This window comes from Wolffia australiana, chromosome 14, assembly GCF_029677425.1.
Source record: "Wolffia australiana isolate 7733 chromosome 14, ASM2967742v1".
In the NCBI taxonomy this organism is placed as follows: Eukaryota; Viridiplantae; Streptophyta; class Magnoliopsida; order Alismatales; family Araceae; genus Wolffia; species Wolffia australiana.
This window is the reverse complement of record NC_135848.1, coordinates 11381240-11453328: the sequence shown is the minus strand read 5'-3', so window position 1 is coordinate 11453328 and position 72089 is coordinate 11381240. Positions and strand designations below refer to the sequence as shown.

The 72089-nt window shown below is 40.4% G+C and overlaps 5 protein-coding genes across 6 annotated transcripts; 4 read left to right on the top strand and 1 right to left on the bottom strand.

Annotated features, from left to right (window-relative positions):
• The first annotated feature begins 25386 nt into the window (after positions 1-25386).
• Positions 25387-31781, top strand: LOC144712180 (Aldolase superfamily protein). The gene is made up of 13 exons (XM_078586378.1): positions 25387-25532; positions 25627-25741; positions 25829-25907; positions 26005-26080; positions 26185-26268; positions 26355-26459; positions 29209-29289; positions 29373-29437; positions 30267-30336; positions 30402-30479; positions 30570-30667; positions 30733-30868; positions 31515-31781. Exons 1-13 carry the CDS (start codon positions 25479-25481, stop codon positions 31659-31661), a joined length of 1188 nt encoding a protein of 395 aa, XP_078442504.1. The 5' UTR covers positions 25387-25478; the 3' UTR covers positions 31662-31781.
• Positions 31782-32102: 321 nt separating this feature from the next.
• Positions 32103-37802, top strand: LOC144712178 (monocopper oxidase-like protein SKU5). Its single transcript, XM_078586377.1, has 9 exons — positions 32103-32433; positions 32556-32665; positions 32748-33018; positions 33130-33268; positions 33941-34307; positions 35243-35608; positions 35697-35775; positions 36519-36718; positions 37593-37802. The coding sequence occupies exons 1-9, from the start codon at positions 32275-32277 to the stop codon at positions 37690-37692; spliced, it is 1791 nt and encodes a 596-aa protein (XP_078442503.1). The 5' UTR covers positions 32103-32274; the 3' UTR covers positions 37693-37802.
• A 4217-nt stretch (positions 37803-42019) lies between these two features.
• LOC144712334 (DUF641 family protein (DUF641)) lies at positions 42020-43535 on the top strand. The gene has a single exon (XM_078586580.1). The coding sequence runs from the start codon at positions 42230-42232 to the stop codon at positions 43415-43417; it is 1188 nt and encodes a 395-aa protein (XP_078442706.1). The 5' UTR covers positions 42020-42229; the 3' UTR covers positions 43418-43535.
• Positions 43536-52056: 8521 nt separating this feature from the next.
• On the top strand, positions 52057-52551 carry LOC144712499 (protein SMALL AUXIN UP-REGULATED RNA 12-like). The gene has a single exon (XM_078586797.1). The coding sequence runs from the start codon at positions 52057-52059 to the stop codon at positions 52549-52551; it is 495 nt and encodes a 164-aa protein (XP_078442923.1).
• A 14379-nt stretch (positions 52552-66930) lies between these two features.
• Positions 66931-69483, bottom strand: LOC144712405 (GRAS family transcription factor). 2 transcript variants are annotated; one of them, XM_078586660.1, is made up of 2 exons: positions 69352-69483; positions 66931-68275 (listed from the first exon to the last, which is right to left on the bottom strand). In XM_078586660.1, the coding sequence occupies exon 2, from the start codon at positions 68265-68267 to the stop codon at positions 66999-67001; it is 1269 nt and encodes a 422-aa protein (XP_078442786.1). In that variant the 5' UTR covers positions 68268-68275; positions 69352-69483; the 3' UTR covers positions 66931-66998. The 2 variants fall into 2 exon arrangements, with proteins under 2 accessions (XP_078442786.1, XP_078442785.1); XM_078586659.1 differs by lacking the exon at positions 69352-69483 and adding an exon at positions 69057-69225.
• Positions 69484-72089: the final 2606 nt, after the last annotated feature.

Below are 72089 nucleotides of genomic sequence, written 5' to 3'. Positions count from 1 at the left end.
GAATTAAGATGATACTTAATAGTAAGGAATGGTAAATGGTGTGTGAGATAATTAGAGAAAGAGAGAGATAATATAAGATATTTTTGTATTTTTTTATAAATATTAGGGATTATAAAGAAATAGGATGTTTGAAATGAGTTAATGATATTATAACTAAGAGTGACATTAATGTATGCAGTGAAGAAGAACAGAACGTTAGTGAGATAGATAGAATAATAAAATACTCTTAATAGAAGATTGGAGACTTATTTATTTAATTAATGGTAAGTTCTATTGATAACACCCTAATTTCTGTCTTTATTTCATGTTATTAGCATGATTTTATGCATTTAAAGAGCATAAAATGGGATTGCTATCATATATTTACATGAAAATAGTGTTTTCTAGTGATTTCTGATTTTTTCCTAATTTTCTGTTAATTCTATGAATTTTAAAGGATTTATTGAAGCTTGAAATAATTATTTTTGAATGAAAATGGCATATTTAATATTTTATTTCGACATTTATCAGCATGGGAATGAATCAGTGAATTTTCTAGAATTTTTTACAAATTTTTAGGATATTTCTGAGATTTATTTGAAGATGAAATGTATTTATTTCAAGGAAAAAAGTATATTTATAATAGAAAAAGAAGTATTTTTATTATTTTCAAACTTTCAAGGGCCTTTTTGCAAGCTTTCGGTGCAAAAAGACCCTGAAAACAGCTCTCGGTCGCCACTGCAGGCGTAAAGATCCAATTTAAAATTTTACAGGGTTTTATTGCAATTTTTAATATATATTTTTAATTTTTTAGGAGAAATCGGAGGAGAGAGAGTGCGCCAGGGGCATATACACAATTACTTTTGAGCGGCGTCCAAAAGCAATTCCAGGCTTTTTAAGGACTTTTCTGCAAAAAGGAGGATTCAAAATGCGCCAGCCAATGAGAGAGCGACACGTCATTGCGTGTTTAAAAACGAAACTAATAAATAAATCAATTTTAAATCCAATGGATTAAATTGGTTTAAAATTGATTTATTAATAACTTTTGATCCTGAAGTCCGATGGAGATGATTTTTTTATGGATTTGTTCGTCTTGATCCCCTCTTTCTATCTGTACGGTTGGATCATTCAGATCTAGCCTACATTGATAGATAAATATTAAGTACTAAACGGGGGTAAAATGGTGATTTTTACCATATAACCTAAGTATAAAAGCTAAATTTTGAGAGGGGGAGCTCATTCTTGATGGTTCTCTATCACAGCTGCAAGACAGAGAGGAGTCCCACCCTGGATCAAGTTATCTGGTACTTTTTCCTTGATTGTATTTGGATTTGTGCATTTTGAATGAGATTAGTTCAATTTCTTGTTTCTTCTTCTTGGTTTTGATCTGAAATTCTAAATCGCTTGGCTTGAGCGGCATGTACAAGCCCTGATTAGGATTGAGAGGAGAATTCGAGGGATTCAACTAAGCATAAGCTGCATTCGAAAGAAAAACTCTAAAAAGATTAGTTTTAATTCTTAGGAGATTAAATTACCCCCATTTCAGTTTTGAATTATCAAAGTTGCAAAAACAAACCAAACTCAAATTAAAAATTCCCTTTTAACCTCTCTAATTGACCTCTTGGATCCTTTTATTAGGATAAAAGAAGCCAATTTAGAGCTCCATATTTCTTCTATTCATCTCAACTCTTCTACCCCCCTTTCTAAATTCTCATCTAATTAGGGTGACTTGATCCTCATTGAAGATCAAATTCAGTTTAATCAGAGTGAAACGACCAATAATCACCAAATCGAATTCCTTACTAGCTTCCCTTGGACGACACTCGTACTTATCACTACACGTCTTAAGTGGAGTTCTTATAAATTTTATTGCATAAGCCAAAATCCACAACGACAAGGGCTAAAAATTGCATAGTTTTTACCCCTATTTTTGGCCTATCATCTATATTAGCTAAGAGATAGATGTAGTAACAATGGATATTATGATTTTGTTAGATAGAGAGGAGTAATTTTATTTTTAATATGATGTAAAATTCTTAATAATATAAGTATTTAGTTTAGTAAAAGTAAGAATAAGAATGAAGAAGAAAGAAGTACTCATAGTAGATGAAATATGGGAATATTAATTGATTTAAAGATCAAAAAAGAGGAAAATATTATATGTGTGTGTGTATACTTGGATCTTAAAAGTTAAAAAGATGGAAATGAGAATATGTATTATCTATTTAGAAGATAATTAAGTTATTAATTAATGAAGGTGTTTAAAAATAGTTTAGTTAACTAGGTCGTGAGAGAGAGAAATGAAGAAGATGTAGAAGAATTAAGAATTTCAATAAGATAACTATTAGTAATTTATTCTTTAGTTATGATTATCCTAGATTTATGATTGTATGACTTATATAAGTAAATATATTTAAGAAATATTTGTAGCATTTTTTATGAAGGAAGATTGAGAAGAAAAATTGGATAGTTCTGTGGACACCCTACAGGTGTTCCACTGGATGCGCCAAAGAGGATACTTGACAGAAACAAGATGAAAACAAAAATCTCCTTCCAATCAATCTCAATCTATCATTTTTACTATGTTTATTGGTGAATTCTCATTCAGATTGAGCTAAGATCCTCTCCAAATCTGGGTGGGGATGCCAATCGCCAGCCTCTAGCTTTGGTATACAGTCTCCCCTTTCCTTCAAATCCTTTATGGTACAGATGGTTCTTTTCCTAGCCCTTTTTTGAAACCTCCCCGATATTGTCGACCACCTTCTTTCTCCACCTTAATCTCTGCACTTCCTCTTTCTCCACCTTCTTCCCCCTACATCTTTCTCTCTTTCTCTGAAGTTTTGACTCGCTCCATCTTAATCTCTGCACTTCCTCTTTCTCCACCTTCTTCTCCCTACATCTTTGTCTCTTTCTCTATACTTTTGACTTGCTCCATCTTAATCTCTGCACTTCCTCTTTCTCCGCCTTCTTCTTCCTACATCTTTCTCGCTTTCTCTTAATTTTCTACTCTCTCCATCTTAATCTCTGCACTTCCTCTTTTTCATCCTTCTTCTCCCTACATCTTTCTCTCTTTTTCTGAAATTTCTACTCTCTCTCCATCTTTATTTCTGCACTTCCTAGTTCTCCATGTTATTCTCTTTCCATCTTTCTCCCTTTCTCTGAAGTCTCTACTCTCTCCATCTTAATCTCTGCACTTTCTCTTTTTCCACCTTTTTCTCCCTACATCTTTCTCTCTTTTTCTGAAATTTCTACCCTCTCCATATTTATTTCTGCACTTCCTCTTTCTCCATGTTATTCTTTATCCATCTTTCTCCCTTTGTCTAAAGTTTCTACTCCTTCCATCTTAATCTCTGTACACTTAATTCAGTGTTCTGCGGAGGATGGCTTTGGTGGAGATAAATGTCCCTCTGAAATGATGACTGGGATCCTGGCCATTTGAAATTACCAAAACACAATGAGCTGATCAGATTCTCTTTCACATAATTTAATTACTCAATGCTAGGGAAGCTCCGTTTGTGCGACCGAACATCCAATTGTGCGATTGTGCGGTGTGGTGCAAATTTTCCACACCGCATCGCACATGATATTCCCACATCGCACCGCACAGCGCACAGAGGTTGTGTGGTGTGAAGATGCGCGATGGTGTAATTTTTTTTGAAACTGCGCCTCCCCCCCCTGCGCCCGCCCTCCCCCCCTCTCGATCTTCTTGCATAGATCTCCATTTTTTCTTCTGTCTTTGTCTCTAGTTGAATGATCTTTTGTTAATTTATTCATTCTTTCTAAATTTAACAATTCTGTTGTTTCCGTCTATGATAGAGTAGGACAGCGTGCAAATTTTTTGATACACAAAAGCACTGACCAATGTGAATCCAATTTTGTGCGATGAAATTGGACGGCACATTGCACAAATTCACCCAAATGAACAAAAAATTGGGCTGCGTTTCTTTTTATTTATAGGTATGCCCCTCCACCTATCTCTCTTCCATATTTCTCTATGTAACACCTTAGGGAATCCGAAAATGGTGATATAGTTATTTAAATATATTGTTAAACTTCATTTTTTTCTTCTAATAAATTAGGAAAAAAATAGATTAAAATTCTATAAAAATTGAGTGGGGTTTATAACCTAAAATAAAGCTTTCTAAATTTAATTCATAAACATTTATACCAATTTTGAAGATTTATTTGTATTAATACTTTTTTAAGAAAACTCACAAACTGTTGAAAGTTAATGTAGGCAAAAGAGCTCATCAGAAAAGTACTATTTATACAATTCTGGTATCTGCAAATATTTTTATATGCATTTGAAACTATATCCACAAGTATTATTCATGCTCATCATCTCATATTTATATGCATGTGAAAATGTTTCCACAATTATTATTCATTTTTTTTCACTCACATTTAAATGCATCAGAAACTATATCCACATGTATTAATATATACTCTTATCAGTTTCAACATTAAGTCTGTTGCTTTATTTTTTAAGCTTAAAGTTGTTCATTTTTAAGCTTGGCATTACTCACTAGAAGTTTAAATGACAAAATTAATGAGTCCATGCCAAACAAGAAGTGATATAAACCTATGGTTCAATGAGTGCACAGTTTTATGACTTAAACTATGGATGAACAAATATATACATAATATATATGTAAACACTGATAGATACCTAACGATTCAATATTCTGTAAATCTTAATAGAAACATTTATAGATGGAAAAGTCCAAGTGCATTTTGAAAACATAAAAAATGTTCTGCCAACTTAGTTTCATAAACATCAAAGGAGCTGAGAGGCAAAACGACTGACTTTTTTTTGGACCGCAACAATCATTGCTGGAGTGAAGATGTGATGCTCCCAAAATGTGCTGTCATTCCATTGAGTACTCACCACTTCTCTTCCATGTGTTGCTGGGTTGAAGTCTGTTGGTTGGATAGAAAGAATTTATGTATGTGCTTGGTACTTATCCCAATAAGTATGTCTTGAACTGGACAAAATTGCTTTATGTTGCTCCATCTGTATCATTTGCATGTGTCATGATGTCATCACCATCGGGTTTGGAGTTTGAGCTGATGACAATAGCAGTCGGGTCTTGGTGTTGCTTTAGCAGTCTTCATCGGAGAAGATGCACACTCCTCCGTGGTGTGCACCTGTTTCGGCTCTTGCTCCCTCCATTGCTTCCCATGGCTGTGAATGTGCCTATATTTTGTCAGAGTTGCCATAAAATTTTTGTGAGAAATGATGTTCCAAGTCATTCAAAAAATGTTCAGAAAGAAATGTGTTTAAAACCAATGGCACCCAAATGTTGTGAAAACCAAAATTTCATAATACGACATTTGATAATATTCGGTACCTCGTGTCCAATGACTCATGTCCATGAATTTTATCTTCCAGAGCCACTTAATGTAACTGTTTGGGGAGAGCGGAAGATAGACAAAATTGATAGATTGAGAGGAGAGAGAAAAAGAGAGAGGATCAAATGAAGTCAAAAAATCTACAACACAACACATTGTTTCAACATATAATTATGTTAATCAACATTTGGATCCTCATCGCTATCTTCGTCATCTTCGTTGCTACCATCATTGACATCCTCCTTTGCTCGCCACCAACACTTAAGTATCATGAGTAGCTCGATGCTTTTCGATGTTAGCCTTGACCGCTTGTAGTTGATGACGGCCCGGCCGGTGGAGAAAAATCTCTCTGAGGATGCACTTGTCGCCAAAACTGATAAGAACTCCTTTGCAATTACCGCTAAACCAGGATACGAATGCTCACCTATGACCTTCCACAAGTGTAACGGCTCTGTCCCCCTCATGGGAGGTGAAGTAATGTAGGCATCTAGCTCATGCAGTGTATCAAGATTTGCAAAGTTATCATTGTCCGGCAACAACTCATCAAGTGCTTCGCTGAAAAAAGCAGTCATTGTCCAAGGGGGACAAAAACATCCCGATGGAGCTGAATTGGTCATAGTTTGATCATTTGTGATGGCGGGTTTATCTTCTAAATTCCATGCATAGCTGATGGCTTCATCTCGATAGTCAAGGTCAATCAACCGTCTCTTCATGGATGGATTGATGAGCGCAGCAACAGAGAAGGCCTGGTTACAACTGAGGATGGTTGAATATTTCTTCAGCTTGATATTCATTGCTTGACAAGCATTGTAGACGGAGGTCTGTTGCCATGATGATATAACAGTATTCACTTGAAACAAGGTTGATTCTCATATTCCTCTCATGACACTATCAAGATGTTTTGTCATCGCTCTGAGGATGTCGATTGCTTTATTTGCGGTTGGTGACTTGGATTGACAAGCAAGGGACGTGGCAAACACTAGGGGCTGCAATATCCTGGTAAAATCTTTGATCATCTGCTACTCTTCATCAATCAGCAGAGGCTTCTTCAAGACATTTACCCCCATTACATCAAGAATATCCCTCTTTTCGACACTTGCGACAAGCATCTTATACATTGAATTCCACCTTGTGGTGTAGTCTAAGGGGATCTTCTTATGGTTTGATAATCCAAACCATAACGCTCGGCGCGTTGTGTTGACCCACGTATTGCACTTACAATTTCCCTCAATTGGAGCACTGCGTCACCCAGAGTGGATGATTTGAAGTCATCATTAACTTTGACCCAGCCATTGGCATCAGTTATGTAACTCTCATCCAGAACGACTTGCTCAGTTGGTGCCTCTGTAACCGTAGCGAGCTTAGCCCGGCCTAGACTACAAGGTTGATTATGTGTACCACACATGACACATGCCAACGTGAACTGAAATGATGGTTCGCTTGCTTCAACTCATCTTCTAAAATACCCGTCATCTTTTGGTTATTTGATGCATTGTAAGTGGTCACTACGCATACCTACGTAAAAATGCAACACTAATGTGAGAATGTCGTTAAAAAAACTATTATTGATTACATCCATATGCGTACCTTTGACTTTATATCAAACTCCACCAATATTTGGAGGACAGTTGTGCTAAGGTTTTCACTAGTGTGTGATCCTTTCAATTGACGTATCCCAAGCACAAGCTCACACAGTTTCCACTCCTTGTCCACCCAATGCACAGTTACCCCTAAGAATGCAATGTTGTTTTCAGAAGTCCATGCATCTAGTGTTAGTGATACACGAGCAATGTCAGCCAGTTTATGTCATACGATTTTTTTCATATCCTTGTAAAGGGCTTGTGCTTTGGCTTTGACAGCCCGTACAGATGGGATAGATATCTCTTCTTGAGCGATATAACGCAGAAGTCTTATGAAGTACTTCTTCCTTACAATCGCCAATGGTTAATCGGAAAGACATATGAAACGCACTAGTTCTTCCTTTGTATTCTCTATTGTACGACCAATGTAATATTGCTTCTTGCTACCTTTTGTAGAAAAATATTCAGCCACTGACCTCTCCCTTCCGACATTGTTCCCCTTGCCCTTCAGAAATGCGAAAACCTTTCGATGAAATTTTTCTAGATGTCTGCACAAAGGAGTGCTGCTCAGGTATTTGATGCAGTCCACAACTACACTACATATGTTGCATCTGAATTTCTGTCTTCCCTGAGACGTGAAGTATCTCAATGCATCACAGCCATTAACGTGTGGCTTCTTCTGTTCTCTATTTTCACCACTATCTAAGGACCCATCCTCCTCAAACATAATTGTGTACTGTAGGGCGAGTGAGGATTCACAATCATCCATCCTAATATTTAAAAGGATGGTCACATAGATAAGAATTAAAGATAAAAGGATATCTAAAATCAGAGGGTGAGGGAGAATGCGAGAAAAGAGGGAGAATTAGAGAGTAAGAGAGGAAGAGATAAGAAATGAAGAATCAAAAATAAAACTTAAAAAGATCCAGAGGGTGAGAGAGAATGCGAGGAGAGAGGGAGAATTAGAGAGTAAGAGAGGAAGAGTTAAAGGTAAAACGTTAAGACGAATCAAAGAGTAATTGAGAGAACAGGGAGATGACAGGGAGAATTAAAGACAAAAGGATATCTCAAATCAGAGGGTGAGCAAGAATGAGAGGAGGAAGTGAGGAAGAGAGAAAAAATGAAGAATCGAAAATAAAACTTAAAAAGATCCAGAGGGTGATAGAGAATGATAAGAGAGAGGGAGAATTAGAGAGTAAGAGAGGAAGAGATAAGAAATGAAGAATCAAAAATAAAACTTAAAAAGATCCAGAGGGTGATAGAGAATGAGAAGAGAGAGGGAGAATTAGAGAGTAAGAGAGTAAGAGAGAAGAGAGGAAGAATTAGAGGTAAAACGTTTAGAAGAATCAAAGAGTATCTGAGAGAATTAAAGATAAAAAGATAACTAAAATCAGAGGGTGGACGAGAATGAGAGGAGAGAGGGAGATTTTGACAGTAAGAGAGAATGAGAGAAGAAATAAAGAATCAAAAATCAAAGTTTGGCTATCAAAATCAAAAAGACAGGCCACCAAGATCAATTATTCAACATTGGCCAATGTTCTTCCAATCGATTGAATCAGGGGATGCAAACAACAAGAGAAAGATGGAACGCAGATTATGCAAAAGGCATAGATACAGAAATAAAGTGAAAATCAATAACAGAAAGGATATGTATACCTATCTTACTCAATTAATAACAGAGAAGTAAAGGCATAGACACATTATGGAATAGAAATAGAGATTTGAAGAAACTACACCTTGAATCTAGAAATAGAGATTTTTTTCCCTCTGAAATTGTCGGAGGAGAATGGTGGAGGGCAGCGGCGCGGCACAGCGTGGCAGAGATGGGGAGGCAGTCGTCGCTATGAGCTCGTCATACATGGAATTGTGGAAATAGCAAAGAAGACCTTATAAAAAATCGGATGGAAATAGCACAATCGCATCGCACAGGGGCTTGACCGATGTGCGGTGCAATTTATCAAGATGATGTCCGATGTGCGGTTCAAAAATCCGAACCGGACTGCACATCGGCCTAAATTTGCACCGGTCTCACGAAAGGACCATCCCTAGTCTATGATAGTGAGTTTGCAGAAATGCTGATGATTAATTATTATATGCTTATTAGCTTGTACACTTCTGAGTCTAACTTGATTCAGGTACTTCAGAATCAATCGAGCAATTCTTGATCTATTTACTAGTGTGCACTCGAGTTTCCATTATGTTGTGTAGATCTCCGTTTTTCTCTTCTCTTGTTGTCTACGATTGAATGATCTTTTGTTAATTTATTCAGTCTTTCTAGATTTAACAACGACTCTGTCTTTTCCATCCATTATGGTGAGTTTGAGGAAATGCTGTCAAGGATCTGATTCTTAAGAGTGTATTTGCTTGTATTCTGCCACTTTTGAGTCATTTAGTTGCATCAAACATTCAATTCCTGATCTATCTAGTCATGTGCAGTGGAGATTGAGAAGAAGAGACGATGAATAGATAATATAGTAGGCCCTACCACACATCTCTTATGATAGGAAAAGAAGAGAGGATGGAGATCTTCTGTTTTTCTCTTCTTGTGTTTAGTCCGGTTGCATGATTTTCTGTGGATTTGTTCAATCCTCCAAGATTTGGGAACAATGCTTTGATCTCGATCCATGATGTCAAGTTTGAAGTAATCCTATCTCTGACCTGATTTCGATGCATATTTTCTCATGTATTAATCTTCATCTGATTTGATTTTGGTGCTTCAGATGTTGATCATTTAATTTCTGATCAAACTGGCGAGGTCTTGTCCTAGTCTTCTGTAGTTTTCTCTTTAGTTGTTTTTTATGATTGCGTTATCTTCTGTTAATTTATGCAGTCCTACTGCATTTGGGGACAAATTTATCAGTTTCCTCCAGGATGTTGAGTTTGAAGAAATCATGTTGCTGACCTAAATTCTGATCATTGTTTTTTCTTCTATTCCTCTGCTTTCAATTTGATTTAGATGATCCAAGGATCGATTACTCAATTACTGTTCAATTTACTCTTGTGCAATGGAGGTTGAGAAGAAGCAAAGATGCTTGTGGCTGCGTTGACCCTCTTCTAGCCTTGGTGCATCCGATGGAAAGGATTTTCCTGTTGTAGTGAAGGTCAGTAGTTAGATGCTTGTGGGCTGGAAACTGCTAGGGGCCTTGTCTTGGATCCGTTTCTAAAGCAATGGAAATGATGCCATTCGGAGGAAGGGCAAGGAGCAGTTTAATGTCTACGTCAAACAAGAAAAAAATATATTAAAAAATGTGCGATGTGTGGTGCAAATTTCTGCACAAATCCACACCGCAAATCACACAGAGCTTCTCGTGCAGTCAAAATTTTGCACAGTTGGTGTGAATTTTTGCACCACACCACACACCCTTCCCTACTCAATGCACTATATTTTTTACCTATTTAATTCCTCGATGCATGGTCTCTTTCACCTAATTGCTGTTGAAATTTTCTTTTGCATTATAATTCTGCGCATACTTATTTAACTTAATTGTTACTTGTTAATCATCTATGCATACTTAGATATGGATTACATAATGGCAACTTGCACGTTGACTCGGGTGGAAAGTCATTGGTAGACAATGTTCAGAAACACTATGCCTTTGGTTGGGACATCTTATACCAAAAGTAAGGGGAAGGCAGAAATATTTAAATATTTCAAGGAGGTTGGTTGGGCAGATGGCCGTGCCTACTATGCCGTGACCAAAAAGTTTACCCATTGCGGAATAGGTTGAAGAGGCATAAAGATAAACCCACAAACAAGTCAACGTGCAAGTCGCCACTATGTAATCCACATCTAAGTATGCATAGAGGATTAACAAGTAACAGTTAATCTGAAGGCAATAAAGGCTTGAGGCATTTAATGTTCGATCATGGTAGAATCTATGCTAAGCTGAAGGGTATTCCTATAGATCAACGCTTGATACCTGAAGCATACGGGCAGGGTCGTGCAGTGACGAAGACGCTAGACAAGACAAAGGAGATTTGTGCAATTTGTTTGTCTTACAGACTTCAAGTGAGCCATCATGGACAATGTGGGGTACAAGATCATGTGGAAGTATGTCACTGAGATATTGTTGAACCACCAGGATCGAAGGCAATAAAGGCTACAGCACAAAAACTCTATGGAATCATGATAGGGGGCTCATAAAGTTATAAGCAAATGGCACCAAAGTCTCATTGACAATGGACGCTTGGACTGCTGATAATTTGTGTGTTCTCATGGGCATCATGGTTTATTGGGTGAACAACCGATGGGAACAATGTGTACGTGAGCTTGCAATACGCGAGCTTGTGAGGAAACACGACGGTGATAATATCAGAGCAATTGTGCTCCAAGTGTTGGATGACTTCGATTTGAGAACGAACATCCGTGAAAACCCATCAAACTTTATTATCTAATATATTACTTTATTACATAACTCACAATTTTTTAATGTAGGTTGGCACTATCAACATAGACAATGCCTCAAGAAACAGGCGGATGATATCACAATTGACGAAGGAGCTTAGGCTGGTGAATGACCAATTCATAGTGGACCGACGTGTCTCATGTGCTGCCCATGTGATGAACATCATTGTTCAAGCTGCTCTGAAATCATTACGTGTAGCAATGAATATACATCCCCCCAAGATTGCAAACAACTGCACTTTTGACAAAGGAGATGATATTTCTTATGATGTTGACGTAGATGATTTGGATGCCATGCGCGAGGCTGCAACGGGTTATGGAGACATGGTCATCATGATACTGCCCTTGTCTTGGGGAATGTGATCACTCATCTGAGATCTTTAGTCACAAGCATCTGAGTGACGAAGCGAAAATGGGGTATAATTTTGTGTCGTTGTTATTTTTTGCTTCGATCAAATAAATTTTTTTAATTTTTAAACTTACTCGGGGATATACAGTTGTGAATAAGGTCATCTCCACAGGGATTGGCTCTGAGAGTCGAATTCAACTAATGAGTAGGGGAGTAAACAAATACCACTAGGTGTTTGTTGTAATGTCTAAGAGAGAACAAGGAAGTATTTAATAGTGATTTATAAAGGAAGTCCTCTCTAAAAAAAATTTTAGACTGCTAATTTCATATAGAGGTATCAGAGTTTGATTAATGATTTTAGAAAATTTTGTAAAATTTTTAGGAGACAAATTATAGAAGAAGGAATTCAACTAATGAGTCGGGGAATATAGAGAAAGGGATTTTAGATAGGAAGTCCCTTATAAAGATTTTTAAATAGACCTCAGATTCTATAGATAGGTAGTGAAATTATATTAGTGGTTTTAGGATATTTTTTTGGAATTTTTAGAGGTTCAATTATTAGAGCAAAGTAATAGTCAAATATTGAAGTAAAAGTGTTTGATAAAATGCCTAAAATAAAATATTTGACTTTTATGGATATTTAGAATGAATGAGAGTATTTTTTAGGTATTTTATCTTAAGATGTATGTAAAATATGAAGTATGACTTCCTAGATTTATAATATATTTTTATAGAATTTTAATTTCTTTAAAAGTATTTAAAATGATGGTTTAAAATTTGTTTAAGGAGTTTGCATGAAAGGTGTTTATCGAAATGCAACTATGAATAAGAATGCTTTTTTATAAGACCTTTGATTGATGCTAATTAATTTTTTGCTATTAAGATGAAACTTATTTGAATGAAATTCATGACTTACCAGACTATGTCGTTGAGTGGAAGATCGTCGTGGGCTTCAGATCTCCTCGCTCGGCGGCGTCATCTTCCTGGATTAGCTCACGTTCTCCCTCTTCCACTCTTATTTCTTCCTAATCTCCCTTCAGGTCAAGGCTCTGTCACCGCAATTGACCAAGAGACCAAGGAGAAACGAGTAGAAGACGAAGGATCTTTCCCTCCGTCATTTTTTATCTCAAAAAGTCGATTTAGATTCGGCGGCAAAAGATGTTTTTCGACGACTTACGGCAACTTTATAAGTCAAAAATGGTCCAAAGACCTTCCTGACCGATGTGGGATCTTTCCGCTGTCATCTCCGGCGATGAATCAGCAAAAATCTGCCTTGTGTTGCTGGAGTGAAGTCTCTGGCGACAGAGACCCTCTTTAGAATTGCTTGGGTTTATTTTTGATTGTCCAATCTTCTATCAGAGGGATCAACAGTTACAATTAAAATGTAGCCGTAGACCCTCTTTAGATCTGGTAGACCCTGCATAGTTAGCTCTGCCACGTCAACCTCGATAGACTACATGCTCATGCATGATTTGTCCACGTCGAAGCTCCGTGCTGAGTTGTTGCTTGAAAATAAAACAGAAGAGGAAAGAAAGGATTAAAACTGATCTTAACCATTGGATCTTCAAAGAGAAGATCGACGGTCAAGATTATATCATTATTAATAAAAGCCCAAACCGTTACGGGCTTCAGGCTGGGTTGGCTCAAAGCTTGGTCTGGTTTTGTTTGAATTTTTGAAGATCATGGCCCGATGGGCCGCGATCACTTCCTTGCCATTTATGGACTGGCTTGATCATGTTTGAGAAGTTTTGTTTTAAACATCCCACATTGCCAGTTTTAAAAAATGAGAGTAGTGTATAAATTCTGAAATCCTTATCTCAATGAATTGAAATTAACTTCCACTTACCTTGGGCACGTGTTACTCTTACCTTGGGGCCGCTTTGGGGAGCTGACCTTGGCTGCAACTGGGCTGCGCATGATGCCTACGGCTACGGGTGGCGCCTGCGGTGCAGCGACCTTGGCTGCGCCTTGGCGGCTCCTTAGTAGCCCAATTTTTTATTTATTATATCTATTTTTTAGTATTAATTTTTTTCATGAATTTTTTATTTGTTTATTTTATTTCTACTTAATCAACAAATTTTTTACTATTTTTCAGAAATTCAAAAACCCATTAAAATATGACATTTTACATAATGAATGAATAATTTCATAATGGAATTTAACATAAAAATGCATCTTCATTTCATTATATGACTTCATAAACCCTTAAAAATGTTGATTTGCATGCATGATTTATGGTACATCACCGAGCATCGACACAACAATAACAACAATATGGGAAGACATGCAAAGACCTCGGGCAAAAGAATCAAAACCAAATCCCATTAGATTGCCCAATGCGATGGAACAGTACGTATGACATGTCGCATGCTACTTTGGAGAAGCGAGATGTCATCGATTTCATGGCTTTACAGGTTTTGTCCGTAATAGAGGACTTGAGAGTCTCTCGTGAAGAGTGGGAAATGTTGGCCGACTTCCTTGACATCCTAAGGCTATTTTATAGGACAACATACTATGTTAGTAGATCAAAGACAATGAGAGTCATGGAAGTACTTCATAGTTTGAAGGTGTCGATGAGACATATTGATACTATCATACAGAGGTTCAATGTGTCTACAACCATTGCCTCGAGAAGAAAGCTGATTGTTGAAAAATCGCATTGATCCGACAAGCGCGTGAGAGTATGAAGATTAAGATACTGAAGTATGAGTCAATTATATCAAAGAACCGTGCGACCACAGTAGTGTTCATTCTTGACCCTTTCAACAAGGGGTCATCACTTGATCCTAGCATCAGTCATGATGCTTTGGTATTCATTTGACGATTAATGCCCCTTCATGAGGATCAAGATCTAGCATAAAATTTCCATGAGGATGATGACTAGCTCACTGAACTCATCAATGGGGTACCCCCCCTAGAGAGAAGGAACAGCAGGTACCCACTCCAACAAAGGAATTAGAAACTTACCTCCAATCAACAGAGAGGAAGGACACAGACAACACTAAAATGATGGGCATGCATAGGCGCACGAATTTACCCTTGACTATCTACCCTTGCTCAAGAGTTTCTTTTTGTATGCGTGCCTAATGCCCAACACAGCGTTTATTCCCTGTAGGACATGCAGTCATCACCTTCAAAAGGGCACATCTTACTGGTGAAACCATTTAGCTCCTTTGCCACTGTGTAGTGTTGATTACGTGCTGAGAATGCTCAACTTTGTGATGGCGATAATGACAAGCGCTTTTATGTCGATGACGACTAGTATGATGTAAAAATTCTGATCTTAAATACCACAATGCTTAATGTGAAATAATTTTTTTGATATTTATCCATCTAGTTCATTCCTTCACAAACTTATCAGAGCTTTCAGTTAAAAGGGATGATGCAGGAGCTTCTTATAGTCACCCAAGTAGAAGCACAAGTGTATCATTCTCAAAGGCATCCTAGAAGAAAGAATTGTATCATTCATAACACTAATGTATGGATGCGGCACACTTTTATCCTATTTACTTTTTAGTTTCTCGATAATTTACTTTTTCCATATTTTATTTTTTTTACTCCCTATATATCTAGGGAAAAATATACCTAATGAGACCAATAATAATTCCTCCAAATTATGTAATTAAAATAATACGCCTTAATGAACTTCCCAATATTTAAGAGTACTCAATGTATTAAAGATGTTTCACAGTATTAATCATATTATTCTGGGGAGAAAAAAAATTCCCTTTAATTAGCTTTCTCCATATTTTGGAATTTTTATACAACATAGGCGGCTCTTATATAATATTCCCTGTATATCTAGTGGGAAAATACCTAATGTGACTAATGAAAATTCCCCCCAATTATGTAATTCAAATAATACACCTTAATGGACTTCCCAATATTAAAGAGTACCCAATGTTGTATAATATTTAAGGAGAAAATTTTTAAGGTTTTTTTTCCTTTTTTGTATGTTTTAAAAATCCATCATCGACGTCATCCATGACATTCATCTCGACACGTCACCCGTCTAAGCACCTTCATCACCGTCACGTCAGCGTCATGTCACCACCACTGTCACCGTCATGGGCCAACAATTTCATCACTGTCATCATCACATCATCTGTCACGATGCCATCACCGTGACGTGTGACATGACATATCACAACTGTCGATCCCTAATTTCCACCAAAATCATATTATTGTGTTGATAAAGAAAGGGATGAATTCGTGGATGGACTGAAAACAAAAAACAGCACCAAAATTGGGGTAAAATAATAATTATTCAATCTAAATCTCTTTCAATTTCTAACCGAGTTGTCAAATGAAATCTATATAAATCAAAAGCATCAAAGAGTACATCTTTCCAGTCCAAAACACCCAAAAATTAGGCCTTAAATCAAGTTCAAAGCTTAGTAATTATCTCATTCATTAATTTAGAAGATTTTTGTCATTTTGACAATGATTCTTGCGCCTTTTATGTATTTTCAAGATATTTTTATATGAAGACGAGCATCACCAAGTAAACAATGCAATCACTCTTGTTTTGACCAAAGGTGGACCTAAAATGATCACAGAGAAGGTAGGGCAGACTCGTAGGGTGTAATCATCAAAAAGCATGATATAATACTATGTCCCAATATAAAACCAAGCTGAGCGGCACCCCAAAAGTTGCAATGAATGACGTCAAAGGGGGCCAATGAGGCAAGACGATCACAACATGGACAATAGGAATGATGATGTTGATGGATATTATGTGGCCATCAGGCCAATCACATTACCATGTTTATTTAAGTTTATTGAATAAAATATTTACGTTCAATATTATTCTGTGTGATGTTTATTATGAAGTCCGTGAATACGTGCAATGACTTAGTCAATTATGATGAGATCATAATACAGTGATCACTAGTCTTTAAATATTCATATTTTAAATACTCCTATTTATTGGATAGTCGAGAGGAACATCGAATTATCTGAATAAAATAGCACTAGCGGATCCTCCTTATACAATGAGTATAGCTGATCATATGGCTATTAGTGTGGCGACACTAAGGACAAATAGTGTGTGCTCTTTTGAGAATGAGTTCACTAATTGGTCCGTACGAATCCACGAATGGTATTATACCTAAACGTCAATCAGGTTGATTCAAGTCACAGTTGTATAAGAGATCAAGTGACCTGAGACACCAAGGGCATCTCTTGAGTGGGCGACTACATTTTGACTGTGACTTACGAGCCTCTAATCATGGGATTCAAATAAGTTATACATCAGATGGTTAGAAACTCATGGAGATGATTGAGTGGTCCAAAGGGGATCATCCGCCCTCGGCATAATAGGAGATTGTCTCAAGGAAGACGATGCAGAAAAATCCCTGGCTAGGATAGTGTGGATATTGGAGAAGGTGTTTTCTAATGATCCCCGTTACGCATTAGTACTAATCGAATGACAGATTAGGGTTTGACAATAAACCATACCCTGAGTTGTTTGAGAATCTTGTGCGGATGATAGATTATACATATACGGTAATCGATGACGGTAAAGGTTCCATGAGAGATTTCGAGACTACTCGGTGTCTTCAAGAGCATGAGGTGTATCTTGGCACCCAATGGGCTGGAAACTTAACCTATTGATCGAGTTAATCGATCATTATTTAATTAATATATATGTCGATATAGTTGATTAATAAGTTTGGTCAATAAATGTTATTGGGCCACTAATGTTACTAATAAGAATGATACATGGGTCTAGAGGGTCACACGTGCAAGGCCATAAGGGCATTGGTGGATATATTTTACTTTGTAGGGTTTTCGAGAAAAACCTTAAATGAAATATAACAAGGAAAAGGGGTCTCATTTTAAGCACCCATGCAAGCCTGATTTGAGAGCCCATCCCTTTCTCCATTATTTTCTCCACTCATCTAAGGGAGAGTGTCTTCATGGTGAGGAGATCTTCTAGTTTTTAAGAAGAATCAAAGAAGAAAATGTGGAGATCCAAGCGCCAAGTGATCGTGTGGATACTTCTAGAGGCCGAACACGTGAACGGCTTTAGAACGATCTCGGAGAGGCAAAGTCAAGGGTGGAACGAGTTCTCCACAAGGTACATTCAATGTTTTATTTTAAAGAACGATTGTGAACCAATCTACACGCTTCTGCATCCATGGAAACGTATTTTCCATGGACGAACCAAGGCACCAAACCCAACAAATGTATGCAAAGTTGACATGACTTGCATACATATTAATTGAGAGAAATCCATGGTAATAGACATGGTCGTTCTGTTCTGTTCGTTTGAAACCAACACAAAATTCACACAGAAGAACCGCAGAGGCCCTTGTTCTATGTTCTGTTCTTTTTCTTTTTCAAAAAACGAACAAAATTTGCACATTCGCACAAAATTAGACTATAATTCGCACAAAGTGAACAAAAGAACAAAAGACGGGTCTGTTCGATGTTCTAATCGAATTCGTTTTTGTTCTGTTTGGAAAACTGAACATAACGAACAATTCACACAAATTCGCACCAAAAGAACAGAACGACCATGTCTACATGGTAATGCTTTTTGAAATTTAGGAAAACAAGGATAGTTTTCCTAAATTTTATTTAAGGAAAACAAGGATAGGAAGAAGTAGCATAATTTAAAAGGTGCATGTGAAGGCTTTGAGAAGGTTCATCCAACAAGAATTCATAAACATTGATAATCACAAAAATAATCCCATCTTTAACTGTAATTTCATGTATTTTATGTCCTTATTTTCATTATAGTGACCATCATTACATGTTATTTTTATTCCAACTTCAAGTGACGTTAACTAACTATGATTTTTAGTTGAAATTTCAAGGCTAGCTCCATATTTAACTCCTCTATTCATCCACCATCTCTGATCTACGTGTAGACTCCCTCATTCTTGTAAAAGAGACACCTTTGTATTTTGTCCCTAATTATGATCAACGGAGTGATTTTTAATTCCCATTCAAATCTTTTTTGAATCCATTCTTGCATTCAAAGAGTGATATTCATATTAAGACTCATGAAGAGAAATCACCAATCAGCTCTTTAGTCATGGAACATCGTGGTTAGTGTGGTCTTTGTTTTTTTAAGACCCATGTCTTTGTCCTTTTTCATATGTTGTCATTGCCAATAGTCTAGGTTTTCACCAACACACATTGATGGCGCACGCCATCCTGAACAATTGACAACGCCGTTTGCACCGCCCGCCACCATCATCGATAGTCGGGTGAAGATGCTCATTTTATCGCATTTTGATTTTCATCTTCTTCTTTAGTCGTACTTTTTTGTGTTTTCATACGCGTTAGTTTGTTTTCATCGCACTGCGACGCATCCTGTACGTCCGTGTTTTTATCATTATGGGGAGGGTTCCTTAGTCATTTGGACCCCCTCCCTTGTCTCTTCCCCCTTTTCTTTTTATGTTTTAATTTCTCCTTTATTTTGTAATGGGGGCCCATTATATAAGGGCCCCCTAATGGACACCAATTTCCCCTTTTTCTTGACCTTTAGGGGGCTCAACTAATGTTCCCTTTATAAGGGAAGAGGGGGGCACCATAAGAACTCAGACCAGGAGAAAAACTGAGTCGAATCTGTGTTCTTTCTTTTGGTCTCAACACCTTGATCGAGAGAAAGGAGAGGGGAGGAAAGAGGGAGAGGAGGAAAAAGTGAAGGTCAGACAATGTAGTGCAATAACGGGGAAGCGATGCCCGCCCTCAAGTGGGTATTTTCCTTCCCTAGATGCAACCTGCATGGCGGAAGGAACCCCATTCAACGTTGGTTTCCCCCCAAGCTTCCTCAACCAGAATTGGGCTCCAGCCATGCTCACGGCCCCTTTCCTAGGCCGCTCGGTGACCATTGCCATCGCACGATCAGGTCGTTGTAGACAGGTCTATCACATTTCGCCCTGAAGACACCCAATTCAATTGCCACCTCGGAACCACACCAGCCAGTGAAGTCTTTCTGATCCGATTCGGGAGAGATTGACGCCCGACGCTCTGTTGAAGATCAGGAATGTATCGGCGTGCGTCAACGGACTAGATAAATTTGAGCACGTTGGGTCAAACAGATGGTCGCAGTCTCACCGTAAATGGGAACCTCCAGATTTTAGATCCTTTGACGCCGTGAACTTTTCCCAATTCAGAATTCAAGAGAGGTTGCTGCTCGACACACCGCTGAAGAGCAGGAAGCATCGCAGCATCCGACTTCCCTCACACTCATCAACGGATCTGAGGAATTTGGGGGGAGGGACGTTTGGTCGATCCCAATCATTCCCTATGTTACCATCATCGGGTATTACCTGAGCCGTACCTGCTAGTCGTTAGGACTTTCCCTCCCGGCCGCGCCTAGCCTGTTGCTTAGGCACCAGAGGGTTGTCCAGACCCGCCTCGGAAGTGGTGCCAACAATGTCACGGTTCCTCTTCCCATCAGAGATCACCATGCCCGTTGACCTGTTACATTCATGGATTACTACGAACGGGGATGGTCACCTCGTATACTCCACCGCATAATCAAGAGTCTGCTAAGAGATGGGAATACTGTCGTGTCGATATTTCTCTACTGCGTTACTAGGTGCTACCAGTTGCTACTCGCTCCCGCCATTTGGGTTTCGCTCGACATTCCTTCTCTGAATGCGCTAGATACACCAGGCCGGACGCTTGAGCCACCTCATTGACGGCCTTCGAATCCTACATCTCCCTCTCCCTCCAGCCCAACTCCACCGCTCCTACGCCACAATGCCTGTTGAGCCGCCGTTAGCTCTCCGGTGCCTCTCTGCCAGACCCGCTCCGACCACCGCAGATTGTCAACGATTCTACACAACGAGCCACTCGCCGACAAGGTACGCCGTCCTCTCCCACCGCTCGTTTAATTATCCTTTGCAGTATAATTTCATCTTAGTTCCACTACGCTCAAGCTAGGTAGGTGAGCGAGGTAATTGAGAGAAACTAGGAAGCAATTTGAGCGTCTCTATCGATACCGACGAGTCTCTCCATTACGTGCGAGCCCTACGCATAAATTTTGTTTGGCTATAGACGTCCTCATCGCTTCGACGAGGTTCGAGAGGCCACCATCGCTGTCGATCAGCGACCCGTCCAAGCTCAGAGCTCGGCGCCTCCCTCGAGTCAGATCCTGCACATATGACATGAAGGACGCATTCCGCATTGCATCGTAGTTACATATACCCAATCAGGGTTTTTACGTCGGACGACGACACTATTGACGTTCGATACCACTAACTATCTAGGTACCTAGCCATCATGCTCGTTACCGACCAGATGACGTCCTCGATGACGTCTAGCATCACACATGCTTCTCTAACTCCATCACTCTTTAGGGCATGTCAAGCTCCATTTCCATCCAACAATGACAATGAAATTTACATCATTCTCGGACACACTCAATCACTTGGGGCATATCTGCAGCCATCTCTGCTGAATTTCACAATGGTCAAACTCCACTGCTCACTTCATTAATATCATTGGCATTGTCGAAGAATTAAGTATATATTTTTATAATTAATTAATATTTTATTTTTAATATTTTAAAGTTCACATATTTATTTTATAAATTCTGAATAAATTAGATTAATTAGATAAATTATTTTCTCATTATTTTAGACATATTTGTGTTAATTTTAGAATTCCATTTTACTAAATTAGATTTAATGATAATAAAAATGTCAAGAAATCCTAAAAATCAAAAGTAAATGTATAGTTCATTTTATTCAATACTTGCTCCTTGTGGTTTCTACCTTTAATTTCTCTACAACTGCACAGAAAATTATAAGTATTTTTTATATAAGTCATAAGCCTTAAATAACTTAAATTAACCCCAAATTCTAGCTCATTAGGCAACATGGCCGTCCTTAGAACCCAAACGAATCCTAGTGAGTTCAATGAAACATAAAAATGAGTCAGAATGCTTGTGGTGCCACTAATTTAAAGAATATTGATAGTAAATCAGAGAATGCCATGTATATGGTGTATCATTAGGGAAGGAGTCATAGTAGTGGTGCCCTGGACTTTGATTAGACAAGTCCGGCCATTAGCAATACGCACCGGGGGACAAGTAGTGGTGTGATTGAGTGAAGAAAAATATGTAAGAAGCATTAGTCATGTGGGTGGAGGCCTTCGAGTCAGTGATCCAAGAATATGAAGAGATAAGGAAGGCGTAGGTACTTAATGGGGAAGTAACCGAGGGAGAATCAAGATTGGTCGGTACTGTAGTCTGTAAAGTATGTAGCAACCATAGACTATCTCCATGATTCAAACTCTCAAAAGTGTAAGATTCTCTCAAATAATGCTTTTGTTGGGTTCTAGGGCATTGACTTGGATGAAATAAAAGTGATTAAATCATTTAGGCGCGGATTGAATTTTTTATTTCTTAGATCCTTGAGTGGGACATATCCACATTACAAGAAAAATATTCCTACAGACCTGATCTAGATAAATATCTCATTTCTAGGAGTTCAGTAAACATTTATGATCCAAATATCTATACTACTATAAAGCAAATACATGTGCGCTTCTGGCCTCTGATTGGCTGAGAGAGAAGAGTGAGAGTGAGAGAGAAGAGAGAGAGTGAGAGCGAAGAGAGAGAGTGAGGGAGAAGAGAGAGAGTGAGAGAGAGAAAAATGATTGACAAAGTTTTCTTCTTCGACAGTTTTTTTGGGAGAATAGGTCGTGCACAAGAGAGGGGCGCCGCCAACCCCTTCCCTGCTGCCACGCCCCCCACTCCAACGGCTGCCGTGCCCCTCCCTCCCCTGGCTACCCATGCCCCCTCCACACCCACCCCCCACCCCTCCTCGCTGCCGCTCCGCCGCTGCCCCGTCCTCCTCCCCTGGCCGCCCGCGTCCCCTCCCCCCCGCCGCCTTGCCCTCCTCCCTTCATTGTTTGCGTCCACGTCATGTTCGGGGTAGTCGAGACGGTGGCGGCGTTCGAGCTCAAGGGAAAGGCAGAGGAGTCGCAACCAGGCGTCCTCCACAGGAGCTAGTCGAAGACTGCAAGTTGGGCTTTTTCCTCTCCTCTCCAGCACGATTTCCGGAGACCCGCCGTGGAGCAGAGGCACTACCACTCGGGCTCGCTCAGAGCCTTATGTCAGAAACTGGGTCTCGCCGCCCCGGGGAGAGAAGGTTTTTGGCCAAAGCCGATGGCAACATGGGCGACGTGGGCCGTCTCCCCCGGTCCAATCTGGGGATGCATGCATGCCGAAGAGGCCCAGGGAAGATGGAACAAGCGGTCGGCCGGCTCCACGGATGGCCCGGCATGCGAGGAAGCCGCACTCACCGCCGTGCGGGTGCTGCTTGGCGGAGGCGACCTTCTCTTTGATGGGTAGATCTACAATCCTTCATTTAACTATCGTTGTATGTTGTTTACGAGGATTTCTTTGTGATTTTTGTAATAGGCACAGTTTAGTTGCTCTGCTGCTCTTAGGGTTCTTTATCTTCGAACGGGTAGTGCTTATTTTCTCAATTTGGTTGGGGTTTTTGTTTGCTTCTTCCACATTTTGGGTTATTTTTTATGAGTGTGCATTTTTTGCCTGCTTTTTTGCGATGAACTGCCTCCTAATGGGGAATCTATGTCTGGCCATGATTATGACGATTTTGTCTCTCTTGGCAGGTGGAATTGATGTGTCGCTAGTGGTGATCTTTTGAGTTCACCAATAGACTCTACGATCCAGGAAATCGATTAGAGACATCGTTCACTCAGCTCTGGAATTTGCATTATCTGAATTTCTTTTTTCGGTGAACAGTTTGGATATCAATCAACTATTGAACTTTTTGGTCGTTCTGATAGTTTAACTGTGTAAAATGTGTTAATTTCATGGGTTATTGAATTCTTGACTGTCAAGTTGTTACTCTGAGATCTTTTACCAAGTCGATGCAGCTTTTGGTCGATATGAGAAAAAGAGAGTGGGGGTCGGGAGGCTGGGTGACTGCTTTGATTTCCTCCAGCAATATGAGATAAAGCGTAGCCGATCTTCCTCTAGCAATTGCTTTGAGGAAAATGTAATTTCTTTTAATCTCAATCTAAGATCCCAAATTTTGATTGAGAAGCCCGAATTTTTGATCGAGAAGTCCCCTTATTTTCTTTTGAATTTTTTTCTAAAACTTAGATCTCAGTTATAAAGCAAGATGAAGACATCGAGAAAATTTCTGATCGATGGACATCAAAGTTCTCCATCAATCAGAATCTTTTCATCAAACTCGAAATCTTTTCATCGATCAAAAGTTATTTGCTCTAAAAATTAGATCTCAGTCTCTCGATCGAGAGCCAAACATTTCGGTTTAGAAATTCATATTCTGGGGGGAATCGAAAATTTCATATTCGATCGCAAGCTCTAATTTTTAGTTGTTTTATTTGTTTCATAAACCAAAATGTTTGGCTCATAAACCGAAATTCAAATGTTTCGCTCATAAACAGAAATTCAAATGTTTGGCTCATAAACCAAAATGTTTAGAAATTCGTATGCTGCGGGGAGTCAAAAATTTCATATTTGATCGAGAGCTCTAATTTTTTATCTAGAAAGGACCGAGAGTAGTAAATTTTGACCGAAATGATTCTAATCGATGGAGAACTTCAATCGAGAAAATTTCATTTTTTCTGGAAATCCCTAAATTGTGAATGAAAAGTTCATATCCATACATTTTGATCGTGATGTTCAAGTTCAATCTGATAGACAGCCCCAAATTCTGATTGAAGAGTCCACATCCGATCGAGATCCCAACATTTGACATAAAATTAACTTTTTATCGTAAAGTTCAGATTCTGATTGCGGGGTTCCAATTTTTGTCCTTCTCTATTGCCCTAATTTCTGCCAAACACAACCACCACATCTGAACTAAATCAAGTATGTATCATCAGATCTGCAGACGATACTGCAAAGAAGTGGAAGAAGAACAAAGCGTGGAGAGGGGGGCTGTTTCCCCCTTTTCGACGTCACCCTTGCTTACCATCAGGCAGTCTTGCTCTCAATATATCAGTAAGTTCTTCCCTTGGATCAAATGAACGACATAGTCGGCATTTTCAGCATCATCAATTGTGGAAATTTGACGGGTTTGAGTTTGATTTCAGCTCTGTTCATCTTTTTTTATGACATAAGGTGGCATCTGGCAGAAAAAACAACATCGGCGAGTGAAACTGAGGTGAAAGGGTTCTACAGAGTTGATGTTGATGTCCCAACAGATAAGTGGGTCAACAATGTGTTAAGAAGTGATGACACAAGCCAACAATGATAGCATATGGCGACGCGAGTCAAGAATTGACGACATTTTTCAGCAATGATTTAATACTGGTTTATCCTTTTTGTTTATTTTTGAAGTTTATCAAAATCTGGCGATGATTTATTGTTAACATTTATGATTGAAGAATTTTTTAAATCATAGGCAGATTTACTGTTAACATTTATGATTAAAAGAATTCGAGATATTGATTTCCTTCTCTCCCAGGATGAAGACAGCCCTGCTTCCTCTGTCTTCTCTCTCTACCCCAAGCGAGCATTGCGAGCGGGCCACACTAGTACTAATATATAAAATAATCTCCCATTAGGTCACTTTCCAAACTGGGCTTTTGCAACTCACAATTTGACCTAAAACTAGACAAAATGGGCCAAGCCCAAAACCAACCAATCCCGAGGCAAGATAATATATCAGCATCGGGATCATCGAAGTGGATAAAGGATATTATATATTTGACCATTTTACCCTTACTTTTAACCCAATATCAGGGATAAATTGGTAACGTATTTCTCAAGCTGGTCTAAGTAGCGGTTATCTCTCTCGTTCTCATACTATCTCGCATCATCGCTGCTCCAAATTCCTCGCCAATGTCTTCCTCGCTGCGTTCGCCGTCCTCTGCATCACTGACATCTTCCCTTCAGGTTATAATCCTTCTTTTCATGTTTTTCTATTGATTTCTGTTGTTTACTTTCCTTGAAAATTTGTTCTTTTGGATTCTTACCGGCAATCGACTAGGCAAAACGATGCAACTTGGCGAGAGCATCTCTGCCGAACCATTCGCTTAAACCACGAAAATTTTCGCCGAGAATGAGAGTTTCGGCCTCTGGAAGCGTTTCATCGGTTGAGACTAGTGCGTTGTCTGCGTGTTCTTTCTCTGTTTTCTCCCCGGGTTCTGTATTTTCTCCCGTTTTCTATTTAACATCTGCGGTGATTACAGAGATAATCACGGAGTTGGACTCTGTGTCTGCATTCAGCGAGATTGTGCCGGATACCGTGGTCTTTGACGACTTCGAGAGGCAATTCATCTCATACTTATCTTTCAATTCAGTTTAAATTGTTAGTAGTCTTTTGATCGAGATTAATGGACTCTGATTCATTTGCCACCTTTTTTAGGTTTCCTCCAACTGCTGCCACCGTTAGTTCTTCTCTGATTCTTGGAATTACTGGACTTCCGGATACCAAGTTTAAGGTGAGAATCGGATAAATGTAATTTTTGTTGTTTCTATTGTAAACATCTCATCGATCGCTAGTTATTTCTTGTGAGTGGTTGACAATAGCTGATTGGTGATGTAGAGTGCCATTGAGACTGCTCTGGCTGATAGTGAGTGCTGTAAAGGTGCAGATCCCCAAGCCCGGTTATCTTGCTTCTTCGACAAGGTCTGTGTTTGTAATCCGAGGCTTAGTTTTTTAATCTGGAGTGAAAAGGGAAACTTGGGTTTATGTGTTGTTTACAATTCGCACAGGCTCTGGTAAATGTTGGTGCAGATTTGGCTAAGCTTGTCCCTGGAAGGGTTTCCACGGAGGTCGATGCCCGTTTGGCTTATGACACTGAAGGAATAGTTAATAAGGTATTAGAATTTATTTATACAAGATATGAGTTTATGTATCGTATCATAAACCTTGACCGCTTATACATTTCCTTCATTAGATTTGTATTAAATGTCGAAGGCACTCTAGAAGTGTTATCCTTAAACTCACAAACGAAAATAACCTTTATATTTCAAATCTCCTCATGCTTGTCCTACTTATAATTTCTTGGGTTTTGATCAGATGGCTTTGAGCCGTTAGTTACTTGTTAGGATTTAACTCCTTTGCATTTTTGCCTGTCCTTCTGTTAGGAACTCCAATAATATGTTCCCGGAATATGCCCGATAAACCCAAACGATAAAACCCGTGCCGAATAATCCACAAGCACCAATACGTAATATCCAGAATCCGAGTTTAGACAATGCTAACCCGGTACAAAAGAGATGAGTAGAAGAAGGAGAAAGGAAAGAACTATGACGGCCGGATCGGCGCCTCGATGGAGCTCGAGCTGGAGGATCTCCGCTGATGCCAATATGATTTTCTCTCTGCCTCTTTCGCAAACCTCCACGCCCAATTTATAGTAAACCCTATTTGAAAGTTAGGTTAACGTAGCTCGTGCGTCGTCCGTCGCGCGTGCGTCGTCTCCTACACGTGATGAGTTACTTGCAATGCGACTTCTCTTCGTTCTGTGATAGGTCCTCATTGGGACCCTATCACCTCCCTGGAAGCTCAAAGGGGGGAACACATTGATACGCATTAGAGCTATTATATGGGATAGATGTTAATTTATTTGTTGCCTCTCTTGTTTGTGTTCATTATTTATCAGCCTGATACCTTTCACTTCAAACTGGAACAACTTTAATGTTGTAAGTGCTTGAATCTGGTATCTATTATAGCATTTGCAAACTGCAAACCCTAAATCCTGCATGGATGATGAATTGAGTTTATTTCATCTCTAAAAATTTTCTTCAGAATGTCATTCGTTAAGTATTGATAGGATCCTATGATCCCAGCAGTATCTTTGGCGTTTTAGCCCACTAGGGCATTTTAGCCATTTGGTGTTTTAGGTTAGGATGCTTCCTTTCTTTATAAATACTTGTACCCCCCCCCCCCTTGAGGAGGGAGTTAAGAATCAAGGTAGATTATCCACTTGGCTCACTGTCTCAATCCTCTTCGTCTCGTTCTTATCCCCTCAAGGGTATTGGATATCAGACATTCGATATCCGATATCCGGAAAAAAAGGGACGATGTCTGATATCGGATATTGGACGATATCTGTCCGATAGGTGAAAACGGATATTGGAGACGGATATTGAAAGGGTAAGGACGAGACGGATATCGGATACTGGATATCGGATTCCGATATCCGATATCGATGTCCGGTATCACGAGAAAAAAATCAATACATATATAATTTTAGAGTATTTATGTTAACAGCGCCATGTGTTTTTAATAGCTATTCTACCTCGTTTTAATATATACAGCTAAAACTTTTTGGTTTCATCCATATGGGATAACAGGATTCGGAGTTTAACATTAAACTCTGAATCCTATTGTCCAACATGGAAGAAAATAGAAGCCTTGAGCTGTATATATTAAACAAGATAGAATATATATTAAATGATTTAATAATATATAATTATAAAAATTTAATATAATACTGCCTCGTGTAAAATATACCACTCAATATTTCTGTTTTCTTCCATATGGGAGAACAGGATTTGGAATTTAACATTAAGCTCCGAATCCTATTACCCCATATGGAAGAAAGCAAAAATATTGGCCTATATATATTAAACGAGCTATATTATAACTTGAAAAGACCTCTGCTTTCCTGCTGGCCAACGTAATTCCTCTCTAAACCGTTGCACGATGACGATTACGACGATTAAAATATTTTTGACAACCCTACTATGTTGGATATCGAAATCCGATATCCAACTCGATATCCGATATTGTCATTCTCCCCGAGAGACGGAGGCGGATGACAACATCGTGACGGATACCCATATCGGATATCGGTTCTGTAGCAACAGATATCCGATATCGTTATCCGATATCCGGATATCGGAAAAAAACGGAAACCAAAATTTTGATTTTTGGTATCCAGTACAGCATCCGTCCCGATACCGTAATCTGATGTCGGTATCGGGACAGGCGATCCCTACTCTCAACAATCCAGCAGACCCCGGCCCCCACGATCCCTGTACTGGTACTTCAACTGACTCCCGTCCTATCCCATCCCGACCCCCGCCAATTGATTCTCTTCTTCTCCTCGACGATCTTCACCTTTGCTATAGTCAACCCTTCACTGCATCTTCTGGCGGTTTGTCCCCAGTTGATGTTCACCTCCTCCTAGACCTCTCATCCAATCATTCCGTTTCTACTCTCCAACCTAGGGAACATCTACCTGTCCCCTCTATCCCCCTTCCCCAATACAAACCTACATCAATTTATGCATCATGTATCCACCAAAGTAAGATAGATATTGAACTTTGCATGATATATCTTATCCATGATCTGGGTGAATGTTATGACTTTGAGAGTGGGAAATCGGTAGTTTAGTCTGTAAAATAGAGGGCAAGCTAGGGATGAAAAGATGCATTTTTTGCACCACAGGAGATCCCTGCAGTGATTTCCTGCTGTATCGTCATCCCCAATCGTTTATTCTGTTTTCCTCGCTCCTCTCTTTTTACTGAATCTTTCATCCTTTAATCTCTATTTCTCAAAAAAAATCTCTCATTTTAAATAAATCCAGTATCTATTAGGATTTTTTCCTTGACTACGCAGGTGCACTCACTTTTGAAGTTATATGCTGATGTAGACGTGTCTCCTGATCGCCTGCTGTTTAAAATTCCTTCAACATGGGAAGTAAGAAATCTTGCCATAAAAGAACGGGAACAATTCTTGAGCACCTCTTTTTTAAAAGAAAAACATTTATTATTTTTTGACAGGGAATAGAAGCTTCGAGGATTCTGGAAGCAGAAGGCATACAAACCCACTTAACTTTTGTGTACAGGTGCCGCAGTTTTATTCATGTGTTTATGTTGTGCATTTTCTCCTGACATCGAAATTGCCAAGTCTTTTGGAAAGCATCAGGCATTGATTTATTGTCTTTAGTGTTCATCGAAAGTATCGAAAGACTTTTATGGCAAGGCTATCGTGCTTTCCCATGTTTTTCAATTACATTCTTAAAATTACAGCTGGACATTGTAAATCCATGGCAAATAAGCCGGATGGTAATTACTAACTGTACCACATTACAAGGGTTTGGCGTCAACAATGATGAGTAGATGATGATGGTCATGAATAGCCATGGTCATTACAATCACCATTGTCGTCCATTGGTTGATGGCGAAGAATCATTGTCATTGCTATTGTCATTTTGTCCACGTCCAATTTTAGATGATTATGACAATGATGAGGTTTGGGGATGACAATGACGATGAAGAATTCATCAGCGTTATCGTCAGCAGCATTCATCGAAGCCCAAATCTGGATGATGACAATGATGGATTTATCATCTTTCATCAACCCAAGTTTGCCACCCACAATAACAATGGAGTAGAGGATGATGATGAAGAATCATCAGGGTTATTGACATCTAGTTTCAAAGAGTTGTCCTCATCATTTTCATCCATTTAATGATGAAGAATTGTCATTTTCACTTCATCCTGGCCCAAACATGGCAGACAATGTCAAAACAAGATTCGGGGATGGCGATGAACTTATCGTCGCCAACAATTTGGGGATGCCAAAGATGAATTCCTCGCAATTTTTTGCGAAAAAATAAATCTTTGTACCTATTTTTTGTGCTTCACAGTTATCTGATCATCTCAAATTACCAGCTTTCCTCAAGCGGCCGCAGCTGCCCAGGCAGGGGCCTCTGTGATCCAGATCTTTGTCGGCAGACTCAGAGTAATATAACACTTCCCAAATCTCACTTGTCTCAAAAGATCTAACCTGAAGAATATTTGGAGCAGGACTGGGCCCGCACCCACTCTGGCGACCCCGCCATCGATGCGGCCATCAGTCGAGGCGATGATCCCGGTCTCTCCCTGGTCAGCGACACCCATTGACTAATTGACTCTTAACTGTTCATTTCAAAGTTGGTGATAATTTAATAAATTATCTTCTTCTCTAACATGAAGGTGACCAAGGCATACAACTATATCCACAAGCACGGCTACAAAACCAAGCTGATGGCCACTGCCGTCCGCAACAAGCAGGACGTTTTCAGCCTTCTCGGGTGAGTCAACTCCCAGAATCAAAGTCAACAAATAATTCAACTCGTTGACCCTCCTGTCTCTCCAGCGTTGACTACATCGTGGCACCGCTGAAGATTCTCCAGTCGCTGAAGGAATCCGTGGCTGATCCCGAAGAGAAGTACTCTTTCACGAGGCGTTTGTCGCCCAGTTCCGCTCAGACCTTCCACTTTGCAGAGGACGAGGTAAAATCTACTTCTCACACTGAGTATGCGGTTCAGCAGTTATCGTCACCCATAACTGTCATCTGTCAACATCGTTGACCAATGACAGCGGTGATCATGACAGTCACTTCCATGAATGCGATCGGCGGACGGCGTAGTCAGCTTTGTTGACGACGACGGAGGGTCTCAGATGAGTAATGATGCCGTCGTCGTCGTCGGACGACGAATTCTATGAGCGGCGACTGTCAATTGGCCATGGATCGTGAGTCCGTGAGTCGCACAGAGGTCGGGAGTTGAAACCTTTTATTAATGCAATGACGGTATAGTGCAGGACGTGGACGGGACGGTTTTTTCGTTCCAGGACAAAAAAATTGTCCCGTCTGCGAGGTTGGATGGATATCGGGATGGAAATTCATCCCAAGACGAACAGATGAGATGGTTTTTGTCCACTCGGATGACAAAACCATCCCGTCTGGAGGGCTCGGAGGAAAAAACCGTCCCGTCCGTGTCCCTCAACTGTTTCAGGACCTCTAACGGGACGTTTTTCGTCCCGTCCCGTCCATCTTCCACGTCCCGGACAATCCAGAACTATATCAGGAACTATATCAGGACGGTTGTCGGCGTTGATCCGTACTGTGAAAATCTGAATTTGACTTTTCCGTGACAGCTGGCGGGGTGGGACCGGGCGAGCTTTGCGGCGGAAGTGGGGCCCGCCGCGGACGAGCTGCTTTCAAGGGGGGTGGAGGGGTACGTGGCGCAAACCCGGAGGGTGGAGGAGTTCCTCGGGAAGATTTGGCCACCGCCCAACGTCTGAGATTCAACCACGTAGGCTTTCTTTTTCCTCCGAGACAGCTGTCGCCAGCGTGGTGTCCAGTCAGCCCCAGTCAACGATATCATGAGTCGATAAGATGAACCGCTGGCACCGATTCGCCCACGTGTCGCCAGCCTGTCGTATCGCGCATGTTACGGAATGGGCCCGGCAAGCGGGCCCACCCCAGATCCAGATCCCGCGATCTCAGCCGTCCAAAATTTAAATTCTCTAAAAAAGGGCCCACCGTGGGCCCCACTTTTCTACTCCCCTGCTGCGCATGTCATGCCACCTGCCTCGTAAACTGCACGCCGTTTCCCGCCAAAAGCCGAAACTCTCGTACGTATCGCTTTGCACGGGCTTTCGAAAGGCTATCATTCTCTCTCTACCTTTATCTGTCCGGCCGTCCGTATAAATTTAACCTAATTACTCCGATTAGTAATTTTTATTTATTTTGTGTTCGTTGGGCGGCTAGTGGATGAACCAGTGGAAGTGGTGGTGAGAAGGCGTGCTCGGCCATGGCGATTTTCTGAGAATGTGGTGAACGCAGAGGAAGAGGACGCGCTTCTCGATCACCTTTCCTCTCGGCATTGTAGTTCCTGCTGTTATTTTGAAGGTAATGGCTGCGCGGCAGCTTGTTAATCCGGCAATGGCGGTTGTTTTGGGTGTTATTTGCGTTTCGCTGCTTGTGGGAATCTGTACGGCCGCTGATGCGGTCGTCTACTTTGACTGGGACATCTCTTACATCACCGCCGCTCCTCTTGGCGTCAAACAGCAGGTTCGTCGCTTTGATTCGTTCTCATTCCTTCGTTTACTTCGCCAAAGGCCTACGATTTTAACTTTATTTCTGTTCTGAGATCGGTATCGTGGAGACTGCAATGTTTTTTTGGTTGATTTCAGGTGATCGCTGTCAATGGCAAGTTTCCCGGTCCGATTATGAACCTCACCACGAATTATAATGTGGTGGTGAACGTGCAGAATGATATCGATGAGCCTGTTCTCATTACTTGGTGCGTCAGATGATCATCTCAAACCCTAGTTCTTGGAGCTGTTATTCATCTCATTTGGTTATTGGCCTTTAATTATACGCAGGGATGGGATTCAGCAGCGCAAAAACTCTTGGCAGGATGGTGTGTTGGGGACAAACTGCCCTATCCCTTCAGGCTGGAACTGGACTTATACTTTCCAGGTTAAGGACCAGATTGGAAGCTTCTTCTATTTCCCATCGCTGAATCTTCAGCGGGCGGCAGGAGGCTATGGTGGAATCACTATCAACAACAGAGCAGTCATCTCCGTGCCCTTTGGTCAACCTGATGGCGATTTCACCATCTTCATCGGCGATTGGCATAATCGGAATCACTCGGTCCGTAGCATTATTTCATTATTATTATTTTTTTGAATAATTGTAGTATTATTTCATAACTCTTTTAATTAGGAATGTGTTTATAAATATTTTAATAGTTGTTTTGTGCAGGATCTGAGGAAGGCGCTTGATGATGGAAAGGATCTCGGGATGCCAGATGGCGTGTTGATTAACGGAAAGGGTCCTTATCAATACAACTCTACTCTTGTTCCGGATGGCATTGACCACGAAACGTTCAATGTCCAGCCAGGTGACCTCATTTTAAAATATTAGTTATCTTGATCGTTCCATCTCAAATAGTGTCGCATCAAGTTCAATCATTTCTTTGAAGACTCGTGGTTTAGATCACTTTCTTCGATGACCGATAAAAAATCAAAGTATCAGCGAAATATACGCTTAATCATATGCCTTCTCTTTGCTATAACTCGTTATTGTTATCATGTCTTTCGAAGTAATTTCATCCTAATTGTACTTGATGAAAATTCTCTCATAGACTTGTGTTATATCTGTTGAAAGTTGCAACAAAGGTTCGGCAAACGTCAACCTCTATATTTATTACTCTATACAAACCCGTCATCGGTCACGGATGACAAACAGAACGGGACGGTCATCCTTTCTGGTCTGTCAATGAAAAGGGAACGGAAGCCTTTACTGGCTATCGTTCCGTTGTCAAATATTCCTCAACTATCAAACTTTTAAACGACCCACCATCCGTTCCGTCGAACCCCTTAGTTGGGAACGAAATGAAACAACAAACCCTGTAACGGATGGCTGAACGGAAGCTGCCCAGTCCCGTTCTTTCCATGTCAAATCGTCCGTCATCTGTCCAGTAACCTTAGTCGCAACATGCGATCTAAATTACGAATTTCATTTTAATTTTCAAACATTTAAAGAGTATAGAATTGTTTTCTTGGGCGAACAGGGAAGACCTACAGAATCAGGGTGCACAACGTAGGCATTTCCACGAGTCTGAACTTCAGAATTCAGAACCATAACATGCTGTTGGTGGAGACGGAGGGATCGTACACGTCGCAGCAGAACTTCACCAACTTGGACATCCACGTGGGCCAATCGTATTCCTTCCTGGTGACCATGGACCAGAACGCCAGCAGCGATTACTACGTCGTTGCCAGCGCAAGATTTGTGAATGAGACGAGGTGGAGGAGGGTGACTGGCGTCGCCATTCTTCACTACTCCAACTCCAAGGGCAAAGCTTCTGGCCCGCTTCCAGACCCACCCAACGATATTTTTGACAAGACTTTTTCCATGAACCAGGCTCGATCCATCAGGTTTGCATATTTCCATTTCTCTCTCTCTTTATCTGTCTATCTATTTATCTGTTTCTGTCGTTCTGTATCTATCTCTATCTCCATCTCTCTCTTTTCCTCTCTGTCTCTGTCGTTTTATATCTATCTCTATCTCTCTTTCTCTCTGTCCTTGTCGTTCTATATATATCTCCATCTCTTTCTGTCTCTGTGGTTCTAGATATATCTGTCTGTCTCCATCTTTCTCTATCTGTCTTTGTGGTTCTATATTTTTCTATATTTGTCTATCTGTCTCTGTCTCGTTCTTTCTCTCAATCTCTATCTCCCGTCATAAAATATCTCCCCTCCCCCTGTCCATCTCTTTTCTTCATATTTCTCTTTATTTGCCAAAATCTGTTTTCATCCCCCCGTCTCTCTCTCTTTCTCTCACTTCTGCCAAAACTGTTTTCCTCTCTTTCTCATTCTTGCTACTGCCGCATTCCCATTGTCCGTCTCTTTCCTTCCTCTGTCACTCGCCTTCTCTTGCCAAAGTCCGTTTTTTACTTATTTTCCCAGTCCATACTTCGTTCTCTTTCCATCTCCGACCAAAATCCATCTCTTTTCTTCCTCTCTCTATCTCCTCCCAAAATCCAGATATTTCCTTCATTCTCTTTCCCTAGCTCTGCTTAAGTGCCTCTTTTCACCCTCTCTCTATCAGTCACCGGCCAAACTTCATCTCTTTTCCTCTCTCTTTCAGTCTCCAGCCAAAGTTCATCTCGTTTCCTCTCTCTCCCTCCATCAGTCTCCAGCCAAACTTCCTCTCTTTTCCTCTCTCTCCCTCCCTCTCTCTACCTATCAGTCTAGACCAAAAGTTCATCTCTTTTCCTCTCTCTCTCTCTCCCTCCATCAGTCTCTACCCTAAGTTCAGATCCTATCAGTCTAGACCAAAACCCATGACTTTTCTTCCTTTCTCTCTCTAGATGGAACACGACTGCCAGCGGAGCCCGGCCCAACCCTCAAGGCTCCTTCCGATACGGGTCGATCGACGTCACCCAACTCTACGTCCTCAAGAGTGTGCCTCTGGTTAACATAAACGGCAAGCGCCGGGCCACTCTCAACGGCGTCTCCTACATCCCTCCCACAACCCCCATCACACTGGCCGACCAATTTGATCTCAAGGGAGTCTACGCTCTGGATTTTCCCACCAGGGATATCGACGGCCCTCCTCGCACCGCGTCGTCCATCATCAACGGCACCTACCGTGGGTTCATGGAGATCGTCTTTCAGAACAATGCCACCTCTGTCCAGACTTACCACCTCGACGGATACGCCTTCTTCGTTGTCGGGTAGGATTCCTTCTCTTCCCACCCGTTGACTTTGTCAACGCATTCCAATTACGATTCTGTTAACAGTATTTGGTCTGGTCCAATCCAGGATGGACTATGGGGACTGGACTGAAGCCAGCAGGGGCACCTACAACAAGTGGGACGGGGTCGCCAGATCCTCCATCCAAGTACTTGCCATTTCTATTCCTCTATTTCTAATTCTGTCGCTATTTCTATCTCTCTCTCTATTTACCTCTTGTCTCTATTTCCATCTCTTTCTCTCTATCTCCATCTCTATCTCTATCTCCATTTCCATCTCTCTCTATTGCTCTCTCTATCTCGATTTCCATCTCTCTCTATCACTTTCTCTATCTGCATTTTCATTTCTCTCTATATCTCTATCTCTGTCTCCATTTCCATATCTCTCTTTATCTCTATCTCTATCTCCATTTTCATCTTTTTTATCTCTATCTCTATTTCTCATCCATCTTTTTTTATCTCTTCTCTACTTTCATATTTTTATCACTATCTCTATTTCCATTTCCATCTTTTTTATAATCTCTATCTCCATTTCCATCCCTCTCTTTCTCTATCTCCATTTCTATCTTTTTCAATTTCTATATCAATTTCCATCCCTTCCTCTATCTCTAACTCCATTTCCATCTCTCGTGAACTCTATCTCTATCTCCATACCTCTCTCTGTTTTTAACTTTGTTTCCATCTCCATATCTCTATCTCCATTTCCATCTTTTTTTATCTCTATCTCTATCTCCATTTCCATCCGTCTCTCTACCTCTGTCTCCATTTCCATCTCTCAATCTCTCTTGAACTCGATCTCTATTTCCGTCTCTCTCTATCTCTGTCTTTACCTCTATCTCAATCTCTAACTCTACATTCTCTCCCGTTATGTCGACCGTTGACTTTGTTTCAGGTGTACCCGGGGGCATGGACAGCTATCATGGTCTCGCAGGATAATTGGGGGGTGTGGAATTTGAGGACCGAGAACTTGGACCGGTGGTATTTGGGACAGGAGACATACATCCGCGTGGTTGACCCGGATCAGACCAACAAGTCCGTGCTGGCCCCGCCAGACAACGTCCTCTATTGTGGCCGCCTCGAGTCTAAGCAGAAGTATGGACTCTTCTACCCACCTTATCTCTCTCTCTATCTTTATTTATTTCTCTTTCTCCATATCTATCTCCATCTCCATCTCTCTGTCTCCATTTCCATCTCTCTCTATCGCAATCTATACCTCGACTTCCATCTCTATCTCTATATTATCTTCATATTTCTTTATCTCCATCGTTATCTCTATCTCAATCTCTATCTCTATCTCTATTTACATTTCTGTTTCTATCTCCATCTCTATCTATATCTCCATATCTATCTCTATCTCTATAATTATCTTCATATTTCTGTATCTCCATCGTTATCTCTATCTCAATCTCCATCATTATCTCTATCTCCATTTCTATCTCTATTTCCATATCTGTCTCTATCTCCATCAATCTCTACCTCTATCTCTCTATTTATCTCTATCTCTATCTCTCTATTTATCTCCATTTTTATCTCTATCTGTATCTCTATATTTATCTCTATCTCCATCATCTCTGTCTGAGTCTCCATATCTATCTCTGTCGCTATTGCTATGTCCATATCTGTCTCCATTTCCTCATCAATTTTTCTATCGCTGCATCTATCTCAATCTTTATTTCTATCTCCATATCTATCTTGCAATTTATGGTTTTATCCATCTAGCGCTGTCTTTTTAATTCCCCATCTCTTTGCATGTTTATCTTCAACCACAGCTGTCTATTTCCCTGTTTGTCGTTCTCCATGTCTATCTTTATTTCTGAATCATCTATCATCTTTATCTGTCTGTTTATCAGTTCCTTGTCTCTGTCCACTAAATGTCTCTTTCTAAATCGACATCTATCTCTGTAGTCTCTTAATCTGTATCATTGTCATGTCTATCTCTAAATCTGTCTCTCTTTCTTGTTGTCAGGCCGCAGTCTATTCACCACAAAGCCGGCTCAACTCGGTCAGCCGCAGGAGTCGGGTTTTGGGCTGTAATGGGCCTTGTCGTTGCCGCCATTTCCCTGTGAGGAAGCCCATGTTTATCCACCCCATTTCCTTATTTGGGTAATTGTTGTACTTGTCTCTCTCACTCACTTGAGATTGTACTTATTAATGGACCATGGGAGGATTTTATTTATGCTGCTGGCAGATTCAGCCTCATGGGTTTTGCACTTTGTAGAGGGGTTCATTCCAGTATACATTCCCCAAGAAATATATAATTTATCTATAAATAATTATTTATAGATAAATCTCAATACTTCTGTTTTACTTGTATTTAATATGCAACTTTGATGAGTCACCTTGGATCAATCACCAAATCTCATCATTAACATTATAAGTAAGGACAACATGTAAATGAACTTAAATTTTAGGGTGTTTAATTCATCTAAGTATTTATTTATTTTAAATAAATTTTTATATGTGACTTCCATTCATAAAAATATGATCAGATATTGATGTGCAAGGGCCGTCTCCATTGGGAACATATATTAGGGATCTCGTGTATCTCTAAATGGTGATTAGGAGGTGAATGAAAATATCTTGTAACATAAGATAGTAGGGAGAAGTGGGAAATAATGATAAAATGTGGGAACTACTCATTATAAATAGAAATTAGGGAATTAAATGCAGTATGGGAAGATAGAGAGGCATGAGTAGAAAAAAGTATGAGAGAGAATAATAATGACTAAAGTGTAGGAATTATGAAGAGATGAGAAGGTAAATAGTGAAATACAAATTTATATTTGTGCGTAGATTAAGAAATATAAAGTGAATTATTGGATCAGGTCGCGGTGGATAGATGATAAATAATGTGATGTGATGGATCACACATACATGAAATGGATAAAATGGATATGGATAGATCTAGCTGGATAAATATGTTGAGAAGAAGATGGTAATATAAGTGCAAGAACTCACCATAAATCCTTATATTCCGTCAAGATCAAGAAGATATATAGTTATAGGTCAAGCTCCTTCCCTTCTCTTTTGTCTTTATACTTCAATCAATGATTTAAACCAGGAAACTTGCTTTCCTTACCAATTCCTACCAATGTAGGAATAAGTTCAAGGCAGTTGTTACTCTGTATGGTGTTTCTCCTTATAGATGTGATGGCACGGGTTGCTAGACAAGAGAAAGATAAATATGCCCTCAAGTTTTCAGCTCAATCCACCTTCTTGATGGTCAGATATCACACCTTGAAGTTGGAAATGTCTGGACCATTAATCTCCTTATATCTCTCCTTAACGCCACCGCCGCATCCACTTGAGGTTCTTTGGCATTGAATTTTTTAAAAAATATGCACATGATTGGACCATGGAATTCTACATTCCTGCAATCCACTTTACGTGCTCAAACACGTTTCCCCACAAAAGGTGTTCAAGAGGTGTCATTTACTTAATGCGCAACACTCTGACCCAAGTTGTGAAGACAACATCAATGAGTTTTTTTTCCTTAAGGAAATGGCACCTCACCTTGTGTACTCATCTATGTTGGTCTTTATGTCTCAAATTATTGCACATCTAATTGTGGATTTTAATCCATCATATCTTATTTCAAATTTAATCCAGAAATGTTACTTTGTCTCTATGTGCCCATTTCTCTATAAACAATGAAATATTATTTACTCATTGGCTTATTATGTAATACAAAATATCAGGACATAGATCACATGAAGAAGCTGGGTCAGAATCACGTGAAGGCCCACAAAATCCCCTCCTAACTGAGCCAAATCACAGTCAAACAACCAAAAATCCCTGATATCATATCAGAAAGGGCCCAAAAAGATCAAGATGGTGCAATACAGTAAGTAAAATAAAGTGTCAGTGTGCCAAAAAGATTAAACAAGGTTTAAGAAAAACATCACAAAAATGGTCTGGGACGGGCAGATTTGAACTTAAACATTAATCGGGAAAGCAAGAACAGTGAAGAGCTGGAAACCACAAGCACGGAGGTGGAACGAGAATGAGAAGGGGAAGTGGGGGAATGTGAACAGGGAGCCTGTAGAGGGGGCCGGGGAAGGAAGGGGGAGATGCCTTCTACATAGATAAATATCAAAATATCGATCTAAACTACATAAATATTTTATAATCATTTTCGGTCCTCGGTTCAGGTCACTCCAACCGGTCCTCGGTCCAAAATCTCCAACCCTACTACCCATGAACAAATCATTCAGTGGACACCCTATCAAAACCTTAATCCGTCAACTGCCATCCAAAAACCGTCATATGTCAACCATCATCCAGCAACCGTCATCCAGAAACTGTCATCTATCAACCATCAACCGTCACCCGTCAACCATCATCCAACAACTGCCATCCAGCAACTGTCATCTGTCAACCATCATCCAGCAACCATCATTCAGAAACTGTCATCCGTCAACCATCAACTGTCATCCGTCAACCATCATCCAGCAACCGTCATCCCACAAGGTCATCCTTCAATCATCATCCAGCAACCATCATCCAACAACTGCCATCCAGTAACAGTCATCTGTCAACTATCAACCATCATCCTCCAACCGTCATCCATCAACCATCAACTGTCATCCACCAACCGTCATCCATCCACCATTATACAGCAACCGTCATCCATTCACCGTCATCAAGCAACCATCATCCACCAACCGTCATCCGCCAACTATCATCCATCAACAGTCATCCGTCATCCATCAACTGCCATCTAGCAACCATCAATAGACACGGTTGTTCTCTTCTCTTTGTGCGAATTTTTGCAAATTTTTTGTTTGTTTGGTTATCCAAACAGAACAAAAACAAATTCGCAAAGAATATCGCGCAGACCTGTGTGTAGTTTGAATTGTGCAAATTTTGTGTGAATTCGTGCGAATTTTAAAAACTGTGCGAATTTTTTTCGAGTTGTGCAAATTGTTAGAACATCTGTACTAATTTTAACACAAAAAGAGAACAGAACAACGAATGTGGCCATGTGCGGTTCCTTTGTGCGAATTTTTTGTTTGTTTTAAACAAACAGAACAGAACACTCACGTTTAACCATCAACTGGCATCAATCAAACAGCATCCGTCAACATTAGGGAAGGTCGTCCAGTCCGGTCTGATTTTTTCGGACGCCGTGCAATTTTTTCAATCGCACAAAAGCATGGATTGATGTGCAGTCTGAATTTGTGCAAAGAAATCGGACCGCACGTCACATAAAATCGGACAAAAGATGAACAGGAGGGAAGAATGAGAGAACGAGAGAGGACCAAACTGCATACTCATGAGAGGGAGGGAAGAATGAGCAGGAGAGAGAATAGTGAGCAAGAGAGAGAAGAGAGTCGGAGAGATAGAGAGAGACAAGAGTAAGAGAGAGCGAGAAAGAGGATGAGAGAGTTGAGCACACGCATGAATGTGTGTGTGTGTGTGTGGGTGGGTGTGAGAGGGAGAGAGAGGGAGAGAGAGAGAGAGAGAGAGAGAGAGAGAGAGAGAGAGAGAGAGAGAGAGAGAGAGAGAGAGAGAGAGAGAGAGAGAGAGAGAGAGAGAGAGAGAGAGAGAGAGAGAGAGAGAGAGAGAGAGAGAGAGAGAGAGAGAGAGAGAGAGAGAGAGAGAGAGAGAGAGAGAGAGAGAGAGAGAGAGAGAGAGAGAGAGAGAGAGAGAGAGAGAGAGAGAGAGAGAGAGAGAGAGAGAGAGAGAGAGAGAGAGAGAGAGAGAGAGAGAGAGAGAGAGAGAGAGAGAGAGAGAGAGAGAGAGAGAGAGAGAGAGAGAGAGAGAGAGAGAGAGAGAGAGAGAGAGAGAGAGAGAGAGAGAGAGAGAGAGAGTCGTCCAACTGTCTTAAGCGAGAGAAACAGAGAGGAGCTAGAGAGAGAAGAGCTCAAGAGAGAATCAGAGAAAGAGGGAGAGAGAGCAACGAGAGAGCGAGAGAAGAACACCAGAGGCCCAGAGAGACAGATGAGAGTGATAGATAGAGGAGCGAGAGAGAGAGAGAGAGAAGAGCACCAGAGAGAAAGAGAAGAGCGATAGAGTGAGTAACGAGAGAGAGAAGAGTGCGAGAGAGAGAGAGAGGAACGAGAGGGCAATAGAAGAGCGCCGGAGAGAAAGAGAAGAGTGATAGAGAGAGGAACGAGAGAGAGAGAGAAGAGCACCAGACGCCACAACCCACAGACCCTTAATCCCTTATTCAAAACCTAAGAAAAAAACCAGCCCGAAACCGCACAATCGCACTGCACACGACCTTGGCCGATAAGCGGTGCGACTTAATATAACGCTGTCAACATCATCTAGCAACCCTAGTCAACACATCATCTAGCAACTTCATCCTTCATTCGTCATCCTACACCATCATCCAGCAGCATTCATCCCGTCATCCGTCATCCGTCCATCATCCCTAAAAGGCAACTAAATTTGAAAAGACTGATAGCGGCAGTGAGCTCCGTCGAAGAAGACGAACCAGGCGCTCTAGATCTGCCTTCCTCACTCCTCCCTCTCTCTCTCTCTCTCCCCACTTTCTCTCTCTCCGGCGGCGCCGTCGCCGTCGACGAAGACCAACCCCATCTCTCCGCCGCCCGCCGCCGCCGCGGCGGCGGCGCCCCTAAAACCCTAGATCTCGCCATGTTGCAGAAGCTCGCCCTCGCCGTCAAATCCAAGACCGTCGAGCTCTTCGCCGAAGAAGAAGAAGAAGACGACGACGACGACGACGCGCCCATCTCGTCCCTCTCCTTCCCCGAAGCCTTCATCCCCGGGCAACGCGTCGTCGTCGTCGTCAAACCGGACGGACCCGTCATCTCCTCCGTCTTCGCCGCCGTCTCCGCCTTCCACGCCGCCTACCTCAACCTCCAGCTCGCCCACGAGCCCTTCCAGCCCGCCGCCATCGTCGCCGCCGACCGCGCCGCCGTCTTCCACCTCCGCCGCCTCTCCGATCTCCGCCGGAACCCCGCCTCCTCCTCCTCCCCCGAAGAATCCCAAGTCCAGGAAAACCAGAGCACCCTCCGAACCCTCAGAACCATCTTCAATCGCCTCCAATTCGACGTCGATCGCAAGGATTCCGAGGTCTCCTCCTTGAAAGATCGCCTCTTTCGGATCCAATCCTGCAATTCCGCTTTGCAGAGCAAGATTGAAGCCTGCAAAGTTGCGGAGAATCTCGCCCCTTCCGTTTTCCTCCTCGATTCTGCTCTCCGGGAGGCCTTCAGATCCGCCCGAGGCTTCGCCAGGGCCTTCCTCAAGCTTTTGAAGGAAGCCGGCGTCGGCGACGTGGCCGCCGCGGCCACGTCCTTGTACCCTGATTTGGGCTTTCTAACGGAAGATCACCATGGCTACGCCGTTCTCTCTCACTTCTGCCTTGGATTGTTCGATGGATTCGCCTCGGATTGTGGTGAAAGCAAGGAGAAGCTTCTCAGGGAGTTCAGGGAGCATTGTTTGGTCGATCCGGAGGAAATTCTCTCTAGGGATGAAGAATTTGCGGGGTTCTTTGAGAGGAAATTCTGCCTTCTCCTCGAGCCGAGCTTGAAATCTTTGATGGGTTCGCGGGTGGAGTCGAATTTGCTTAAAGATCGGTTCTTGAGGCTGTCCAGCTTGGTTTGGGCGGCTCGGAGGCTGGCCATGGCGCTGGAAGAGACGGTCGAGATCTTCCGAGTGAAGCAGGGAACTGAGTTTTCTGTTGTTTTCATGGAGAATGTTGTCCGGAGGAAGACGATGATTAAGCCCAAGGTTGGATTCACTGTCTTCCCCGGGTTCAAATGTGGGTCTACATTAACGATACGCAGTAAGGTTTACTTGGACTATAGTTTCTCTTCGCATTGATTCAAATACTCATAATTTGTTCTAACAAGTGTAAATGCAAAGAGTTGGAGAGGATATCTCTGTTTGTAATTTCACGGCAGCTCCATCAATAATATTGTTAAAATTTTGTTTGTGGTCTCTTCCACTGTGTCTTTTACTGCGTAATTTTTATAATTTTTGGGCGTTACTTTCATGGCCTGCTACTTCTTAGTTTTTTTATTGAACGGAGACAGTCAGCAGAATACTGGTGTTGGAGTTGTCTTAGAAGAGATTGCGTGGGGGACAATCGATAAAGAATTTTAGTCTTGAAATGAATGTTTTAGTTTATTCATGTGATATTTAGGTGGATTTCAAATGTCTGCAGCTTTCACCCTTCCTAATTTTCTGAGAATGGGGTACAATATTGGTTAATTTGAGAAAGGGAAACAAAGCCCTGTAATTTTTGATAAAATGCCAACGGTCCATTCCGTTCCAAGAATGGACCTCTTAATTGGAGTTTTTTGAAAAGCAAGTGCTTCCTGATTAGGAAACCACGCGAGGCGACAACCAAACAAGATTAGGAAACCTCCCTTTCTCGCTCTATTCCGTTCCGTTTCGTTCCGTTCCCTTCCAAGTCTGGCTCTCGTTGAGGAGTAACAGATTTAAGATATTGGAAAGCAAGCAACCAAGGGCCCACTCTATTTTATTAGGCTTTTATCTCCTTATAGCCTCACTCGTATTGGACAATCAGTAATTTTTCTTCAAAAAAAAAAGTAATTTATCCCTACTTTAATCTCGGAAAATTTCTCTGTACTAAAATTTTATGCAAATAACCTGTACAAGAGGCTCAGCCCCTCAGATGTGGAGATCTAGTCATGCATTTCGTGGAAAATTACTATATTTATGAACCTAATCAACTTGTTGAAATTGGAGCGACCTTCCTTTTCTTTCACTAAAGGGACAAAAAGGAACCTTTGTCCATAAATTTCTTAACGCAGTGTCCAAAAGCTTCTTTAATCTAAATAAAATTTCCTCATTACAAGACCGGCATCAAGTCAATTTCATACACGTTTCACACTTTTTCGGGCATATTGCTCTCTATTTTCAGCAGGAGCTTTCTTCTTTTTTATATTCGACTCATGAGATCCGTTTATAACAGATCAACCATTTCGGGTCCTCGAATACTTGAAACAATGTAATCCAGGGTAAGTTATGGTTACCTAGTGTTAATCGTTTTTGAAGCATTTTCATTCTCTTATTGAGTCCCTTTCTTCAAAAGAAGTATTATCTTGTGGACTCTCTTTCTTCAAAAGAAATATTATCATGTAAGCCAAAGGCTGACATGGTATAACAAATTTCACAAACATTACGGCAGGGAAATATATTATTTGGCTGATATTTCTGTTTCCTGAGAGATTTTTAACTGTACTATGGTTGAGAATATCTTTTGGGCTTTATCCTGCTCATTGAGAAGATCATACTAGTACACAACCTCCAAATGTATTGCTTGGGAGAGACTCCCATGCGAGTTTCTCTTCAATGATAAGTCCAAGTGTTGGGAATTTTTGGTTGTTTTAATTCAGACTTTTCCAATGATATTGATAGAAGTTTTCCCCTAAATTACTCTATAATAAATATATGGAAAGTAAGGGGTCTATCCACAAGGATGCATTAATTCAATATCTTGTTTTCTTGGTTCAGCGATACTAACAAAATTTAACAGCGAAATATAGGTTTTTTTTTGAGTTGAATATATGCACTTATAATTTTTATGATATATATTCATACAGAGAGGAAGAAATATGATTAATACTATTTACTAATATTTATTTTAACGTGTATGTCGGGGTGTAGAGTGGCTATTGGTGGCACATGGGCATTGACAGTTGAGAATCATCTTTCCGTTTATGCTAAAATATTTATATGTATTTACCTGAGTTTCTCTATATTGGTATGGGGATACCAAGGGTTCTAATCTAAGGGCATCATGTATTGTTTAATTTATAGGATTTACAGAACCAAAGGAAGATGTAAATTAGAGGTAATAAATCCAAGTCCGAGTTACTGGAAGTTGATGGAAGAGAACAGGGGATTCAGGAATTAATACTTTCAAGAAATTAAGAACCAATTTTATATTATGGGAAAAAGGATTGGATGATGTATTTGATAAGCCAAAAATAGGGGTGAATTTTGCAATTTTATAATCCCTTGTCGTTGTTGATTTTAGCTTATACAATAAAATTTATAAAAGCCTAGCTTAAGATGTATAATCATAAGTATGGGTATCGTCCAAGGGAAGCTAGTAAGGTACTCAATTAATGATCTGCTTGAATAATTTGACCCTAATTAAAGTAAATTTAATCTTTAATGAAGATCAAATCACCCTAATTAGATGAAGAGTTCAGAAAGGGGGGTAGAGAGATGGGAAGAATAGAAGAAGGAGCTCTAGATTGACTTCTTTGATCCAATAAAAAAGATCAAAGGGGCAATTAGAGGGGATAAGAAGAAAATCTGATTCGGTTTTACTTTGATTTTGGGGAATTTGGTATCAAAATTCAATAACTATTAGATCATAAAGACAATTTAATATCTCCTAGAAATTAAAATTTTTATAAATTTTTTAAATTTTCAAATGAGTAAATTTCACAATCTCTTCTCTAAATATCAGTAAGGGCTTGTACCTTCCGCTCAAGCCTAGCGATTTATAAATTCAGACCAAGATTGAGAAGAACGATGAAGAAATTCACTAACAAATCATCAAAATTACACTTAAATCTCAAATACAAGGAAATAGAAAGCACCTAATTGGGTAGATCCAGGATGAAACTCCTCTCTGTCTTGCAGCTGTGATAGAGAAACCTCCGGAATGACATCCTCCTCTCAGAATTCAGCTTTTATACTCAGGTTAAGTGGTAAAAGTAACCATTTTACCCCCAATCAGTAATAAAGTTTCATTTATCAAATTAGGCTTGATCTGAATGATCCAATAAACAAATAGAAAGAGGAAGTCGACGTGAGAAAATCCACTCACCTCAATCGGACTTCCGGATCAAAAGTTATTAATAAATGAATTTTGACCAATCATAGCCATTGGATCAATATTCATTTATTTAATTAATATTTTTTCTTACACACAATGATGTGTCGACAGATGATTGGCTGCAAAGTTTCAAGTTCATTTGGCACCTCCTCTCTCGGTGCGCCACATACCCCCTCTTATAAATAAGAAAAAATAGAAAAATAAGCATTGTACATATCAATGTGCATGTATCTGTGCGCTTGTGCTGCCGCCAGCTTATCATAGTGCGCCACATCACCCCCCATGCGCACGCTGTGTATGCGTCGCATGCTGTGTACGCTGTGTATGTGAGGTTACCACCTAGAGAGAGAATTGCCCAAAAAATTGCAGAAAAGTTTCTGATTAAATTGGCCCACGCTAGCGGACGCCGTCGAAACATATTTATGTATATGTCCCTTTTGCTTTTGCTCTCTATATTTCCTTAAAAAACCATAAAAAAACATAGAAAATTTCAAATTAATTCAAGAAAACCCTGCGACTATTTTAATTGTATCTTTACGCCTGTAATGGATTTAAAGAGTTTAAAATTGGGTTATTATCATATTTAAGGGCATAATTGCAACGAAACGTTAAGAAAAGTCCCTACAACTTTAGAAATTGCTTTAAAACTCTTATTTTACTTATAAATATATCTTTTTTCTATTTAAAAATTTATTTCCTCCTCGAAATAAATTCCCAAAAAATCCAATAAAATTCTAGACAATTCAATAATTTTTCCTCACATTATTTAACATTAAAATTAATTTTTAAAACTGCCATTTACATTTAAATATACTTTTCCCAAGCTTAAATAAATTCCATAAAATTCATAAATTAACATAAAATTAGGGAAAAATCAGAATTCACTTGGAAAAATTAATTAACATGTAATATATGATAATAAACCTATTTTAAACTCTTTAAATGCTTATAATTGTGTTAATTGCTTTTATTAAATACCAAATTTAGGGTGTATCATTATTTTTATACTATGGGAAAATTGATGGAACCTGTTTTTACAATCGATCATTTTAATGATATAAAAAAATATAAATTTACTAAACTTATCAAATAATTAGAATGTTATCAAGCCATGTGGATAACTGCTACTGATGCTTTTGTCTATACATCCACATCTTCCTATGAGTAAATACTTTTTCTTCTTGATGTTTCCTTGTACTTTGAAAAATATACTCTTAGAAAAATTAGAATACAGTCATACATAGGACCCTAATAACTGTACCATTAAGAATAGTATGATTAATGTGGTTTTATAATGTAGACGTACCACAGTTTAAATACAAACATTGTAACTCAATATTGACGAAAAATCACTCTGTAGTGCCCATACACCATTAGAACTAGTGGCAAATAAGAGAGGAATTCAGAAACACACCTTATAAATGATTAAATTCTTCATTTGTAAATGTTATTAGAGACAAGATGGATTTTTGTTTTACAATTGCCCAAGTTTTTTCCCCATGACCATATGAAATTGAGATTCTACACCTGGAAGAATACCTCTTGTACTTGATAAGTCTAAATTATATTTCTATTCATTCATCGAAATACTAAATTCAGTACATGAGATTAAATATTTACATGGATATCGTAAGGAACTACTTTTATTTTATTTCATCATATTTATCACATTCCACATAATATTGCACTTTGGAAAATATTATACTTTAACACCAACTTTGGTGAAATCTAGCGTGAGACTAATTTTTCTGTTGGATGCAAGGACATAAGTGTTTTTCATTAACTTAATCAATAACTATAAATGCCTCCATCTTAATCAATAACTATAACTAATTTCACCGTGGGATAAATATAATGGGAGCAAGAAGTTGTCCGAGTTGAGGCCATAGGACAACATCAAAGGAGAAGCTTCGTCCCTTGGAGGTAATTTATAGATACTACCTCGGTAAGATAAAAATCCAGGGATCTAAATTAATGCATGAGTTTACAACTTCTTACTTCGAGAGGAAGAAATTACAATCGTATGGGAGACGAACAATCACCCTTCACAACCTATATAATAAAATAAATTCTCCCCATTTTTTATTATTTCATATCTGTGCTTATAATTCTGATACATAGATGTTATCCCATTTTATCCATTTATTAAATTGTGTTGGTTATGGATAGTGTGGGTTTCTAGTTCTACAGATTTTGGAGGAATTACTTGGCTCAAGGAGCAATCACAAAATCTTGATAACAATAGAAGCTATGAAGATGCTCGTGTTCTTACACATTCATACTAATATTTTGAATTCAATTAATTTAATTATTGTACCAAAACCCTTTTCAAAACTCATTCACTTAATTAACCCAGATTTGATCTAGACACAATCATTCTACCTCCCTCCTTGTAGATGTAGCACAAAAGCCCATTTCATGAGGTCCATTACCAGGTGGTGGTGTAAGATGGATAGTCTTTTAGAAGCTGAAAATATCAGTAGATAGCCCATAGAGACCCAAAAAATATTCTCACATATCTTTGTTTTGCCAAAATCTTCCGGATATCTCTAGCATGCCTCTCTAATAATATCTCTAGCATTTCATGTGGAGATACTCTACTTTGTCTTGCCATAATATTTGTGTGCCACGTAATATCTTCTGACACATTACGTAGGCCCCAACATCTTTAGATTATCCCTGCTCAGGGCTTTAAGTCTTCTGACATTCTGTTTTACATTTTTAGTTTCTTTTCCTCGATGGTTTTTGTCATTGTTTCAAGGGTATTGTTTGTAAGGCTCCATTGTAACCCTAGATGATATAATTTAAATATTTTTTATTGAGAAGCATATTTCTGCCCTTTGAGTGTTCTCCATTTTTAGAGAGTGTTCCAATGCTTGTGGACCCAAGTGCAAATCCCTATTTGACTCAGGAGTTGAAGATGATATTTCTATGGGTTCATGTCTTAGTGGCTTGAAGTAGAGCAAGGCTTGTGGATTCAAGTCATGTTTCAATACTATTCCTGCATCAATGATGCATCATTATGTCGCAATGCCATTTGTAATATCTTCATCAAATCAAGTTAGAAATAATTAATATATAAGAATGTCTAGTATTACTTGAGAGTTATTTTTTCTTCTTCAGATAATCTCATCTTTTCACTGAACTTTCCATATCTGTATATTACTAATTCATCTTATTTTTCACGAAACTTCTGCCTTGGTATCTATTCCCTAAAATATGACTCTTTTTTAGTAAATTTTATGAAAAAATCCTAAAATCTAGTGATACATGAAGTTTTTTTATTTCGTGAGGATTCATCTATGGCCATATTTCGAGGGAAATAGTTCAGACAAGCTTGTATGTTATCATGATGTTTTATACCTCCAATTAATAAAGTTTAGGACCATCGTATGTGTTAAGTGATAGTTAAAGAAAGACCATCGCTTCTAATTCATAATATTATATCACCATATCATTTTTTTGTCCAAGTCATATGTTTTTTATTTATGCTATAAATGTAAAAATAAAGATAATGTAATACATAATTATTATTGTATTAATTAATGATCCTAATCAGATTTATAATAAATCAGTTAATAAATTTTCAAAAATTTTCTCGTCTATATATATTTCCTAAATATGATTGGCCTATGGGTATTTCATTAGTAGAATTGTAATTATTTATGTTACTTATTAAATAAATAATTTTTTCATGTTAAATGTTTAGTGGGTCCAATTAACCCAAATATGTAACATTGCCATTTGAATAACTAAAGATGGGATAAGTTAAGATCATATTTATCACATCATTTCAAGATTTTAAACAATTAAAATTTCATGGGAACAAATTTTCAATTGATTACCTGCAGGTTTGAATTGTAGGTTTGACTGGGGATAAGTTAAACTCTCCTCCCCCTAAATTTGACTTGCATGTTGCCCCACAAAAAGCTGTGGAGTTCAGGTTGCTGTTCACGACCTCAGTTGATCATTCAGTTAGAGACAAATATCACAGGTTTGTGAGAAGAGAGGGTGTCGCCCTATCGTAAAATAACTTAATAATGTCCCAAAGACGTTTAAAAATATTTTAAAGTAGTTACAAATAACTTTATTTACATGAAAAAATATTTTTTAAACTCATTATTTCAAACCCACTTAACATAAATGTGTAAAATATGCTGAAGGGGAATATCTCATTTTAAAATATTTTTGTGTATTAGATGTAAAACGAAAACAATGTGATGAAATAGCGATCTGTAATGCGATTCTAGCTCTCCATATAACATGTATGTGTTAATTATCTGTTTTTTATTCCCTAGGCGTGTGATTTAACTACAATACCATTAATTATAGAAATATGAAAAGACTTTATTTAAATGTGAGTAAATGTCTACATATTTTAAGTATGGTCCCTATTATGTGGAAATTTCATTCAAGTTGGCAAAATCGCCTCTTAAATCATTTTTAGTTATCAATTCTAGAAACTTCTCGTCTCCTATACTCGGAAAACAGCCTACGTTTTAGTAATTGAGTTCGTTGATGTTGAGGGCTCAACAACCACATCTACAAATATGAGGCCGGCATGGCATACATAATGTACGGATTGGTCAAAACGTCTTGATCAAGGCCAGCTAAGTTACTTGAGGGTCTGTTCAAAGAGTAGATTCATTTTGAGAGATTTTGCAGAAGTAATGAAAGAAGCAAAATGGATTATGATGTTTATTGACATATAACTACCAAGATAAGCATCCATGGGAGAGTGACATTCCTCGAAAGCCAGATGCACAACATATCCCAAGATAACAAGAACAAATGCATCATGTAAATTTACCGCTGCACTTGGTCATGTAATTTTACTCGGTAAGCAAAGCCCAAGAGCATGATGAATTAACATTGGTCAAGTAATTGTTTGATCAACTTTCCGTCGTTCGTAATGTGAAGCAAGGCGACGTTCTCTGTAAATATTAGGTTTTTTATTTTTAAATATGTGAGAGGTTGATGACGTTGATGGCTGGACAAATACTGCAGAAAAAGATAAGATGCTGATTTGGCGTACACAATGTACGGTTCCGCCATGGCGTCTTTATACAGATGAGCTAATCTTGCTCATTGACCTCCCATTTAAGTAATGATTTTATTAGCAAGCGTTTTTTCTTAAACAAAGAAAGGGAAAACTGACAATTGACAAGTCAGGATAGAAAAAGTGAGGAAACAAAATAAAATAAAACCAAATTAAAGCTCAAACACGGCACTTTCATTACTTGTTTAGGATCAGGTTTGCTTACGGGTTAGCAGTATCGATTATCCACATCTGTACGTCTTTTCACCTGAACAGATCGTATAGTCAGCTTCCGTACGTTGATTGATCGCCTAAGTTTGTGCTAGTTTCTTATTGCCAAAAATAAACAGAGGCTGTAAACGAAGAGATTAAATCTGTGGGTGCCACGAGTTCATAAAGTGGGTTTCTATTGGACATCTCGCGAAGATAGCACCCAATAAGGACCTGGAATGATGCGAAACCATGGCAAAAACAGAAGGCGCGATAGTGGGTTAAGGAGTTGAAATCGGACGTGGACGCTTGGCTTTATGAGAATATCATCCGTTGTCTATATAAATTGACGTTTGGAAAACAGCCAATGATCTGTGGTTATGGTAGTCTGTCATGAAGAAATTCAGAGGCATGAACGTGGTGGGGAAGCTTCTCTCAATCTGGAGTTGGGTCCGGCGGAGACAGCGGCGGCTGGCAAAGCAGAGTGGTCTCATGCGCTTATTCGCAGTCTCTTCTCCATCGCTTACAGAGCGACCCAACGTGGAGACGAAGGCGAAAATCTCCAACATCTCTGATTTGCGAGAAGGCCTTCTCTTTTCCCAGAAACCCATACCCATGAAGATAGCTTCTTCTCGGCGTCCGGCAAAGGGGTACCTCCCCGTTCACGTCGCTCTGCACCGCTGGGAAAAGCCTCACAGAGCGGTTGTACCGGTGGGTTTTTTCAACCATCCGCTGTTCAAAGAGCTGTTGCAGAAAGCTGAGAAAGAATTCGGATTTGATCAGTCCGGAGCGATAACCATTCCTTGCCCGGTTTCTGACTTCGAGAGAATTTGCACCGTCGTCGCCTCCGATGTCGGTCACCGCCGCCGCTCGCGCAGCACCTGTTGATCGTGTTGACTTGAGTCGGTGATGTTAATTCACCGAGTGTAATTGCCTGCTGTTATACGAGTTGTGTTTGTCTAGTTCGCGTCTTGTGTCGTTGTAAGCCGCTCGTCATTGTAAGTAAATTTTGTGGCGAAGTGAAAATGTGATCTTTTTGGTGCAACTCCACTTAGATGAGTTGAGCACTCCAGCTTCGGCATTGCCCTCAGTGAATTAGGGTGGGAAAGCAAGAATAAATTACAAAGAAAAAATTCTTGTCGATTGCACGAGTCATGCTTGAATTGGACAAAGGAATATTATAGTGTAGAGTTTGCTAGCATGATTTTGGCATATACCGATAAGATAAGCATATTCATCCGCATATTACGGCATTATCTTTCTCGGCTAGATTGCGTGACAGAGGCAAAGATATGGTGTCTGAAGTGGATAAGCTAACCCGAGTAAAGGTGGCTCTATTCACATGGTTTTTTTACCTTTGGAAAATCTTTTCCTGGCGATTTCGCCCGAACTCAAAATAATCCAAATCCCTGCCAGCCGCAAGACCTTCCCCAGGCTCTGTGTTTGACAGTCAGGGTGTGACTGACGACATCCGTATGCGATATCCGTTATCGAATAACGCGTTATCCGGGCGCAAAATAATGTGGAACGTGGGCGATATCGGTATGAGATAACGATAACGGATATTGGTATGGATTACTGAATGGATAACGGTTCCGGACATTGTTAGTGCAATAACGCTATCAGATGTCGATATCAGTAAGAGGATAACGGATACGATACTGGAATACGAAGATGGTGCACATGTGTAGGAAAAATTATATTTATTTATTTATTTATTTATTTGAATAAGAAATCATATTGATTATACGAAGCTGTGTAAGAAAAATCATACTAAATGATGAAGTATTGATGCCATTGTTGCGTTTGAGACGATTTTTGGAAAGTCGTAGACTACTTGTTGCGGATAATGGATTACACAACAGACAACAGCTGAGGCAAATTATCAAAGGTTAACCGTAACTTAGTGTTCCACATTAATGTAAAGATGGGAAAGTCAACCAAACATACATTATAAAAGTGAAGACGCTCCTTAAACAACTAAACATAACAAACATCATAGGTTCTCATTCCACAAGCCATCTGTTTCCCCCACCATCTCTTTCTGGAGATGGATGTTGCCTGTTGATAGTATGGGCGACTTGAAACGTGCTCATAAAAGTTAATCATTGCTGAGGTGAAATTGTAGTGGGTCCAATATGTGTGGTATGCCCATGGCTCATAAAATGGATCGCAGCTCATTGGGATGTGCGGCTCTAGTATGGGCTTATTTCGTACCGTACTGGCCTGAATCAATTCCATTTGCTCCACTGAGAATTGAGGGGCATTGATAGTGTTGTCTTTGATATTTTCGCCAGACCTTCCATTACTATCCTTGTCATCTTCAGAGTCAGAGCTGATGACGTGCACAGTTGAGTCCTGTGATTTCTTCGTCAAGCATTGAACGAGAAGACACATACTCCGCTGTGGTAGGCGTTGATGTTCTGTTGCTGGTTCATCACCTAGCGTCATGGCACCTGTCATGGTCTATATGGCTTAGGTAATATTGGCTGTAATACACAAATAAGTACTCAAATATAAAGTAAAAAGTATCATATGTCAAACATGGTATAGAAAATGCACATGTTGATGGGGGACCATCCGCAAGCTGAAGCGCCAGGTCAATCCGCGCCGACACGTCAACAACCACGTCGTGAAGCTCAAGCTTACGAGAAGGACCTGGAGTTCAAATACACGGCGTGACGAGAAGGCGTCCGGAATTTATTTTCCTCGCGTTTTCCTGAACTTTCTCGTTGTGTTTTTGTTTGGGGAGGGCCTCCGTGTTTTGGCCCTTCTGTTGTACTTCGAACCGCATTTTACGGCTCGGTTAGGGGTTTTCCCTAATTACGAGCCGCCCCTAGGTTTCCCTCTCTCCAACTATAAAAGGAGAAGAGATGCCCTAGAGGAGATTAGAGAAGGAAATTTTGTTGTTTGACGTTTGTTCTTGGGAAAGGATGTCTTGAGCTTGTTTGCAGATCGTTAGGAGAGAAGCCTCTTCCAAGAGGAGAGTCGGATCCCTGGAGGGAGAGGGAAGAAGGAGCGCCGCCGCCTCGCAAGCCACCGCCAGCCACCGTTGCCTCACAGCCGCCGACGCCCCCAGGCAGAGCGCCCACCGCGACTGTCGCTTGGACGCCCCTCTAGTGCCTGCCCCGGCCCTCGTCGGTGTCCCGCGCCCTTGCGGCCGACCCGTCGCAAGCCGCCCGTCGTTGCTGTCGCTTGGACGCCCTTTAGGTGCCCGCCCAGCCCTCGCAGGCGTCCCGCGCCCTTGTGGCCGCCTGAACGTCGCCTGTCGCCCCGAAAACGCCAGAGCGATCAGGACCGCCGCTGTCGGAAGCCGTCGCCGGGACAGAAGGCGACGGGTCGCGCGACCGACTCGACTCGGTGCGCCAAATCGACTCGGCTCGACCCGAGTTGCGATCGAGGCACGACTCGGCCGATCCGACTGAGTCCACACTGATTCAACTCGGATTTAAGAAAGGGCAGCCCTTGGTAATTATTGGCAATGGGAGGGGGTAAACCTGTCTTTCTTTGATCTGAGGATGAGCTAGGGCTCCCCGACGAGCCGCCGCCGCCTTGCCGTTGCCATCTCCGGCCGCTGCCACCTTTGGCCGCCGCCGTCCCAGGCCGCCGACGCGGCCTCCGGCCGCCGACGCCGCCTCCGGCCGCGGCCTCTCTGGCCGCTGAAGCCGCTTCCCGCCGCTGCCATCTCCGGCCGCTGCCGCCTCCCGCCGTCGCTGCCTCCGGCCGTCGCCACCGTTGACCGCCGCCGCCACCGGCCGCCGCCGCCTCCAGCCACCACCGTCGTTGACAGCCGCCGCCTCCGGCTGCCCCCGTCTCTGACCGTCTCCGCCTCCGGCCGCCGTCGTCTCCGACCGCCGCCACCTTTGGCCGCTTCGAGCCGCCATTGTTACCTCCGGCCGCCGACGCCACCGTCGCCCGGCGCCGCCTCCTACTCCGCCCCCGTCCAGATCAGCACCTATGTCCACCCTCTGTCTCGTTTCATCAGACCGCCACGCCAGTTAAAACTCGGCTTCGAGCACCGCGACTACCGGACCATAGTCCGCATGTCACGACGCTAACCCCTCTCTTGCGTGTATTACCTCTTGCAATATTTTCTCACATGCTCCTCCATCGAGCCTCGCCTTCTGCCGTTTCTCGTGTGTTGGGTTTGGGGTAGTTATCTCCTCTTGTTTTCCCTGCCCACCTCCTTGCTTCCAGGATGGGAAGTTGGATCGAGGATACCCTCCACCCTGGCGTCCGTCGATTGATCTAACGGGTCATTGGGAGTCGGATCGTACGTGACACGTACGGGAATCCTTCCAGGGCGCCGCTCTATTTTGGCTATCGCTGTACTTTTTGTTATCTTTATAATGTGCATTCACGCATTACATATCGACATTCCCGCACGTTCATCTCTGCCCTGTGTTACAACGCGCGCCGTCGATCCCGGCTGTACGTGTTGCATCACTTGTACTATGGGAAGAGTTCTGGAAAAAAATGTTTCTCCGTGTTTGGGTAAAGGGTTAGATTCGTCTTTACAACGCTGCCCACGGACTTCATCATAAATCCCATGTAATGCAGCATCACAAGAGTCCTACCGCTTGGAAGCTACCACGACATCTGAAATAAAAAACCATCTCAATTACCATCCATATGTATAACATTGGTAAAAATAAATTAGAATCATACATGATGTATCTGGGTCAACATCAATGTCAGCCTCAAGGCAAATGTCGTACCATTTAGTTTTTCCTTCTCGACACCAACACTTCACACATACAAGTCCCTCAATACTCATCCCATCCAAACGCGATCTCTCATAAGTGACAACTGCTCTACCAGTGGAAAATAACCGTTTTGATGGAGCACTTGCAGTAGGCACTGTTAAAAATTCACGAGCAATTTTTGACAATGCCGGATATACAAGAATACCCTTAGTTCCCCGCCAGGCACGTGCTGAGTCTCCCCCTCCTTGGTGGGTTGTACATAAGAATGTCTCCATTTTCTCCAATGGAAAAGCTAGTGAGGTTGTTCTTGTACACGGTTCGCTACTAAGGGCTTGATTGACCCAAGCCTTTGATGGTTGTTGATGTGGGACCATGATTGTATCGCGTCGTTCATGGGAAGATGCTGGTGTAGTGGGGAGAATTCCACAGACAAAAGATACGGCCTTCAAATATGATGCCTCGTTAAACATTGACCCTTTGCAAAATGGGTCGAGCAATGAGGTAGCGAGGACAGCATCGTTGTTCCACAAAAAGCTTCTCATATTCGGCTAGTTTTGTCTGCATGGCGACAACTGCATGCAGCAATGATGCACATTCATCCTGTGGTAGTCTCTTGCCTGTGAACATTGTGGACTCAGGAATTCGCTTTATGACGTCGTCCATGTGTCGAACTAATGCTCGCACGAGGAGGAGAACATCCCCAATGACACACTCCTTCAACCTGCTAACATGATCGGTTGTGTAGGCAAAATGTCCCAATAAGAAGGTAAACTCCTTAAGCAATTCCAATTCATCACGCGAGATCTTTGTCTTGCTAACCTTGTCGTGAAGAATGCAGCACATGAATCAATCACATCCTGTTTGGCAATAGCTTCTTCTAGCATCTCGTGCGTGCTACTCCATCGTGTCGAGCAGTCAAGCGAGGGCAATATTGGCTTCAATTTATGTGTCCTACATAACTCAGCATAATATATTCGTCGCTTTGTTGATCGACGTATAGCTCTAACTACTGTTCTTACTTTAGTCACTATTTCCCCAATCGAACTGCTGCGCCGCTGCAATGAGATGTCCTCTTCACCCTCCTCCAGATCTAATTCACTGCCATCGGCAGTCCTACCGATATCACTCTCCTCCTCGACTATGGGTGCCACAGTGGGTATAGAGAAACTCTTCAATGCAGCTTGAACAACAATGTTCACAATGTGCGACACATGGAACGTGTTGCCTAGCACTGAACCCTATGCTCCTTCCACGCAGTCTTCTTCCTAATATGACCATCATTCTCTTATTGCTTGATGCGTTATCAGTGGTAACGGCACATAAATGTAATGGAAAGCACATTAAACATTAAAGCGTGCATTGAAAAGCATCAAATACAATAGTCCTAACATTATTACATAACTCACCTTTGTGTCGAGTCCATACTCTTCAAGCACCTTGGTAAGAATTTCTGCCATAAACTCTCTGTCATGCATCCCACAAAGCTCGCAAACGGCAAGGACAAGTTCATGATACGTCCAACGAGCGTCAATCCAATGAACTGTTATGCCCAAAAGTCCTCAACCATTTTCTGTCGTCCAACCATCAGCTGTGGTCACCACACAGCCATATGCGAATGATTTCCTCCTTCATCCTCTCAAACAACTTCATCGTCCATTCCTTGATGACTCGGGCACTCGGTGAGGGTACCTCACTTTGTGTCACAAATCGCAATGTCTCCTTCCACGCATCTGTATCAACCTAATGCCATGGCAAGTGTGTGCAACAAACTAGCCAACTAGTGATGTCCTTGGTCTCTTTCGGTGTTCGACCCCTCTATGGTCACCTTCTGGCGAAGAGACCTGATGTCCCGTCGTGTGCTAAGTCGTCTATACATCGTTGCGTACTAGTGCTTCCCTTTAGTGCATCATGTTCTTTCAGACGCACAAATTTGAAATGACGCCAAAAGATGCTTGTACTACCGTCTATTTGGCGCTTAAGATGTACCGCCTTTGTCGCATTCTTTTTGAGAGAAATTTCATACTCGTATGTCGAATCCCCAACAATCGTAAAGTGCTTTAGAATGGGTGATCGTTTTGCTCATCCACGGGGCTCTGAGACATCAGCAGTATGCTCTGCTTGTAATTCCTCAAATTCTGACTCCTCATCTATTTGAGGCAAAGCGCTCTCTGCCGTTGACATGGCAACTACTGGGGTGAACTGTAAGGTGTATGTGTAATACTGTAATCTACGGATGTTAAAAAAAATGACCCTAAATTGAACTTGAAAAATAAATTTTCGCCATAAATAAGTTAGCAGAAATATCACGTGGAATTCACACCCTTTGGCTTGGAAATTGTAATGTGATGACAGTTAAATCTCACCAAATAATAGATGACGATGTTTCTTTATAGAAAAATGTAATGACTGTAAAGAAACCTGCATCATTTGATGGACAAATAGATGATGAAGTATATAGGTACGTAGGTAAGAGGGGGAGGGTACGAATGAATAAAATACATAATAATTTCAAGATCCTTCAATAAACAATGATGAAATAGATTGATGAAATAAACAATGCTGAAACAATGAAATAGATCAATGCATGTGTAGTGGTTTATTCTGTATGGATCAGCTGCTCGGCATATAAACAATGAAATAGTTCAATGCATGTGCAGTCTACGGTGACATGAAGTGCAACTTATGAATAATGGAAACAAATATTCATATGCGCAGATCAATGAATTAGGAACCATTGTTGGGTCGAGGAGGAGGACAGACCTGAAGCGAGGAGAATCCTTGTCGTCGTATGGATCTGGTGACAACAACTGCTCGCCAGCAAAATTACAGATCGAAGTTGATCGCATATCAAAGTAGACAGCTGCTTTGGGTTCAGCAGATTGAAGTAGATGACAACTTCCAGCTCACGACAGATCAAAGAAGATGGCTGCTCTAGGTTCGGTAGAGTGAAGTGGACGGCAACTTCCAGCTCACGACAGATCGAAGAAGATGGTAGATTGAAGAAGACGGCTGCTCTGGGTTCGAATCCGTTATCTGAACGATCGCACCCTATTCCTCAACCTCTCTTTTTATTACTGTTCATAATTTATCCTTTCATTTGTATGTTTGGACTTTTCGGTTTGTGCCAAATGACTCCGGAGTAAAGGTGGAGGACAATGATGCAATCGTCATTGCCATCGTCATTCACCCAAGACTTCATCGTCCTTATCAACAAAGGATGACAAATGGACAAGGACAAAAACTAAACCATCCTTCTCTAAGAGTGATGATGGGTACAACTATATGAATCTAGATGATAATGAGGAGATGCTGATTTAGATGATACGTTGATGAAATTTTAATCCTCTGTCTCCACCCTCCCGGGTAATATTTTTGATGAAGAATACCTTATTAAACTATATTATAATATTTATTAGCAAATAATTGTAGGATTTCAGAATTGTATTAAAATAAATTTTCTATGTACATAAAATTTGGGTTAATTTCATAATCTGAAGTATTTCACCACGGTACTTTGATAATGTAAGTTATAGTATAAAGATATTTAAGGATCTAAAAGTAACTTACAGTCTACCTTTCTGCATAATGAGATAGAGGATAGTAGTAACCTAAGAGGAGGAGGGTGATTTATTAGACAGCTTAGGTTAATCTTTAATGTGAACTACTTTAATTGTGAATGGACATTATACAACTTTGTGTTTGATTGCAAAAGCAATTAAAAGTTAAACAAGTCATTGTGGTTCTTCCATAAATTTCAATTTAATGAATTCCAAAAATCTTTAAGCTTAATCATATTCATTAAATCTTTATAAAATAATCAAGTTATCTGAGGTAGGTAGATAACTCCAGGTTGGTCATCACTTTCACCAGGAAAATGATGTCCAATAAGGACAAAAAACACAGTGATCTGGTTTTAGGAAAAACAATATTAAGAAAACCAAAAGAACATAAGTAAAGTTATATGGAACACATTAAAAAAAGATATCTGGTTTTTGCACAAACCCTTGAATACTTGGCAGACCATACATGGGATACGCTTAAGGTGCATTTTTAGAAGATACTTGTTGTGTAATCTTCTCGACCTTTGAACATTATTCCTTATATTTTTGGATTGAGACAATGGAAAAATGTAAAATGAGTTATTTTGCCCATAATTGGTTTAGTTCTCCATCATAATTCCCCTTCGGTTCATTATGACTGTGCCTTATTCATATCTTGTTACAAAATCATATCAATGTTGCCAGAATATGACTAAGTTAAGTTTAATTCCAAACTAGGTGGAATGTTATCTTTGTTGGTTTCTGATTCAGAGTCTCTAAATCATACACACATTTATTAGTAAATATATATACGAGGAAATAAATAAATATCAACACAAAATCCTCCCACTCTACATGACATATAACTTATACACTTGAAGGGTGATGAATAAAGAGTGTAGGAATATATCTAATGCACAGAAAAGACAGTAAAATTGGTCAAAGTAGGGATATGGATTGTCTTTTTTATAACTATAACGTTTGTGCAGTGCGGTGCGAATTTTGCACACCGCACCGCACACAAAATTTGGTAATCTAATTTTCCTGTCCCCTTCAATTTTGCTAAACAGCTATTAATCATTCAGTTCTTCGGTCCTTTTTTTCCCCTTTCATTGCATTTAATTTCTTTGTCTCTTTTTCTTCTTCTGCCATTTTGTTTTCTTCTCTGCGGCGGCCAAAGGTGGCAGCGGCCGGAGATGGTAGCAGCGAGGCGGCGGCGGCTCGTCGGGGAGCCCTAGCTCATCCTCAGATCAAAGAAAGACAGGTTTACCCCCTCCCATTGCCAATAATTACCAAGGGCTGCCCTTTCTTAAATCCGAGTTGAATCAATGTCGACTTAGTCGGATCGGCCGAGTTGTGACTCGGTCGCGACTCGGGTCTAGCCGAGTCGATTTGGCGCACCGAGTCGAGTCGGTCGCGTGACCCGTCGCCTTTTGTCCCGGCGACGGCTTCCGGCAGCGGCGGTCCTGATCGCTCTGGCGTTTCCGGGGCGGCAGGCGACGTTCAGGCGGCCACAAGGGCGCGGGACGCCTGCGAGGGCTGGGCGGGCACCTAAAGGGCGTCCAAGCGACAGCAACGGTGGGCGGCTTGTGACGGGTAGGCCGCAAGGGCGCGGGACACCGACGACGGCCGGGGCGGGCACCAGAGGGGCGTCCAAGCGACAGCCGCGGCGGGCGCTCTGCCTGGGGGCGTCGGCGGCTGTGAGGCAACGGTGGCTGGCGGTGGCTGGCGAGGCGGCGGCGCTCCTTCTTCCCTCTCCCTCCAGGGATCCGACTCTCCTCTTGGAAGAGGCTTCTCTCCTAACGATCTGCAAACAAGCTCAAGACATCCTTTCCCAAGAACAAACGTCAAACAACAAAATTTCCTTCTCTAATCTCCTCTAGGGCATCTCTTCTCCTTTTATAGTTGGAGAGAGGGAAACCTAGGGGCGGCTCGTAATTAGGGAAAACCCCTAACCGAGCCGTAAAATGCGGTTCGAAGTACAACAGAAGGGCCAAAACACGGAGGCCCTCCCCAAACAAAAACACGACGAGAAAGTTCAGAAAAACGCGAGGAAAATAAATCCCGGACGCCTTCTCGTCACGCCGTGTATTTGAGCTCCAGGTCCTTCTCGTAAGCTTGAGCTTCACGATGTGGTTGTTGACGTGTCGGCGCGGGTTGACCTGGCGCTTCAGCTTGCGGATGGTCCCCCATCAACATGTGCATTTTCTTTAGCATGTTTGACATATGATACTTTTTACTTTATATTTGCGTACTTATTTGTGTATTACAGCCAATATTACCTAAGCCATATAGACCATGACAGGTGCCATGACGCTAGGTGATGAACCAGCAACAGAACATCGATGCCTACCACAGCGGAGTATGAGTCTTCTCGTTCAACGCTTGACGAAGAAATCACAAGACTTAACTGCATTTGTGGCACATTATTATATATTTATTTTTGAACTTTTGTAATTACATTGTCATAGATTTACAATCTAGTATCTTACCTGATAAAATTCATCATTTAAGGATCAAGGATGGATCAAATGAAGGTCATAGATGCACAATTTAAGATAAAATACTAAGTTTCAAATCATTTATCAAAAAAATAATGAATTAAAGACATTCTCATGAATACAGAATCATGAAAGATGAAGCACTATAAAAGTAACAATGTTGTGATATTAAGTTGAAGAATTTAAGAATGGACTTTGAGTATCTCCCATCAATGTAACATATAATATTTGACATTATTTTACTGGTGCCTTGGAATGTAAGAAGAATTAATTTAGTGGGCCTCAAATGAGCCCAAATAAACTCACAAGAATTCAGTAGGTGACACTATGGCCCTAATGCTAACCCAGGGAAGCTGACCAAAGAGGATAACTAAAACTCTGTCCTGCATAACTGCATGGATGTGTCTACCTTACATAATTAGGAAAATGAGTTATTTATATTGATAACGTCTTGTTATATGGATTTTTCCAAATTTATTATTCCTTTTCCTGATATGGGACTAAGTTGTTTTTTCAGGATATCAGATCACAGGGAATGGTTGAATTAGTTTGATGGATGTGGATCCCCATGAGAGTGGGTAGATCCTGACTCTTGAGCATGGTCGGAACCATGGAAGACATTAGCATAGAGTTTTCATAACATAGATTAGATTACAATAAGAGGAAGGATAAGTGGCACAGCTAGCATATAACACATTACAATAACTCATTTGTCTAGAAACATAGGTTAAACCTTTGTTCTGTTCCGATACAAACAGTTTACTTAATGTGAAGCCAAGTATATGGTAACATCAAGTGAATCCAGCATGATAACAATCAATGAATGATGAATGAAGAATTTTTCTTACAATCATAAGTTATTATCAGTCAGAAATTGTATATAAAGTCAAAAATCGATCATCACTATGAAAATCCATATGAACCAATGACCGTTTATTAAAGTAAGTCACTTTAAAGTCACATCTAAGATATTTTAAGATTTTTTTCTCTCTCTTTTGGAAACTTTTTATGCAATTCTATTGGCTTTGGCCAAGAGACCTTGGATTCCTAGAGTAGGATTATTCTCCTTTGAAAAACCTTAAAAGACACCTCAATATCAAGTAACCAGAAAACGTTTCATTCACTATGTAACCTTTGTTTAAATACCAAGTGGAGGTATGCACATATGGGGCTAAAGTTTCGGGACATTAGTCCATAAATGCAAATAAGGAAAGAAATAGACAGTTAAAAAATACAAAGGGTGGGAAATAGAATCTTGTTTATATCATGATGGACACCCCCCTCAAGCTGGTAGATTGCTGTTTTGCATTCCCACCTACGGATACAGCCGGCGGAATACTCCACTTGGAACTTCCATCGTATGTAGGTCAGCCACCTGGTTATTAGACTGAATGTACTTCATCCATATTTTGTTCCCGAAAAGGTGTGGATCAATCTTGACATATTTTGTTATTTCATACTGGAGTAGGTTATGAACAATGTAAATTGTTGATTTGCTGTCCCATCATAATACTAATGGACCACCTCCTAAGATTATGATATCCTTCAAAATACTTCTCATCCATAGAGGTTCATAGAATCCTTCTGCTACATCTCTAAATTCAGCTTGTGCACTAGACCATGATACTACTAGGTAGCTAGATGATAAACCAGAAATTAAGGTTAAAGCATATCATTTAAGGCTTCTGATTTATGCAAAAAATATTTATAAATTTCTTATTAAATGAAGGTGGGTAAAGGTAAAATCTATATAGTAAAAATGTTAAGGGAGCGAATTTTATCTTTTGTTTTTACTTTTAGTTTCTCAATATTCATTTTTCTAGTTTTAGTTTTATCAATAAAATAAAACTAGTTAAAAATAAATGAAAATAATTCTACAATGATTAGAAATGATTTTCCTAATCAACCTAGTTCAATAAAAAATATAAAATAAATTTAATATTTAAAAGAATTTTATCATAGAAAAATTCATTTATAAAATTTAAATAAATTCAAAAATTATATTTCCTGACTTAAACAATTATTTTGTTTATGTATTTAATGTCAAAATATTCCATATAAATTTATTATAAAATTTATAAAAATAAAATATCATTTAGAAAATATAATATACTCCTAATGAAATTTAGCTTATTCTATATAACTATTTTTGGCTTCTAAATTATGTATTTGTAAAATTAATTTCAGAAAATTATGTTCAAATACCCTAAAATCAAGAGAAATTATAAATTCATGCATTTATGATTGCAACAGATCATTTGTATCATTAACAACATGCATTGATGATTATTTTGATGAAAATAAGCACATAAAATGCATGAAATTAGTAGTGAAAATAACATGATGTTTATTATTATCTTTTTACTACCCCCAAGAAAGGTACAATATCATACAGTTGACCAATTTTCCAATACAAATCTACCATAATATGGATCTATGTAAACCTCAAGCTTTAGATATGCACCCCTCTAAAAGACAAACCATGTTTGCTTGTTATTTTCAACTAATTAGAGATATCTCATGTGTCATTCTTAATAAGTGAATCTATCTCCACAACCATTCCCTCTTTTCATTTTGGATTACTCATGTACTCTTTAACTATTGTGGGGTTTGGTATTGCATCAATATCCATAGTAAATGCTTGATATGCAAGGGAAGATGTGCATATTTTATAAAATGTGACACTGGTTAGAGAGGGAATTGTGTAAAGTCCTCTTGCCTTTTTCTGAGAAATTGGCCAACCTTGGTCATCTTTAGTCAGTATCTGCTCTGCTGTTTGTGCGCACTCTTTGACCCCATCTTCTTTCCTCGTCCTTAAACATAATCATTATGCACATTGTGATGTAATAACTGGGGAAATCCTCTATCACGAGTCAGTTCTTGGCCTACTGGCAATCCTATGTCCAATTCATCTACATCAGGAGCTTCGACAAATGGTGGTAAAGCCATAAAGATAGATTCCTCCTCCTTTGCTATCTAGACTCATTGTTAAGCTCTATTGTTTGAAGTGGAAAAACATTTGTCTCCCTCATTGAATGTAACATCAAGGGAAACAAATATTTTCTTGGATGGAGGAGAGTAGCATTTATACCCATTCTGTGTTGATGTGTACATAAAAAATACACTTAAGCCCTTTGACATAGCTTTTTGTTGGGGTTATGGATATAAACAAATACAATACATTCAAAGCTTCTGGGTTTCAAATCTGTTCCTATTCGGACAAAAAGACAATTAACCACCGGCCAGTATGAATTTCATATGTGTAATTATCTGAGCCATCATTTCGGAAAGAGGGAAAAAATAGAAGAAAAAAATGCGAAACAAAAAAAAATAAAAATCTGTTCTTGTAACAATCTTTCTTCTAGATTACTTCCATCAGGATGTTCACAAACATCTGTGCCGTATTGGGTCCTTCCAATATCTGGTATCCTTTCACATTATCGGATATCTAAACATTAAAAATGAAACATTATGTAAATCCAAACGGAGTGCGAATACAATAACAGATATGGAACAGAAAAATTACGTTATCTGTTATCGTTATCCAATATCGGATAATGGATAATGACTAGGGAAATATGATAACGAATGAAATCCGAATGAAACATATTTTAATGTCAATAGCTGACGTCCACTTCCATATTCATTGTCTAAACAGTCTGACCCTACTGCTTATTGAATTTTCATGAACCTCTTATTAATTCTTTTATTTCTAGACAACGTTATTACTCAGTTTTTTCTCATAAATAAACTATCTTCTTTTTCCATTCATGATGGAATTTCTGCTTTCTGGATCTTTTGAGTGCATTTGATGTTGAATATCATTTTTATGAACTATCTTTATCTTAGAATGAAGAAAAATACATTTAGTGATTTTTTTAGTGAAAAGTACAATGATGAAGACGATTGCTATGAATACAAAGGAGAAGTAGATGATGATGATGATAATGATCAAGGGGACGAAGAAAATGACAACAAAGAAGAAGATGTTGATATGATGATGAATAACACTATGACAATGATGATGATAATGATGATTTTGAACTTTTCAAAGGAAGAAAGGAGTCACATGAGCTAGACCAAGGTTCTGAAGGAAATCTAAGACACTTTCTCCAATTCGTCCAAGGAACCCTATCGCCTGATGACAAAGAAGATAATGAAGAAGAAGAAAAAGAATATGATAATGATGATGATGAAGAATAAAATAAAAATGATAATGACGAAGACAAATATGATGGCGAGGATGAAGCTGATGAAGGTGATAGACATGAAGAAAGAATAATAAGAAAATGAAGAAGACAATGATGACGATGATGGCATAGAAAAATAATAAAAACAAAGATGATGATGATATGATCAATAAGAACGAGGAAATAAGGACGATGAACAAGAACAAAAAGAAAAAAAATGCTAAAAATGAAGAAAAAAAAGTAGAAGTGGCATATAATAATGAAGAAGACATAGATGAGGATGATGACGATGACTACGATGATGAGTAACAGGAAGAAAGCAAAAGCAGTACACAAAGAAGGCGCAAATCGCGAATTATCTGCAATAACATCCCTAAACCAAGAAACCTCAAAAAAGGTTCATGGGGAATAATCTGATGTCTCACCCTTTAATCGAGGGACCCAAACGGTGGAGAATACTACATTGTGTCCCTTCCAGGTGAGCACAATACCATCCTCCTCCATCTTCATCCCCCATCCAGTGGCGTGCTCATCCAGCACAGTTTTTACCTCCGCGATTGCTTCTTCTGCAAAACTGATACCCTCGAAGCCTACAGCCTTCATCCTCTTCACCCACTTGCTTTTCTGCTCCAGCCGCTCTACCTTTTCTGTTCCTTCACAGGCTAGTAAATTCTCAATCTTCCAGTAGATTTCTGCCTCGTACCAGTCTCTATGCTCCCTATCCCTCTTCATCACTGCCTCCGACGCCTCGTAATGCACCCAGAGATAGTTTAACGCCGCTCTCAGCCTTGTCACCAGGTCTCCATCGCCGAGGTCAACGTCGTCCTCGACCAGAACGACCAATTTAGGGTTTAATCTGCGGACTTCTCGCAGGAACTCACCTCTGCATCTCTCAGGCACGCAATGAAGCTTCATTTGGCAGTTCACAACCAGAGCTTCGCCATGACAAACCAGCTGCTGCAATCGTAGATGCTCTACAAGGGCCTGGAAGCCGTCTATTGCGTTTGATCGCAGAGCCCTGAACTCCATTGGCACACCGCGGGTCCTAGCGAAGTCTACAAGCCGTCTTCCGATCTCTTCGTATGACATCGCCAGCCGTGGCGGCGGCAGCACCGTCACCGTGGCTACCGTAAGCTTGAAATATGGCGGGCCTTCGCGCCGGCTGGAGAGCGCGTCGATTAGGGTTGGCATCTGCATGCAGTGAGTCGTGCTGAAGTCGACGACGTGGACGACGGGGAGGCCCTGGACGGCATCGACGATGGCGGAGTTGGCGGCGGTGAAGCCGAAGCGGTGCAGCGGCGTGAGATCGAGGAAGGCGGCAAGGGCGACGGCGGAGAAGGCGCGGGGCGTGGCGGCGGCAGCGGCGGCGTGGCGCGCGGTTAGGGCGCGCAGAATGGCCGCGGCGAGGCGCTGGGCGGGGTCGCCGTCTGGAGGGGCGATGTTGTTGAGAACCCAGATGCAGTGCTGCGCTCGGGAGGCGTCGTTGGCGGCGATGGCGGCGGCGCAGTGCACTAAGAGGTTCTCAAGGATGGAGGCGGAGCTAAGTTGGCCCGGAGATTTCGCTAAGGGGACGCTCTTGTTGTACAAGGCGCGTAGGGAGAGCGAAGTTCTGCGGCCCCGATATAGGGCTTCTACGGCTGCTGAAGCCGCCTCCGTGTATTGCATCATTTCGCGTCCTAGCAAGAGAGATACAGAAAGAGAGATGTATCGGTAAGAGAGAGAAAGGTTTGAAGGGAACAATGAACTTAAAGTGAGAAGATCGACGAGGGCCAGATGAGAGGTTGAGAGGGAAGAATCCAAGGGGCCACGGATAAAACACAGCGAGAGAGAGAATTTGAGAGATTAGGAAATCGAAACCAACGCAAAAAAAGGTGAATCAGATGTTTGAAAAGACGATAGCGTTCTGCTGTGAGAATATGTTCACTGTTTAGTGAGGGCACAAAGAGATGTCATTAGTGAGAGCGAGAGAGAGGCAGCGGGACAAATAGAGAAGTTAAAACGATAAGGATACATATGTAAGAGGTAGAAAACAAGAGTTAGTTAGATCGACAGGACCAGATGAGAGATCGGAGAGATGAACCAGGGGGCAATGGAAAAGGAGAGAGAGTAAGTGAGAGAAGAGGGCAGAGAGAGAGAGAGAGAGAGAGAATGTTTCTAAAAAGACCAAAGAAGGGAAATAGGATGCTTGAATATGTTAGTGTTCTGCTGCAAAATGATCATCAATATATCGTGAGTGTACGAAAAGATGTAATTGGAAAGAGAGGGATGTCGAACTGAGGAAAGCCAGAAAATGTCGTTCCTAATGCCAGAAACGTCAGAAGAGAAAACGATAGGAAAAAAGATTTCTTTGCGGCACGCTAGGAGAATTTTGAGAGAAATAAAAATGCTGATAGACACGCCGCAATCAAATTTCGATCCCCAACTGTGACAATAGGATTCATTTATTCCTTGCTTTACCTCCAAAAGATGAGGGAAAAAAGAACATGAACGCAAAATGAGAAATACAGAGAGAGATAGAGAGAAAAAGATTGATAGAGAGGGAGAGAGATAACAAGACAAGATACAAGCAGAGGATAGATACTAAAAGACCAGGGTAAGAACTCAGTTGCGACGTAGATCTAACAAGTATTATTCGCGATGAAGACAGAAGAGACAGGTAATAGAGAGACTGCCGGGAAAAAATCTGATGGAATCGTTGTCAAGGTAAACAGATGATGGACAAAGAGGAAGAGAGGGTACAGAGATAACTTACATTCCGAAGAAAAACAAGTGACTCGGACTTCTCCATCGCCGGGCGACTATCTGCTGGGAAAACGCAAGCCTATCTCTCTTTTATCTATCAGTTTATCTCAAGGTGAAACTTGTTGAACAGCGAGGGAGAAAGGTGGTCTAAGAAGTCGAGAGAATCGGGAACATCCACTTGGGTGAGAAAGCGGGTTTGTCCTTATGTGTATAGTTGAACTCATATTCTCTGCATGAGCGACCAGTAGACTACAGGTTGGAGAGAAGAGATAAGGAGAGAGCGTTCACGGGTCGTTTCCCGAATCATAGCGAAATCATTTGGTCAGTTTCAGTTGGAACTCGACCCAAGAGCATGAAAGAATCTCAAACAAAACTACAGAGAGGATGAGATGAAATGAGAGAGTACAAAATATGGCACTGGTCAGGGAGACCACTTCCCACGACCCATGTGGACTACCTCCATCCTGTACCTTTAGAAGTTTTCTATCTCTCTCTTTCTCTCTCTCTCTGATATATCACCTATCATCTACCTCTCTGTATGTCTGCCCGTCAGTCTGTTTGTCTTTCGCTTTCTGAAATATATATATATATATATATATATATATATATATATATATATATATATTTATATATATTTCACTCAGTGGAGGTATCATCTGTGAAATGATAGAGGAAGATTGAGACCAACTGCACATTTTCAGAATAACACACCTTCCTTATGTATGCTTAAGTACCCACCTTTCTTTATCTCTCTAGATCGATGAGTCAGTCATTGATGGAACTTGCGTGCCGATTTCTAGACCTGCGTATCTTTCCCCCTGCCAATGGACAAGTTGTCCACGTCGATATCGGTGAGGAATTTTCCCCGTACCAATTTCCCATTGCAAAGTGGCATTATTCATGAGCTGTTATCTCAAATAAGTCAGAGAGGAGAAAGTGATCTAATTTGACTCATCTCTAGTTTATGCAAGGCATAGAGGTACAGAGGTACATACATCTTTAAGAGAGAGAGAGAGAGAGAGAGAGAGAGAGAGAGAGAGAGAGAGAGAGAGAGGTAAGGAGAGAGTCGGTGCCGACAGGTAGAAGTAACTGACAGTATACAATTCGGACATGAGAGAAGGGGCCAGCCTTAACCATGGGCCCGAAATGCTCCACGCCTTCGACTCTCTGACTGTCGTATAGTCTGAGATTCTCTGCATTTGGATAGGAGTCTTGTCAGTTTTACAAGGGACCATTGTTCGAAAAGAAAAAGACGAAGAAGCAGTTCCCTGGCTAAGTCCGATAAGGATTTCGTCAGCCCTTTCACTCAGTTTGCGGCGAAGGAGCTTTTATTATTTTATTCTTAACACATCCTTTCTCACAAGTCCCCTGCTCATTCCCATTCCATCCAAGACCCATGACGAATTATTTAATATCTTGCTATCTCATAATTAATGTCTTCATTATAAGTTCTTTCTATGAGTACTGCGAATATATATTACAGATATATATATATATACATATATATATATATATATTAGTTTTTAATATATATATATATATATTAATAATTATAATATATATATATATATATATTTAATATCTTGCTATCTCATAATTAATGTCTTCATTATAAGTTTTTTCTATGAGTACTGCGAATATATATGTATATGTATATATACATATATATATATATATATATACATATATATATATATATATATATACATATATATATATATATGTATATGAGAGAGAGAGATAGGACGAAAGATATGTAGCTATATAGATAGATAGATAGATAGATAGATAGATAGAGAGAGAGAGAGAGAGAGAGAGAGAGAGAGAGAGAGAGAGAGAGAGAGAGAGAGAGAGAGAGAGAGAGAGAGAGAGAGAGAGAGAGAGAGAGAGAGCATGGATGACGAGAATCTGGGCAAAGCATCATAAATGTTTCAAACTGAATTAGTGGCAATCTGCAGAAAATTAATCAGTGGGAATCTACAGTAAACGCAGAGAGCTTCTGGCTAGCGTTTCATTAGCCTGATAAAAAGTGTGTGGACTGGTCAGTTGTCATCAACACTTCGTATGAGAAAGTTTCCGAAAACTATCCAGTTACGCATGGAGTCATGTAAAATGGACTAAGAACTAAAGGCCTATAGATTGTGAGATTCTGCAAGACGATGAGCCCATGTTACAAGAATTAAGCTGGTTGAGCCGTTCATAACGAGCTGGGGTGTTTTTTCACTCAACATCATGAACAATGAGGTGAAGACTCCGACGAATTAATTATGACTAATAAAGTAAATGGTCACAAAGACGAGAGATCACATAATAGGCCAAATATCAAAAGCCTAGATACGAATATGCAAATTAGGGAAAATGTTGTGCATTAATCTTTATAAAATGAAGATTCACATGTACGATGGAGTCCTTAATGTATTTGAGTGTAAAATAGACTGCCAAGGGTTAATAAGAGACAAAATTTCACCATCATGTGAGAGGCAAATTAAGGTCAATGTCTAGTGAGGATGGATAAAGCCAATCAAACATACACATTTTAATGATGAAACGCCGCCCTCCACGGGGCTACGTAGCTTGTAGAATCCATTACTGAGACGCTACATCAATGTCTATCTAAAGCATTGACATAAATAAGATTAATTGGAGAGCTAAGTTTTTTGTAAATAATTATGGTGCATCCTAGTCCAGACCACGTGCCTTTTTCGAATGAGAGTCACTCGTTTCTATATTTTCAATTTATACGCCAAA

Excerpts from the sequence above, each read along its gene's own strand:
- LOC144712499 (XM_078586797.1), top strand. The coding sequence starts at position 52,057 with ATGAAGAAATTCAGAGGCATGAACGTGGTGGGGAAGCTTCTCTCAATC.
- LOC144712405 (XM_078586659.1), bottom strand. The coding sequence starts at position 69,084 with ATGTTCTTTTTTCCCTCATCTTTTGGAG. Across the intron at positions 68,276-69,056 it reads TTTTCCCTCATCTTTTGGAG|GACGCGAAATGATGCAATAC; the intron begins GTAAAGCAAGGA and ends CTCTCTTGCTAG.
- LOC144712334 (XM_078586580.1), top strand. The coding sequence starts at position 42,230 with ATGTTGCAGAAGCTCGCCCTCGCCGTCAAATCCAAGACCGTCGAGCTC.
- LOC144712178 (XM_078586377.1), top strand. The coding sequence starts at position 32,275 with ATGGCTGCGCGGCAGCTTGTTAATCCGGCAATGGCGGTTGTTTTGGGT. Across the intron at positions 32,434-32,555 it reads CTCTTGGCGTCAAACAGCAG|GTGATCGCTGTCAATGGCAA; the intron begins GTTCGTCGCTTT and ends GGTTGATTTCAG. Across the intron at positions 35,609-35,696 it reads TACGCCTTCTTCGTTGTCGG|GATGGACTATGGGGACTGGA; the intron begins GTAGGATTCCTT and ends GGTCCAATCCAG.
- LOC144712180 (XM_078586378.1), top strand. The coding sequence starts at position 25,479 with ATGTCTTCCTCGCTGCGTTCGCCGTCCTCTGCATCACTGACATCTTCC. Across the intron at positions 26,460-29,208 it reads CTGAAGGAATAGTTAATAAG|GTGCACTCACTTTTGAAGTT; the intron begins GTATTAGAATTT and ends TTGACTACGCAG. Across the intron at positions 30,869-31,514 it reads TCCACTTTGCAGAGGACGAG|CTGGCGGGGTGGGACCGGGC; the intron begins GTAAAATCTACT and ends TTTCCGTGACAG.